Source organism: Paramisgurnus dabryanus, chromosome 9, assembly GCF_030506205.2.
Source record: "Paramisgurnus dabryanus chromosome 9, PD_genome_1.1, whole genome shotgun sequence".
Lineage (NCBI taxonomy): Eukaryota > Metazoa > Chordata > Actinopteri > Cypriniformes > Cobitidae > Paramisgurnus > Paramisgurnus dabryanus.
Genome location: NC_133345.1, coordinates 9,039,862 through 9,111,950, shown reverse-complemented (window position 1 = coordinate 9,111,950; position 72,089 = coordinate 9,039,862). Strand labels below are relative to the sequence as shown.

Sequence of the window (72,089 nt, the reverse complement as noted above, 5' to 3'; positions counted from 1 at the left end):
GTTCATATTAGTACCTTATACGTACATATTGGTACCCCAAAGGTAAATATTGGTACTACATGTATGCATTATGTGTACCTAATGGTGCATATTAGGACCTTTTTAAAGGGGTCTGTTCTCTTGAATATTTGTTGGTGGTGCTCTCGAGCCATTTCTACACAACAAAGTGTGCAACCTATACCACATGTACATTTTCGCCACTTCTAACGCGTGTGCATACTTTCATGAGTTTTTGAGCATGTTTAGGCCCTCAAAAATGCGATTCATTTTGGAAAATAATACTAAACTGAGCAAAAACAATAGGGCTTTGCACCCACAGTGCAGGCCATTGCCTAAATATATAGTATGAAGAATTTTTTTACACAATTTAAACAACAATAAAAAGAAAATCCAGCCTGAACTCACAAGAATTTATACATATTTTATGCGTTAGGTAATTCATAATGAGTTTGTACAAAATATATGATTATGATAAAAAAAACAATAACGAAACCCCACCCCTAACCCCAGTGTCACGGGGCAAAAGCAAATCGTATACAAAAATGTACGAACGTGGGCGTCCAGAAACTTTCCATGAGAACTTAATCTGGGGAATTTTAGAAATATTCCAAATTGAAACCTTAATGGGGATTTATGGGACTAATTTGGAAAATTAAAGGAAATTTATATGAACTATATAATATACAAACATAAATAAACATTATGTTTGGTCATAAGCAGACATGCATGCAAGGTAATACACATTTAAAAAAATTCTAATACTTGTGCTCATCAAGCCTGGATTTATTTGATCAAAAATTCTAATATAAATGATTTCTGAAGGATTTTTGATCAAATAAATGCAGGCTTGATGAGCATAAGAAAGTTCTTTCAAAAACATTAAAAATATTGATGTGTCCATACTTTTGTGTGGTACAGTAATCCTGTATGAAAATAAAAAACTAGAAAACTGGCTAGCAGAATGTAGAAAAAAAGAGCATCACACAGCTTGACCTAGCTACATGATATCTAGCCTCATAAATTTTCAATGAAGTAGTGCTAGCTTACATTTAGATATCTAATTTAGCTGCCTAGCTGGTTACTGGATAAACACATTTTGGTATTTGCTAGTTTAACTATAATACTATAATAAAAGTTGTATCATTAAAACCTACTTGACTTGATGTAGTCATTGGGCTGAAAGTGTGGCTTCTTCCTAGTCAAGGCCTGGAAAATGGAGGGAACCCCCCCAGGTGATATGTGGAGGATTTTTTTATTTCAGGGGGAGTGAGTGTGTGTGGGAGAGGGTCATTTTTAGAAACTACTTTTTTAATTATCTCACCTAAATGTTTTTTCAGTCAGTGTATTTGTCTTTGCAATTGTATAATGTTGTTGCACACTAGCTTACACAAAGCACAAGGAAGAAATGTATGTAATTCATGTGAATTAATTCTTGTTTTTAACTACACTTTAAAATGACTGGGTTATTTTTAAGTAAATATTGGCCATAAAACACACTTGGGTTAAAATTGACCTAGTGCTGGGTTGTTTTAACCCAACTGCTGGGTTCTGGTTGCATAACAACACACAACATTAGGTCATTTTAACCCAGCTGTGTGTTCTGTCCAATATGTACCCATTATGGATCAAAAATAACCCAGCCATTTATAGAATGTACTTTTAAAGTTCCCTGTTATAAGCAACTCTACATTTTTTTTAATTCCCATTTTATTCCTATTAATTCCTGTTAATTGCATATATTCCTATTAATCCCTATGGAAAGTTTTCAGCCTTAAAAATTCCCAGAATTTTGTAACCCTAAGTCATGTATATGTATTAGCCACCTCATAAAATAAATATGAATTGCCATGAGGTAGCATAGAGAAATACACAATAATGATATAGTGGGGGCAAGGGATAAAGTGACACATCATGAAATATCTCACATTAGGGAAGTAAAGGGTTTGCATCATTTTAACAGCAATGTATTAATAGGATATACAGTATACTAGACACAAACATTATGTAAAGAATGCATTTGCTAAGTCAGGTCATGTCAAGTGTATTTACTGTACATCTCATTTACTAATGCATACAAGAAGAGTCAGAAAATTAGATCTATAGAATGACTTGGATGAAGAAGTCTTTCCTCTCTTAACAAGACTGAAATCCATCCTGAAAAAATGACTGAAGGGAGGCAGGCAGTGTGGTCTTTGAAGTGCTTGCCTGGTATGAGCTGAAGCTGAGCTGTAGACATGATTCAACAGCAAATACTGTATACAGTATACTATATGGGGTGGGAGCAGGACACTGAACTAAAACCTTGGGTTGGAATGGGTTTTCCCAGGGAGGAAGCAGCAAAAACAAATGAGATCATGATTTATTTGTATAATAGTGCAGAAATAAAATCCTGAAAACACGTTGGAGAGGCAGGAAGAGAGAGGGAAGAGAGAGAGAGAGAGAGAGAGAGAGAGAGAGAGAGAGAGAGAGAGAGAGAGAGAGAGAGAGAGAGAGAGAGAGAGAGAGAGAGAGAGAGAGAGAGAGAGAGATATTCTCAAACATTTCCAGGCTCAACACTGCAAATACTCTACTGGAAGAAACACTAAACATTACTCTTTCAAGGCCATGTTATAACAATAAATAAAGGATAATCAAAACAAAAATAACATGTCGTGCAACAGTATGTTTTTACATCAACTATTATATGTATTTTCCTATTGATGCTGGGAACTGAAAACTTAAAAAGATTAAAGTTTTTGTTGCAAAGACCATTTATTCACAAAAGGGACATTACATTTGTAGGAACATAAAATTGCTGACAGCTCTCTTGTTGGGGACTTGCTCATGCGTCTCTAATTTCATTACATCTCAAGCAATGCTTAGTGTTTAACTGTTTATTTACACAATTTAAACGTCTCGATACCGGGGTGCCTCAAGGCTCTGTGCTTGGACTGCTGCACTTTTCGATATACATGACATCCCTGGGCTCTGTCATTGGAAAACATGGCTTTTCCTGCCACTGCTATGTGGACGACACTCAACTCCACTTGTCATTACACCCTAATGATCCCACGGTTTCTGCCCGCATCTCAGCATGCCTGAGGAACATCTCACTATGGATGAAGGATCACCATCTCCAGCCTAACCTTGCGAAGACAGAACTGCTTGTCATATCATCTGAACCAAAGATTCAGCACAACCTTTCCATTCAGCTAGGTTCCTTGACCATCATGCATTCCAGGATGGCCAAAAACCTGGGAGTGGTCATTGATGATCAGCTTAGCTTCACGGAGCATGTTGCCAGCACCGCTCGCTCTTGTAGATTCATCCTCTACAATATTAGGAAAATTAGACCTTCCTAAATAAGCACGCTACTCAGGTCCTAGTCTAAGCTCTTGTCCTGTCCAGGCTGGACTACTGCAATGCGCTACTTGCCTGCACAACCAAACCCCTACAGATGATTCAGAACGCAGCGGCAAGAGTGGTCTTCAATGAGCCAAAGAGGGCGCACGTCACTCCTCTCTTTGTCAAGTTACACTGGCATCAAATTTAAAGCTCTGCTCCTGGCCTTAAAAACCACCACTGGGTCAGCACCCCCTTACCTTCACTCGCTTACTTACAGCCTTATGTACCATCTCGATCCCTGCGCTCTGCCACCGAGCTACGGCTTGTGGTGCCATCTCAAAAAGGGAAAAAACCATTTGCGTGTACCTTCTCAGGAGCTGTTCCACAACTGTGGAATGATCTGCCGGTTGTGACACGATCTGCTGACTCTGTAGCTGTCTTTAAGAATCGGCTAAAAACCCATCTCTTCCGCCATTACCTCACTTCCTAATATAAGACTTACTATCTAGACTATTTTCAGTGCACTTATGTATTGCTGTTCTTGTGTTGCTATAATTGCTTCTATTGTTTACCTCATTTGGACAAAAGCATCTACTAAATGACTATACGTAAAAGACTAAATGGGTCCGTTGAATGCTTGAATCTGATTGGCTGATGAACGTTCTGAGGTGTGCAATTATTTGTTTTCGTCGATCGGATCACAAGTGGACGAGAGAGACACATCATGTTTACACTTGGTGTTTAAATCCATCTCTTTTTGGGCCTTTTTACACCTGGTCACTTCATGTGTTTTCTCTGATCGGATAGCTATCTGATTTATTAAAACTGTTCCATTTACATTTGGCCACATAAATGCGTCTTGGCAAAACGAATATGAATCTGATCTTTTACCCCCGCCCAAAATGCAAATACACTATTTATTACTCCGCCTTAAAAAACTTAAGATGACGTTTACGCAACAATATGCAGCACTTACTGTATGTTGTACTGAATGTTGGGCAGGGGACGCGCGTCTCCTTGCTCGGCATGAGCTGAAGCCCGCAGTACAGCGCAGCAGGAGAGTGACAGCGCGATGATTTAATGCAGGTCCATGACGGGAAAAGCATTCACAAAACTCTCTCTTAACGTTATATTTCTTTGTTTAATATCATTTGAATTTGTCATTACACTCTTTTATTGATTCTAGGAAGCTTTTTTACCCGCTGTCATCTCTCCATAAAGCAATAGGCGTGTCAGCTTTGTTTGTTTGGCGCTCTTCCAGCTTACTTGCGAGTGACGTGCTGACGTTTGGGAGGAGTAAAGCGCGACTTATGTGGTTTCATCAACCAGATGCATTTACACTTCTCTGAAATGCGTCCCAGACCACCTCCTGAAGTGGTTTGAGCGATCGGATTTAAATCCGTCTCGAAATCGTTTCAGAGGGCATTTACACCTGGTCTTTTTACGATCAGATAGCTATCCGATCAGAGAAAACGCATGAAGTGACCAGGTGTAAAAAGCCCCTTTGTCAATTTTCGACCGCTTCTCTCCAGATTACTGATGGGATGGTCGTGGACGAGTCCCTCTCCTGTCATTTAATCATGAGCGGGAGTAATGACGGGTTTAAATGGACACGAACTAATATTATGTCAGAGTCCAATGCTTATGTTTTAAGTAAACATGTTACATGTCCGTGTATATTTTAAGAGATTTCTCTGATATTGGTGAAATAAGATCGCTCAACTTTCACACGCTTGTAAAATTAAACGAAAGACGCGCAGATCAGTTTTATCAATGAAAGGCTAAAAATAGGGCTGTCACCGTGTGTTTGTGCTAGAGGTCAGAAAAGATGAAAAACATTTATCTCAGTACCTCAGATTACATAAATGGGCGGAGAGACGGCGTGTGGCTGTTCGAACACATTAAACCACATGCGTGTTTACACTAACAAGTGTTATGCATAATCATGCTATAGTTAGCCAAGGAACTAAAAAACTTCAAGTTTACAACATAGACTGTATAGATGTAAACGAATATGCTGAATTACCTGTGGAGAAGATAGAAAGTAGGAAACTTTGGTGTCCCTTGAGCCCCATCTTGGAAAACTAACATTACTCCAATATTGACTTTGGTCTTGTTGTTTTTCCTGTCGCGTTGTCGTTTTAAATCCCCTTTTCACTTCCTTGGCGACGTGTTTTAATGTCCTCGAAAATAGGTCTTCAACAAGCTTTCAAATCTGCCTCAAATCAAAGCATTATAGATCGCGGGATCATCACGGTCTGCAGCTGTTGTTGGATTCAGTTCACACAGGTCGCATATGCGGGCTGCATACGTCATCAAGCCTGGTTTATTTAAATTAACTGAGCATTACATTCACAAGTCATAAGTGTATTACATCAAATTACAATTAACTAAGAATAATTGTCAGTTTTTTAATTGTTAATATTCTGAAATAAGACTGTCTTGATGACGTATACCGCCTACACATGCAACCTCCAGAGGCTTCAGCTAGCGGCCAGTGTGAGTGTAGTCTGAAAGCACGAAAGGCGGCTTGAATTTCAGGAATGTCCCTCGTCGGCGAATGTATTTCAAAGTTGGAGGCACAACATGGATTCAGCCAGTCGAGCGCTTCGACGGTATGTATTTTAAATAGCAGATTCTACACTTACGAGAATACTTTGATTAGTGGGTGGGAAGTAATTACACATGAATGAGCACATACTTTTGAAAGAAAACATGTTTTTTTTGCTAAGAATTACCTCAAAAAAGTACACAGTGTAGCTTTAATAACTTTAAGTAACTACATCATGACAAAACAAGCTCCTCAGAGCTGTACAATATGAAAGTAGAGAGAAGAAACTAATTGAATAAAAACACACAACAAACATGTGAACATTTTTTCTTTATCAAGACCACAACCAAATTTCTTGGCCTCAGCACAACTCCTGTATGTGGTAGAAATCCATTGTTCATTGTTCTGAGACCTCCCACTGTCATGAATGATGGGGGCATTGTGACGTGAGGATGCTTTTCTATAAGGAGGAACTGGAAACTGGGTTAAGATGGATAATGGATGCAGCCAAATGCGGCCAGTACTTAAAGAAATCAATTTCAGTCTGCAAAAATAAAGAGTCACCTTCCAGCAGGACTACAACCTTAAAAATGTTGCCAAACTGAGTCAATAATTTACTGTCAATACCAAAACATTAATCCATTTCAGAATTTTTAACTATAGACTTGTTATATTTATTTTGATTTGTTTTCTTCTCAGTAATAAAGTGTGCATTGAGGCATAAGCTTGTGTATGTGCTTTTCTTTTTACTCGTCCTCAATAGAAAAATGTGCATTGCTCATATTAAGGCCTAAGCTTTAAAATCTATTATTTTGTGTTTTTTGCGAGTGTAGACTTTTCCAGTGTTAAACTGGTTTTTAATATTTATTGTAACTGACGGTTTAGGACAGTTTTACTTCAGAACTGCTTTGTTTGCTGTTCAACACAGTAGTCTCCAAAAGACAAAGCACATAACTGTGTCCAGTTAATCATATAAAACTCTTATTAAGTTAGATTGTATTCCTCATTTCATAACTGCTTTAAAACACAATTACTTATTAACAGATTATATAAACATACATATGAGTTATTGTTGTCATTTATGATCCATGGCTTGATTATGCATTACTGCTAAATGTATGGTTAAGTGTATTTCCAGTCCATAGATTTTTCAATAGTTCAGAGAAGTTTACTCAGCCCTTGAGCTGAGTTTTACAAAGCACACAGTATTGTGTCTTATTAGCTCCAAGTGCTGTTCAGCTCCCACAGAGTATAACAAACTCTTCCTTTAAATGTGTGTTTAACTGGCTAATTCGTTCCTGTTAGATACTGGTACGACAATAGACGTTTCCTATGTTTGTTATCTTGATAAAACTGAATAATCATGTAATACAGCACCGCATATGTTTGATGTGTTTGAAAATTTAAGTTTGCTCACCAGTGACACCCTTTGGAAACTCACAGAATAACAACGGTTCCACTTGCAAGTGCAGTAAATATCCCAAATTGCTTTGTCCTAACAAGCAAGGTTTCTGTATGCAGGACACGGGTGCTTTACTTCACAACCTAAACGACGAATTGTTGGCTAGTACACGGCAACTGTTTGCCAATGGTTGCTGGCATTGTCTGTATTACAGCTCTTCTGGCTAGACACCAGCTCTTGCTGCCACAGTTTATTAAGCCACGTAAAGATCTCTGTAGGTTCTAGCACTTCATTAACTGCTATATATTTATTTAAGAAACTTTTGTAGCCTTAAACTCGAATGACTGAATGATAACGAGACTAAAATGGGGAATTATGTCAAATTAAAATGAAGGGAAAACATAACATTAACTGACTGACAGAACTGAGGTAGCCTAATGCTTTCCCATGCTGTAAGGACGCTGAGTCACAATTACCTGAAGTCTTACAGCCCACGATTTTGGGTGAGATGTCGGCGTTAGAGTAAGTCTGACAAAAAACACAATTGCATACAAAGTAGCTGCATTGTGAGACTGCACATTAGTTTGTGCATTGTAATTAGTGTATTGGCTGGACTGCAAGCATCCTGGTGAAGCCAACTGTTAAACCAACATTTCTACCCAAATATAGACTTTTCAGAGATGAATAATAATAATAATGTGTGGGATAATAACATTCACTGATCTAAGATGCTAAACTTATTTGCTCTGCAAGTTGCATCTAAAGCAAAATAATTTGCATGTGATCATGGGCGTAGATTTAGGGTGGGACGCTAGGGACATGTCCCTAGCAATATTCAGGGAAGACTGAATTGTCCCTAGCAATAATTTCGACCAAACAATTAATCTGTATTTATATATAACCACTAATGTCCGTCTTATTCTAGTGTTTTCTATTTTTTACTTTACTTTTTTAATTATATATTTTTTCAGGAATCATTTAAATGAGATTAAAAATCTTTTGCAATCCCGTTCTGTAAAAATGACGCTCTATGTGGTACACAAACGGTTAACAGCTTTCGTTCTCTGCAACGCTCGCCTCCGTAACTCACATCGCTAATATGATTGGCTTTGCATTTCTTTAGTCCCGCCTCTCTACTCACATTGCTAATATGATTGGATTAGCATTTCTTGAGTCCGCCGCTTTAAATCACATCACTTTATGGGCTTGTCTTTACTCGCTACGTGTGATAGGATGGTTTCACTTTGTACAACGCGCCAAAGTTCACTCAACAAGACGCGCGTGATTATTCAGGCTACAGGTAAGTGAGGAAGAAAGTATTATTATACCCACTGTAACTGTTTCATGCACAAAAAAGTTGTGCCACATAATGATTCAAGGACAGTGTTTTCAACAATACACGACAATCCCATGTTAACCCTGAGGAGTTGCAAACTTTTGTCAACCTTTTATAAATGGGGTAGCAAGGTTATTTAGGGGGTCCCTAATCCATGAAAGAAAATAACCCCAACATGGTAAAAACAGGAAACAGCATGATATACATACCAACTTCAACACTGGGATTTTTTTGGCAAAATTAAATTAAGAATTAAATATTAATTGCATATTCTTCATTGTTATAAAGTAAATATGGATTCATATATGTTACAATGTGATTTTCTTTTTTTTTTTTGACAAAGACTTAAACAGTTACTGTTTATTAGGTTCTAGGACATAACGAATTGTTATTGTTTATTATAGTACATTAAATTTGGGATGGCACCGGGGGTGGCGAGTCAGATGTCACTGAGTAAAGTGCATACTGAGTTGTCTGTTGTTTATGTCAAGTAAACGGTGATAAACAGTTTGTGCAATGCGACCATTTTATTTATGTCCCCACCAATGCCAGAATCAAACCTACGCCCTTGCATGTGATAAATAAATGCAATTAATTAAAGCGGAGGTTTTCAACTGTAGGTCGGGTCCCACTTGTGGTACCACTCATTTATTAAAAATAATAAAAGTGTGTTTTGCCCTTTAAAAAATGTGTTAGTGGGTCCTGGGATAGATTTAACCTATTTGAGCATGTTATGAAATGCAAATTTTGGGAATCCCTGAATTAAAGCACCTGGGTTACTATTTGAAATAAAATGAAATAAGACAGTATAGACCATTTCAAAAGATGTAAACAACACTGGTCCAGAAGCACTTCCTGTTTCAGTTTGTGACTGTTTTTTTATTTCACACATATATCATTATCTTTAAGATGTTTGTTTAACTTTTTGACTCAGTTCTATGTGTTCTGTTGGTTGTATTTTATCCCAACGTTTATCTAGTGTTAAAAAACAGAAACAGGAAGTGCTTCTGGACCAGTGTTGTTTACATCTTTTGAAATGGTCTATATGTATCATTCATTTAAAGAAGTGACATTCCCTCAGATGTCCTGATGTAAAGTCAAGGTTGAATTGAAACCTTAGTTAGTGGTGACTTATGCCATAAATTATAATGAATTCGAGGACTTGAAGTAAAGTTACAAAAAACAAAGGCCTATTTTTAAAGGTTTAAAAAAATGTATTACTGCTTGATGAATAAAAATTAAACCAATAAATAAGCTTTGACTCATTTTCCAGCCCTGAGATATACAGAATGACCTCAATGAGAAATGACAGGGTCCGTAAGCCACATGTCAAAAGTCAAAATGGCAACTAATGAATTTTTGGAAGTCAAAAGGCAGGAAAAGGAGAGCAAAAATATCTGCAGTGACGCATGGATTGTGTGACTCATTTGAGTTATTCAGTGGAACTAAGTTGGTCATTAACGTTTACACTTCAGTAGTGAAATACCTCCTCAGACACCTGGCACAGGTGATTATATCATTAACATTACAAAAAAAAAACACAACAAGTTTATTTTGCCACTTTAACTAATGGGGCATCACTTCTTTGAATTGTTCAGTTGTGACAAACCTTCGAAAAGTCAAGCATTTTGCATGTTTAATCTTTGTCCTTTTAATGCTGATTGGTAAAACTGTACATTTTATATGCAGTCAGTGCATGGTGGGCAGTGAGGTATTCAGGGTTTATTATAAAAGCATGTCTGGTTTTGTCCCGGTTGCTGATTTTCTTGTGGTAAAGAAACGTTTCAACATAAGGTCATGGATTCAGTATTTCTGCCGAGAATGAGAAGCGTTTTGTTATGTGAAATGAATTTGGCATTTATACCACTTACGCAAATATAAAACGTTCACTGCAGAGAAGTCAGTGTGGAAAAACTTCTGTTTGGGATCAGTGGTCTTTAATGGGAGCCTCAGGCAACATTTGTGGTTTGTTATTATTGAAACGCTTATTATGGATTTTCCATTGAAAGCTTCACTAAGGAAAATTTGCTAATCGGCATGTCAAAGCACATAAAGGTATTGAACTGAATCATGATTATAACCAAATGAATGATGGGTAGCACATAAGTGTGGTGAGTTTATACAGCACGCATTCAAAATTACAGTCAAAATTAGTGGCTTCAGATCATTTCGGATTTTAGAATATAGTTATTTGAAAATGGTTTAGTTATGGGCACTTCTGGTTAAGACATTTTTTTGGATGTTTGACTAAAACATTTTGTATTTTGTCACAGTAGAAAAAAAATAGAGGCCCTCGAAAAAATCTCCCTTATTCTTACAGAAACGATGCTTGTAACTAGAATAGTGAAGCAAATAGTGGAAATACATATGAAATAATCCACTTTTTTTTGAAAATATGCTAAACTTTCAGCCCCCCTAGAGTTAAACATTTGATTCTTACAGTTTTGGAATCCATTCAGCTGATCTCTGGGTCTGGCGCTAGCACTTTTAGCATAGCTTAGCACAATCCATTGAATCTGATTAGAGTTTTAGCATCGGACAAAAAAATTACCAAAGAGTTTAGATATTTTTCCTATTTAAAACTTGACTCTTCTGTAGATACATCGTGTACTAAAACCGATAGAAACGGCTCGAAAATAGTCCCCTGCCATTGAAAGTAACCAAGGGACCTATTTTCGGGCAGTGTGTAATATCACTACGCCTCCTGCAGCCATGTTACATCAGCAAAGTCTTTGATTATTACACCAGAATGAGAGTGTAGTTCCTAGCCATATCTGACTAGAAAATCGCAGCTTTTAATTTTCTGTTTGTCTTAGTACACGATGTGACTACAGAAGAGTCAAGTTTTAAATAGAAAAAATATCAAAACTCTTTAGTTATTTTTTTGTCCGATGCTAATACTCTAATCAGATTCAATAGCTTGTGCTAAGCTATGCTAAAAGTGTTGGCGCCAGACCCGAAGATCAGCTGATTGGATTTCAAAACGGTAAGAAACAAATGTTTCCAACTCCAGGGGAGCTTGAAAATGAGTATATTTTCAAAAAAAAGTGGAATGTCCCTTTAAACTTTAGACACTTTGGCCCTTATACGCTCTTACACCTAGCGTAATGCAAGTGTTTTGGCTAGTTTCAACCCAACACAGTTATCACTTTCACGCCCTGCACCACAATGTTTAAATAGCAAATGCATTTGCGCAGATTTGTGTGCCCATGGGTGCAGTGACGGTTCTACATGAAGTTACACCTTCGGCAAGACCGCCGTCAAGCACCCCCATTAGTCATATCAAACACTGAAAACCATTTGTGTTCCAGTTTAATCAAGCTGAAAATTGTTGATGAGTCAGCCACAGGGGTCTTATCTTATCAATGTTTTGGTTTGCTACTCTATAAACAACTGTGAGTCTCATGATTCATAACTGCCATGTTACATTTCAACCTCTGAATTGCAAATCTGAATTCAAATTAATCAAAACATCCAAAACCCAGTAATTGGTGAGTAATGTCACCTACTACACTGCAACAGTGACTACATGTGGGACAAACTGAAAAATGAGAGGAACAAAACATCTCAACAAACTTACAAGTTTTTCCCACCAATTAACATTAGCCCTTCATTAATGATGTAGATCAGAGGTCCCCAACCACCGGGTTGCGACCCAGTACCGGGTCGTGGACAAGTTGCCACCGGGTCGCAAGAACGTCCTGAAAAAATTGTATAATAGGTACGTAATAGCTTAATCGGGTATTTTGTACTTTAAGAGCCGACTTGAAATAACATAAATCATTTCCACTTCTGTACAGAGTCGCACTTTCTCTTTTTCGTGGTCTCTCTTTATCTCTACCAGCGCAGCGGCAATCACATTGCATACAGTACTTCTAAAACACAATCGATCAAAGTATTGCAGAGGTATTAATGAATCATTTGCAAATGTACGTCACAAATCATGTAAATACGCGGAGACGTTCAACTGTGTGACATAGCAAATGACTGAAAAGTAATTATTTTATTCTTCTGTAAAACAACTTCAGAATTATCCAGCGATCGTGGCACTATGATCAAAATAAACTCTTTTACTGCAGTAATAATATTTTAACGGCTACACTTTTAACGTAGGTTTAAAAGGAAACTGTGTCAGTCATCATTATGGTAAACGGGAGTCTCCGTGCCACTGCGCCCAGCCGCAATTCTTCTGGCATTTCTCCTCCTTCACAGCATTTTTCTTCCGTTCTGTTACTTGAACTTGGGGCTCGAGCCCGACCAAGATTCGAGCTGCCTTCGAGAACAGCAAGCCAAGTTTGTTTACTGTTAATTATTAAGACTAAATGGGCAGGCAAACTGAAACAATGAAGGTAAAAAAACTATCCGCCAAAATATGGGTTTACATGTCTATATAAAATATACTATAAATAAAGCAATTATTAATTTTCCCAATGCATGGTTGGTTGATCTTTTTTACGTTTAAAACGTTATACATTTTGCAAAGGAGGATTTTCAGCACTTTGTTTGAACAGCAACTCAGCAGCCCCCCCCAAACCTCAACTCCCAGTCCGCAAATTTTTTTTTTAAAGCTGAAACCGGTCCGTGGTGTAAAAAGGTTGGGGACCCCTGATGTAGATAATGTAATAATAATAATAATAATACAGAGAACATAGTTGCATACCTTTATGTTTTGCACATTTCCTGTCCATCTCTGTGTTCATTTGGCCCTCGGTAATCAACAGATTTCCCATCCCCCAATACTGTCACTCATGACCAGAAGTCAAGAGTAAACCAATTCATTTTTAGTAGCCATTTCACATAATTCAGAAAAACTAAAATGTGCAGAAACTATAGGCCTGTATTTATAATAAAATAAAACGTGCATTATTTGGAAGATAGTCGACTTTTCCACTATACAGTGGACCCCCCATCTGTTCAATTTGGGAGAGACCCAGAGGTGAACTGTCCCCCACGCACAATGCGAAGCTCGTCACTACATGTATGTATCAAGTTCAGACTGATCTCACGTAAAGTCGTGTTATTGTCACGAAAATCAAATTTTTCGTGTCCTTTGCACGACTTTCTTTTTCATGTCATTTTATGTATTGTTTTCTCATTGTTTTTTTTCTTACTTTGTTACAATTGTTGAGATGGTCCTCACTGCAAAACATGAGATCCAGGGGGCGGGGTTGGATCTAGATCCAACTCCTCCCACTTTATATACTTTGTTCCGCCAAATGAACCAGTATATTTGCGTTGTTGCATCCTGTGGTCGCCAACGTTTGCTCTTATCAGTTTAAGTGTACGTTTGATTAATAATATAGTTGAGAATGAATCATAATTTAGTAAGTAATGATCACAGTTAGTGTAAGGGGAGGTAAGGGATACGTTCCAGACAGTGAAATCACTGAAGGGATATATTTGCGACCCGCTTGGCTGTACATTATCACACTTATTACACATAAAAACACACATTTATTTGATGTCTTTTATTAGCACATTAAAAAAACGTAAACCATGTTTAGGAAACCTGTTTTCTAATGGCTGTAAGCAAAGACGTGTTAAAACAAATTCAAAGTCCCTACAAGATAAACATTCAATTTATTAATTAATTTCTAAATAACTTGCCATATATATGTTAATAATTATGCATATTTATACTGTATACATTCATAGGTATTATACTGCATGTGGTAAGATTACTCGTAGTGCCCGAAATGTTTTACTTCAAAACATAGCAAAAACACTTACATTTCATCTTAAAGTCACTTATTTTTTTGTAGTCATAAGTAAATTTTGTTTTTCTGTCAAAAGAATAACTTAATTTAGTTACGACTCAATGCGGAAATGGTAGCGCAACAACACGTGTATGACGTGTGTTGTGGTAAAACTGCCGACCAATCAAAATGCAGTGGGAAGAGATCCAGCTCCGCCCCTGGATCTGAATCCAACCCAAAAATCACCCAAACCCCAAATCTAACCACAACCCCAAGCAACAATAATATAAAAATAGGAAAAAACAATGAGGAAACAATACATAACAGGAAACAAAAAGTCGTGCCACGGACAGGAAGAACTACATTTACATTTATTTATTTAGCTGACGCTTTTATCCAAAGCGACTTACAATTGCTATATATGTCACTAGGGGTTAAGTGTTTTGCTCAGGGACACAATGGTGTGTCACAGTGGATTCAAACCTGGACCCTCACACCAAAGGTGAGTGTCTTATCCACTGTGCCATCACCACCCCCACATAGAAATTTATAGACATTTTCGAGTTACACGAAACAAAATTATTCATGCTCAAGGCACGAAAAAAAGCTGAATTTCATGCCATGGACACAAATTAATCACATTTTTTTGTGACTATAACACAACTTTCCATGAGATCATGTTGATCCCTTCATGTGTGTGTCTTGTCATGTCAAAATATGTGTTGCCGCGCACCATGTAAACTTAAGTACATCACTTGTGATGTCAAAATACGAGCCTGCTGCAGACGCGTAAAGGGTTTATGATAAAAGATATGCTCGCGTTTGCCAGATACTCACTTAATCTCATGTGTAATCAGAATTTAGTGTTAAGTTAGTGTCTTGTGAGTATTTTGTGAATTTGAGCAAGGGTGTAACTTTGGTTTGAGAAGTGGGTGGACCCAAAATGGGGTAAATTTTTTTCAACTAAAATCCTTTTACCTGTATTTACATACATTTAGGGCAGCATTTCTCAAGTGTGGGGTAGGCCCCACTGGTGGGGAATAGGAGCATTACAAGTGGGGCGTGACAAACAGAAGTAAATTTGGTCATTTTTGTGATCAATATTAATTAATTTATTTATTGACCATACACTTAAAATTACACATTTAAATATAAGCCTCACTTCAAACATCAGACTGTGAATATAATGGCATGCAGAAATATTGTAAGCATAGCCTACAAAAATGTATTAACGTTGGAATGTTAATTAAAGTGGAAAAAAACTTTAATGTGGAGAGGTGGTATAGATGGTAGCTTGATTATTGCTTGAAATCAAACTGTGATGCTCTTTATCTCACAATAAAATTTGAGACTTTAGTTTTCACAGGCAGAGTCTCAGTGACATACTGTATACTTGAGCCACACCAATAAAATTATAAAATTTAAAAAGGGCAAACAATAACAATACATCTTTCTTTTCTAGAAATGTATCTTCCGCCTTAAATAAACCACTGATTTCTTAAAGCTGTTGCAAGGTGACAAGCTTTAATATACAGTACATTACTTGACTAGTTAGCTTTTGTTACATTTCTGTCTCATAACAATGAACTTGATTCTCAGATGCATAAAAGTACTTCCTTGGCATATTGTGTTACAAAACACTGGGGTAACTGGCACCATTTCTAGTTTATGTCAATTAGCTTATACGGGCTATGTTCATTAAAACAGCTTATAAGGGCTGACCTCGCGTCAGAATCATAACACAAAACAAGGAATGTAAATCTGTATTGTATTTCTCCAGTGTCACATTGTGTAAACTGCATTTATAGTAAGGACATACACATATGCAGATGTCATAGGACATAGCAGTAAATACACACACTTTGTTCAGTACAGTAGTTTAGAAAAATACAGTAGTTTAGACTTTAAAGAGACCCAAAGCTTTTATTACCAAAAATAGGCCTTACCTAAATATATAACAACGCATTTTTTTTAACACTAATCTTAAACAGGTGGTCTTTTTCCACCTCTTACAAATTCCGCCATATAAAAGGAAATCCGCCATGGTATGGGAGCAACTCTTTCGCCACCAGCATTTTTAAAAAAAGTTGCCAGCCAGCACCAGCATTTGATTTTCACAAACGTTTAATGCCTTCCAGAAAATGTTCTTCTTTAAAAACCGTAATTCCTCAAATAAAGGCTGGGGCCTTTAATTACCTAAACTGCCGAAGGTAACAGGCTTTTATTTGAAGCAGGCTTTTATTAGAGACAGGCCTTTATTTCAAATTCCATCTGTTTGATAAATAATTGTTTTAAATTAGCCTTTAAATTAAAAGCGATAGCGTTCTAGTGGATAGAGATCGTTCATTTTTTAACCGTATATTTTTTTTCAAGGTTGTTGAAAAGTCCGGCATTAAATGAGACCCATCCAATGTAGCTAATGCCATCTATTGGCAGCTGTGCATTATGATGAACTTGAATGCATTTAGGAGACAACACTGCGCTCACATTATCCAAACCATGCCCCAGCGCGATCGTCCCCCCTCCCTACTCCATACACGCTAGGGCTGCAGCTATCGATTCTTTTTGTAATCGATTAATCTAGCACTGAATCGATCGATTAATCGAGTAATCGGATAATTTTTTTGTGTGTTTTTAAACAACCAAAACAAATAATGCATAACGAAAATGACTTGGCTGTAAAATGTTCAAGCATTTGGCTTTTATTTCTAAAAAAACAGAGGTATTTGGCTCCAAGAAATAAGCCTATTTATTTCAATTTTTTACCCATTTAGTGTTTATAAGTGCCAGTGCCAACAATTAAACACTTTAATTTATTAATATGCACAACTGGTTTCATGCTGTAATCTAGCCCTGACATCAAAGTAAATATCTGGTTTATGTACATTTCTACACCTGCAGCATTTACCATTAGGCTTTTAATATATCATTTCTGGGATGAGCCTATTTGCTATGGTAACAACCTGTGTGTATGCGCGCACTTGTGTTTGTGTGTGTGCACGCGTTCTGTGCGTGAGGAAGAGTGACACCCCAGTCAGACGTTCAGTTGCTTCATTGCATTTTGGTACTGCAGAAATACATACATTACTTTTCAATAGAACGCTGCATTTGGTTTGCATCACTTGCATTGCGGTGCATTTTAGGTTAAGAATCCGTTCGAAAAATCACAACATCACGCCCCGCTGTATACAGTGAATGCATGCTGAAATTATTGTTGCGTGGCTACATAAAAGTTTAAGCATATGTGATGCATTGCGCGATCGGTCTGACTCGCGTGAGAGAGAATAACTTCCTTATGCTAAACTCCAATAAGACAGAGATTATTATTATTGAACAGAATATGTCAGATTACAAGTTGCCCATATATGATTGCACTGTGGTGCCGTTTTTTGGTACACACACCTGTAGTGCATGCGTGTGTGTGAAGGGGTTCTTTTTTGATCTATACTGTCCTGCAATTGAACGTGAATACGTTTACTACTTAAAAACATCAAAGCTAAACATCATATCTAGTCAAACCGCATAACGACATCGCTACAAATACAGTATGGGATTAAAATCAACGGAAGCTACGTTACCTTGTTTCATCGACGCTTGGTGAAACAGCAGTGGATGTTTTCGGTTCAGATGCTGAATGTAATGATAATGTAATGATCCCAAACTTTAGACAGTCTCTCTCTGCCGTTTATGGACATATTCGCTCCGCCATCGCGCCAACTAAATTCAAAATGTACCACGCGCTATGATGTGCTTCCTGAACATTGAACAACGGTCCGTGTGAATCAGATCTCGGCGCGTGTAGTGCGCGTCATAGGAATTTAACGAGGCTTCGAGGCAGAATTTTTGCCTCGAGGAATTTTTTGAATCGAGTAAATCGAGTAACTCGATGAATCGTTTCAGCCCTAATACACGCACACACACTGTACTATCAATCTGAGCCCGGGCGAGCTTTTGTCATTAGAATGCATTTGTTTTGAGCAAAGCAGGAGGTAAAGCACTCTCTTAACATTGGAGTTTTTTCAGAGTCATATGAAGCCCTCTCACATGCCTATGATATCGCTTAGTTGATCGGTCGCGTGTGCACCGTAGATATTCACTTAGCCCTGTTGCGTGCATTAAAAGGTTTTAACGCAGGCAGATGAGTGCTCGCGCAGTTGACGTCTCTCCTTTTGAAACGCGCTCTGGCGCAATTGCACTCACACTGCGCCTAAAAAGCTTTGAAGTATAAACTGAAGCTTTGTTTATAGTCGCGCTTTGGTCCGCAACGCAAGCCTCCGCGGATCGCGCGCACGTATCACCAAAAGGACGAGGCGTTTAAGGTGCATTCACACGGGGCGTAAGTAAGCTAAACAATCTCTCACTCATTTCCCCCGGCACTAATCTTTCCCCGGCCTCAATTTGAGACTGGCCTTTATTTGTCCGCGATGATCACGCCCCCGGCCACTATCAGAGACCCAGCGTTTATTTGAATACCGGCTTTTATTTGAGGAATTACGATATATAAACATACAATTTATCAAATGAAAGAACAGACCCTCTGCTTTCAAACAGAAAAATCTTGTTTCATCCTACCTTCATTAGTTCTTTTGAAATCACCTCTCAAATATGGGTGGGTTTCTTCAAAAACACATTTTTTTTAGCAAAAAGCTGAGATAATTCCATATTTGTGAAGGATTTTTGATAGAGATCCCATTCAGCGAAATGACATTCACTCAAAACATTCACTGAGGAGTTCTTACCGGTTTCATGTGTTGCGGAAGAGCGCCACCCGCAGAAAACTGTTTTCTCATAATTGACGAGTTAATTGACCAGTTGCACCCGTAGACTTTTTCGAGTTAACTCATCAATTAGGGCTGTGACGATTAATCGTGCAAATGCGCGTTTTTTCAATGAATGAATTTGAATGAATTACGCTTTTGACCATGTGCTCAGATTGTTAAAATAAGGCCCTTTTAATTCGCAAATTTTGTAATTGATTCAATCCAGTAATATATGATGTTAAACACATGAACTGCATTCTTTTTCTGCATTCTTATTCTTCATTTTTAGATGCCCAATACCAATTAAGTAGTCTTTAAATAGACAGACTTTTCAGTAACTTATTCAAATCAGTAGACTACAGGGGAGTCAGTCTTCATAGAAAAAGAAAAGCTCATCTCAAGATAAGACTGCTGTCATTTTCGTTTCTCACTGTCTTACAGAACAGAAGATGAGAGAGAGAAAGATCTGAGATTTCTTTCAAAAAGCCAATCTGAAAATCCAGCCAGTCTGTGAGCTCACAAAAACCTGTGCCTTCTCATTTTTATCACTGAAAGCAATGTGCGTTCTTCGGGAAATCCTTTTTACTATGGCGTACGTTATCTTTTACAATCCTGTAGTGAATATTACTTCTTACTCCACTTAAATTGCATGTATTCCCTTCTTACAAGATCTGTAATACATCCTGTATTGGACAATGATTCTTAATACCTAAAAATCAACATTCACAAGTTCTTTACACGTCCCAAATCACATGTTTAGAGTTTATATTAATTGTAGGCTCACAATCTGATGAGGCTTATGTGTAATGCACAGCAGAGATTCTTCTATATATCCCCATTTTAGTCGCAACGCTCCTGTGACCTTGATTTGCAGGTTTCCAGTGACCTAAAACTCTCCCACAACATAGAAGATAGAACAAAATCACATCACTGCCACTATTGATGACTGTTTAGTGTATATAATTTTTTGTGCTGGTACCCTTAACAGTTAATTTATTATAGCCCGTGTGGGGATGTTTAAGCAAGCAAAGATATTATTTGTTGATGTGTACTTCCGATTAAGTGTATGCATGCATCTGCATACGTATGTTTGTCAAAATTTGTGTCATCAGGTAATGGCACACTGTATGCCCCACGTGTGTATAGCATTTTTGTGTATACATCAACACAGGATGACAGTGCAAATAGCAAGGGAGCATGTATAAAAGGGCAAAGTTGGGCATAAGGTGCTTCAGACACCTGAAAGGAGAACAAGAAGATTAACAGAGTGTGAAAGTGAAGCACTTAAGGAGGGACGCTGCTTATTAATGAATAACAAGCACATTTCCAATTTCCTGCTTTAGCAAAGATTTAAAAGAAGGGACGAGAGTTTTGAAACACAAGTTTCGAAGAGAGAGAGGGAGAGCGATCGATAAAGGAAGACAGCTGGTGATTGTTTGTGATTCGCACCTTCACCCGCGGCAAGACTGTTGGATATCAGCTGAAGATCTTCTGTTGCAGGTAAGCTGACAACAAAATCCTTCAACTCTATGATAAGTATTAAGCCTTCTTCAATATTTTGGGCTGTGTCTAGTCTATGAGTGAGACTGATTCATTTCTAAATCCTCCTTGTGGACTTCCTGTTGCACAGTCTGGTTCACTCATCAGCACCAATATTCCTCAAGGTATTTTGGGAACATTAAATTCATAAATCTGTGCAGCAGATGATTGGTGGCGGATGGGAACTACGGGTTCCTCTGGCAGGGTTGAACAGTTGCTATTCTGCAGCGTAATTGAGCTTTGCAATGGAGTTGATGTGTATTCTAATAGAGTGCGCATTAAACATTAAGCACTCTCCAGAGATAGAGCTCATGAATCGAGAGTGATCTCAACAGCTCTCTGCCTCTCATAAACGACTGATAAGCAGAGATTACCCGCAGCTAACCGCCCTGAACGCAGTGCCATGCGATGCCTGCATTTACCAGAGCTTTTATTTACTGTTGTAATTAAGTACATAGAAACATCCAGAATGTGTCAAGTACACTTCTTCAGGAATAAATCAAAGCCTGCAGCGAGAATACTCGGGTATAAAATCCTGGTTCAATTCCCTGGCGATTTAAGACTTATTGGTTAAACTAATTTGAGACGATTTTTTCCACACTCACAGCTCATTAAATAAAAAGAAAGCAGCTAACTCAATTCTACTGGAAACAATCATAACCATGTAATATGTGAAGGCAAAATGTTCATTTATATCAAAATCCAGGCTTAAGTCACACTCATAACTATGAGATTAGGATCTTCAAAGTTTGATTCACTCATTGATATCAGTCTTTGACTAAATTAAAGTTATGTTTTTTTTTTTTGTACATTATGTAGGGTGATTTTATGTAGAAAATCACAAAACCTGACTTTATTTGGATTTTTACAGACGTGGAAGATTAACACATTTATTAAATACAATAAGGGTACAATTGATACAAAGGACTAGAAATTTCAATCATTAGCCACAGATGCTATCTCAATCATTGCATGTAAACTATGTGGACAGATTTGGCAAAGGGCTTTCAATTTCATGCAAACAACACTGTGTTTGTGGTTAAATACTCTTATATTTTGGGCAACACGTTCTCTGTTAGGTTTTGATATACGGTTACAGTCCCTCCCAATGACTTGTGGCTCTGTTATAGTTTACACTGAAACCACAATTACATTGTTTGTTATTTTGTATTAGTTTTGTTCTTAGTTTGGCTCACACATTTCCCAAAAAACAAAGTTTCAAATAAATACAGATGTTCTTTCACAATGCACACACTTAAAATCAATCCTCTTTCTTCTTTTTCCAGATTGACTGACCCTCAAAATGACACATTCTTTGAGAGAAGTGTTTAAAGAGTACATGTCAGAGCGGCGGATTCGAAAGAGTCGCCTTGTGAACAAAGATGGCCGCTGCAACATTGAGTACGGCAACGTGATGCACAAAAACCGCTTCGCCTACCTCCTAGACATATGGACCACCTTTGTGGAGACCCGATGGCGATATGTGATCTTGCACTTCGTGGCTTCTTTCACACTCAGCTGGTTCATCTTTGGCCTGGTTTGGTACTGGATCGCCCGAAACAATGGTGACCTCACATGGCAGAATCCACCAGAAGACCACGTATCATGTGTGGCGAATGTCATGTGCCTGACCACGGCATTTCTCTATTCGTTGGAGACCCAGACCACCATTGGCTACGGTAACAGATACGTCACATATCTCTGTCCCGGAGCCGTAACGCTGATCATAATTCAGTCACTTATGGGCGCCATTATCAACTGCTTCTGGTGTGGTGTGATCATGACAAAGATCGCCCTACCCAAAAAGAGAGCCAAGACTATACAGTTCAGCGAGTCCGCAGTGATCTGCCCCAAAAAGGGCACCCTCTGTCTTCAGATCCGCGTGGCCAACCTTCGCAAGACCCTGATGATCGGCAGTCAGATTTACGGCAAGCTGCTGAGGACGACGGTCACGCAGGAGGGTGAAACTATCATCCTGGACCAGGTCAACATTGACTTCACGGTGGACGCTGGCATGGACAATCTGTTTTTTGTGTGTCCGCTAACCCTGTACCACGTGATCGATAAAGCAAGTCCATTCTATGAAATGGCGGTGGACACTTTACATCAGCAGGAGTTTGAGCTTGTGGTCTTCCTGGATGGCACGGCCGAGTCTACCAGCTCCTCCTGCCAGGTCCGGACTTCTTACATCCCCCAGGAAATCATGTGGGGTTACGACTTCCTCCCTATCATCTCCCGCAGCAAAGAGGGAAAATACCGGGTGGACTTTTCCAACTTCTGCAAAGTGGTGGCCGTGCCAACTGCCCATTGCTCTCGTTGCTACCACAATGAGGCAGGGCATCATCACCACTCGATAACTGGCATTGAAAACCAGGGCTTTGAGGTGATTGACATTGATGTACCCACCAATACCAAAATGTAAAGCTTGGTAGATATTGGATTGACTGTACTTGCTTGGAGAAACCTTGTTATGGTCACTATCTTGCACTATATCAGAGGTACATGACATTAAATAGGGTGCTAAAACAGAATGCATCTGTATATTTGTTTATGGTGAGTGTTTTACTGTAGCAGCAGTGTAATTTACACATTATTTCAGAAAATCAAAACCTTATGTTAAGGCAACAAGGGGAAAGTGAAATGGTTTTATTGCTGCAATGTGGCCAATTTATTTGACAAAACATATTTATTTGTATTTATTTTGGAGCTGACCTTCACTTAAACCTTGATCAAAAACAATATTATTGTAAAAAGGTGAATATAATTGTGAAAGGTATGAAAGTAGAACTCTGTTTTGTTCAGGTTCATTGCATTGGGAATAACTGAATGGGATATTAGCGAAATGAGATCTGAATGGTTAACATAAACTGATTTTAAACATGAACAAGTAAATGGTCTGTATTTCTGCAAATGTTTAAGCTGTTAATAACTCAGATATGATGTACAGAAAATAAATGTTGTAAAATAATATATATTGTTATATTAAGATATAATTTGTATATCATTTTTACTTTGTGAATTTTATTTTTTTAAATAAATAAAATAAATTAAATAGCTTGATCTGATGAGTGAATTTTTGAATTTTATTTTTGTTTTTCACAATGCTATTATAAAAAAAGCAATTTCCACCAGTATAAAATCAAAGATGACCACTTGAGGGCACACGAGACAAAGCTATAGCTCTCCAAACTTGTGTGCTTTTATTTCATGCTTTTTTAGTAGTTACCCTATAATATAGCTATAACCTAACATAGAAGATACAGCATCAGCCTACAGCAAATAAAAATATATATTTAATTGTTTTATATTATAAAATATATAATAATAATAATAATAATAATAATAATTCCTTACATTTATATAGTGCTTTTCTCAGTACTCAAAGCGCTTTACATATGAATGAATGGGGGAATCTCCTCAACCACCACCAATGTGCAGCATCCACCTGGATGATGAGACGGCAGCCATATTGCGCCAGAACGCCCACCACACACCAGCTTATTAGTGGAGAGGAGACCAAGTGATATAGCCAATTAGTATGAGGGGATGATTAGTAGGCCAATGGGCATGTTTGGCCAGGATGCCGGGGCACACCCCTACTCTTTTTCGAAGGACATCCTGGGATTTTTAATGACCACAGAGAGTCAGGACCTCGGTTTAACGTCTCATCCGAAAGACGGTGCTTGTTGACAGTATAGTGTCCCCATCACTATACTGGGGTGTTAGGACCCACACAGACCACAGGGTGAGCACCCCCTGCTGGTCTCACTAACACCTCTACCCGCAGCAACCTGGTTTTCCCAGGTGGTCTCCCATTCCAAGTACTGACCAGGCTCAGCCCTGCTTAGCTTCAGTGGGCAAGCTGTCTTGGGCTACAGGGTGATATGGCTGCTGAATATAAGAGATAAAGATAATAATGCAGAGAGATATACTACCATATATGTGGCATTTATGTGACATTCTTTCAGACTATCAATGTGTTTACAAGCCCAAATATAAATATTAAAGTAGGGCTGTCACGATTATGAAATTTGTGTGACGGTTAATTGCTTGCTAAATTGTGACGATTATGACGATTAATTGCCTGTTTTATTGCTTTGACATTTAATTCTCATAAATTTTTTGCTTGTTCATGAAATAATTTCCCACATTGTTGTAATTATTTGAATTAAATATTTTGCAAGATATACCTGGCAGTTAATATTAAAGGGGACATTCCACAAGACGTTTTTAAGATATTAAATAAATCTTTGATGTCCCCAGAGTACATATGTGAAGTTTTAGCTCAAAATACCATATAGGTAATTTATTGTGACATGTTAAAATAGGCACTTTATGGGTCTGAGCAAAAATGCACCGTTTTTGTGTGTATCCCTTTAAATCCAAACGAGCTGCTCGGGTGGGCGGAGTCTCAAGCGCTCGCGCTGTAGACATGACAGAGCATTGAGGAAGATTCTCTCACGACAGAAGTTAGTGAGCGATGTTCAGCATTATATATTTGAACAAGTTTAAAAAGTCAATCATCTGTTTTATGCATACTAAATACATGTTTATCAGCAGATGGGGAACATTGTGGAATAAAAATAAAGACTTTTAGCTCTCATGCTGCTACCAGTGTTTTAAACAGGCACAATGATTTTCAGCATTACAAATAAAATACACGTCCACAAACACTCAGAAGTTTACTTTTTGACCAAACCACACGAGCACATTTAAATGATATGTAATAAAACAACACTTTTTATGCTTAAACTTTAGAGAAACAGATCAAATGACATGTTTAAGTTTATTGTGTACACATATTGAACACATTCGCGTTTCTGTCAGTCTCTCATCTATCTTGTAACTCCTCGTATTCATTTGAAACTTGAGAGAAACATTAAACAACATATTTATTGTGTATGATAGTGAATATGCGTTGTTCACTCACTCTGTCTCGTGCAGTGCATTAATCCTCGTGTTCATTCATATAAACTTCAGAGAAACATATTAACCAATATACTTGAAAGCGAACTGTCGCGTTGCTCTCTCTCTCTCTCTCTCTCTCTCTCTCTCTCTCTCTCTCTCTCTCTCTCTCTCTCTCTCTCTCTCTCTCTCTCTCTCTCTCTCTCACTCACTCGCTCTCTCTGTTGCACTAAGGTAAGGTTAATCCTTTAGAACGTTAATTCAATCTTTAGAAAGATTATTAAAACTACAAGTTATAAGATTGAAGGCTCCTGTTTGTGTTTGAGGGAATACAAACGCGTCATGCTGTCAGTCATACTTTCTCTGGGTCACTCGCACTCGAGGTAGCGTCATGGTTGGATAGCGCAGTTGAAGGGGCGGTATCATTATAATCAGATCCCTTACCTACGTCATGTGGGGACCGAAATCCGCATGACCTATTTATTCACATGCTTGCAGAGAGAGCCTTACCAAAACAAAGTTACAGGGTTGCTATTTTTCATGTTTTCTGGGTTGGTAGAAGCACTGGGGACCCGATTATAGCACTTAAACATGGAAAAAGTCAGATTTTCATGGAATGTCCCCTTTAATACACATAACAAATATTTAAAAGTATTTATTTAATGATTATATCTATAAAAAAACTGAAAATTCTTAATTAATAATATGGCTTTGCAATGTATCGCGTTACATTGTCAGTTCAGAAGCGGCATCGGATACTGTCTCATTTATAGAGGCGCTGCAGCTCCACCTTGTGTTTTTTAAAGAGATGTGCAATCATTGTGATGATCTGAAATCATCGCGATAAGGTCAAACCATCACAATGAGATGATTATTTTATCAATCTGCAGTCCTATATTGAAGTATAATATATATGTTATTTACTATAGTAAACTGTAGTACAATTCCTAGTTTCCTATAGTATAGATTTCTATAAACTTTAGAATACTATAATAATTATTGGTAAACTAAAAATAACTATGGTATACTATAGTGTATTGTTGGGCGATATGCCCCATTTTTAAATTGTCCTAACGTCAGCCTGAGAGATCGCCGATACACGATAGTATCGGAGGGCGGGCAGTAGATTACAAATGTATTTATTTGTTAATTTTTTACTCATTTATGACAAGTCACTTGATTGATGGACCAAAAGAAGCAGGGGCAACACTGTCATGACCGCAACCTTCTTTGCCAGGGAGAGGTAACAACACACTAGCTGATTTTAACCCTTTGCATGCTAACAACCTCTCTAGTACCCTGAAGCCATGCGTATTACAAGTTAATGTGTGAGGATCAGGAATTACAGAAGGAGTCAATGCTCTCTTGCACAAAGTAAAACCCACAAACCCTCTCATGCGAGGAAAAGCAGGCAATGCCTATGTTAATGTGAAACTATGGTGATAATAATAATAACCATTGCCAACTATAGTCATGAAAGCCTGCTATTGGCGATATGTCTGACAATCTTCAACCACGATACTATCGTTTATCGGCACAACCCTACTATGGGAATACTAAAGAACTAATATACCTAAAAGCATTATTTTTCTTGTAGGTAACATTGTTGAATTACAGAATGAACTTTATAATAAATGTTTAATAATTTACGATAAATGTTTACTATATAGCCAGCAGCCATATCACTCTGTAGCCCAAGACAGCTTGCCCACTGTAGGGCTGAGCCTGGTCAGTACTTGGATGGGAGACCACCTGGGAAAACCAGGTTGCTGCTGGTAGAGGTGTTAGAGAGACCAGCAGGGGGTGCTCACCCTGTGGTCTGTGTGGGTCCTAACACCCCAGTATAGTGACGGGGACACTATACTGTCAACAAGCACCGTCTTTCGGATGAGACGTTAAACCGAGGTCCTGACTCTCTGTGGTCATTAAAAATCCCAGGATGTCCTTCGAAAAAGAGTAGGGGTGTGCCCCGACATCCTGGCCAAACTTGCCCATTGGCCTACTAATCATCCCTCATACTAATTGGCTATATTACTCTGTCTCCTTTCCACTAATAAGCTGGTGTGTGGTGGGCGTTCTGGCGCAATATGGCTGCCATCGCATCATCCAGGTGGATGCTGCACATTGGTGGTGGTTGAGGAGATTTCCCCCGTTCACATGTAAAGCCCTTTGAGTACTGAGAAAAGCGCTATATAAATGTAAGGAATTAATTAATTAATATAATAGCATGAACAACAGGCAGACAAGCATAGAAATACACACTAAATAAGATTAAAAATGGACAAAAGCTGAGTGGAACAGGAGCATACAAGTGGATTGGAGATAACGAGGATGATAGCTTGCAGGTGAGGATGATTACAAACACAAGTTAAGGGGAGCATGAAGGATGATGGGAAATGGAGTCCGGAGGAAGATAAATGGTGAAAACAGAAAAACAGGCAGGAGAACAGACTGGATGCGTGACAGAACCTACTCCAACCTTCTGGACGGAGCGTCCTCGGGAACAGACGCTTGCGAACAGTACTTCTGGTAGGGGGTGATTATCCTGGAGGCTAACAGAAGATGAATGAATAGGACAGGACAGTACAGGAAGCCTTTCAGGATGGTGTGCTCTGCACCTGGAGTCTTGGAGATGTAGCACGTGCGAGAGAGAGGTGCAGCAGTGCAGCTGCTTATAACACATTGGATTTATAACACAAAACTAAATGACAGAAACGAAATGCAGAACATTAATCAAATGACCTGGAACATTTTTAATTGAAAAATGATTACTTGCACAGCCCTAGCACATGCTAACATGGCTGAAATGACAACCTCTGGACAGAGCACTGTGAAATGTGGTCTAGGACACCACCGGCCTGGGCTTGGCTACAACAGCGGGCACTGGGCAGAGTGAGTGTGCAACTCATGGAGGTAAGGTGAGCAAGCGTACCACTCTCGGATTTCAGGAAGAACAGTGATTCTGAGCCTAAGTTCTGGAGAATAAGCATTTCAGGGCTGAACCCTGGATCGGACTCTGTGACAGGCTCTTGCACAGGCTCAAAATCCTGATATATGCTCGCTCCCCTCTTTCTCTCAACTATCTGAAGAGGATGTTTCCATGATCTTTGCTTCAAACCACCCAGACTACCCGACAACCTGCCTGTCAGATCCCATACCCACCTATCTCCTTTTGGCCATTTCTCCTTCGGTCATCCCTGCTCTCACACACATTATAAATTCATACCTTTCCACTGGTACATTCCCCACAGCTTTTAAAGAGGCCAAGGTAACCTTGCTGCTGAAGAAATCCACACTTAATGCTGCGATGTTGAAGAACTACAGACCTCTATCTCTCCTTTCCTTCATTGCCAAGAATCTCGAGCGTGTGGTTTTTGACCAGCTCTCATCCATCTTCACACAAAATAACCTCCTGGACAGCAACCAGTCTAGTTTCACAAGTGGTCACTCTACCGAAAGTGCACTGCTTTCGGTCACTGAAGCCATAAGACAGGCAAAGGCAGCCTCCGAATCATAAGTTCTGATCCTGCTGGATATATCTGCTGCTCTTGATCAAGGCTATGGGTGTCTCTGGAACGGCGCTACTGTGGTTTAGGTCTTACCTCTTAGGTAGGTCATTCAGAGTATCCTGGAGAGGTGATGTCTCCGAATCCCAATGTCTCAGTACTGAGGTACCTCAAGGCTCAGTGCTGAGACCACTGCTCTTTTCAATATATATATATATATATATATGACATCCCTGGGTTCTGTCATTCGATACATGGCTTTTCTTACCACTGCTATGCAGATGACACACAACTCCACCTGCCATTCCAGCTTGACGATCCCACGTTTTCTGAGTGCATCTTAACATGCCTGAGTGACACCTTACTCTGGATGAGGATCATCATCTCTAGCTGAACCTTGCTAAGACAGAACTGCTTGTCATACTGTCTGACCCTAAGATTCCACACAATCTTTCAGTTCAACTACGTTCTTCGACCTTTACGCCTTCCTGACCAGCCAAAAACCTGGGAGGGGTCATTGATGATCAGCTCAGTTTCACAGAGCTTTTTGCCAGCAACGCCCGCTCTTACAGATTTATCCTCCACAACATTAGACCTATCTGAGCATGCTATACAAGTCCTATAAATTTGTCCTGTCTAGACTGGACTTTTGCAATGCGTTATTGGCCAGACTCCCAGCCTGCAGAACCAAACCCCTACAGATGATCCAAAATGCTGTGAAAAGAGGGGTCTTTTATGAGCCAAAGTTCGTCAGGTTACACTGGCTTCCTATTATAGCAGCTCGCATAAAATTCAGAGCTCTTCTCCTGGCCTTTAAAACCACCACTGGGTCAGTGCCCCCTTACCTTCAATTGCTTTTACTTTTAAATCACTGCGCTCTGCCACAGAGCAACGGCTTGTGGTGCTGTCCCAAAAAAGGGAAAAATCATTATCATGCACCTTCTCTGGTTCTGTTCCTCATCTTTGGAATGAACTACTGGTTTCGACAAGATCTGCTGACTCTGTAGCTGTCTTTAAAGGTGGAATATGTAGGATTCGCCACTAGAGGGCACCAAAACAATCAAAATAATAACAATGATGTAAATCAATGACGCTCTGAAGCAGCATGAAATGATTTGTAGTCTTTAACTCAACTGCTGACGGCCATCAATTAGACGCGAATGAGAAATCATGTTGACGGTTACTGTAAGTTATAAAGTTTCTGTTTTTGTTTTAAAGATCAGATGGGGGGCCCATAGACTCACCCTGGGCCCACAAATGTGCTAAAATCCTCAACTATAGGTAATCCACTTAACCAGCAATAATTAGCCTGTCTGGAAGCCGAGCTGACTTAAACCACATCACTGTGTGACACTTGCATTACATGTGAACGGCCCTTACGCTTAAAGGATTTTGTTTCTCTATCCCTGTCTCGTCCTCAATTAGGGATGCAACGATTATAGATTTTGATGGTACGGTTATAGTCTGATAAATAATCACGGTTGTACGGTTATTACGGTTATTATGGACTAATTTATTTTACAACATTAATGTAAAAATTACATGAATAAATTTTTGAACAATTGCTTTCAGTTTGTGTATTTTTTCTGTAATTCTTGGACAAATAATAATAATAATAATAACCTAGCAGGCTTTGACTTAAACAGCATAGGTGCCTTTTGAAACCTGTAGGCTATTCATTTTAATGATCTTTTGAATAAATGTCATTTTATATTTGGACTGAATAAATGTATATTATTTTGATTTGTTTGAAGTATTAGTAAAAATGATAAGAGCCTCTCAAAACGAATAATAACACAGGGTCATCCTGGACTGGGTTCTGCGAGTCATTTTGGACTTGCAGCATTAACGTGTTAACTCATGCTATTAATTCATAAATCATTAACGCGTTAAAATAATTCAACGTTATTAAATGCAGTCAGACCACCAGGAGACCCGCCCGGATTTGATCCGCGAGGAGGAGGTTTTTAATGCTGCACAGACCAATTGGAGTGTGGCTCTTTCACGCACCAGTGCAGGCACGCACACACACACACACACACACACACACACACACACACCAGATGCACGAACAACCAAGAGACGTGTCACGCGCACATATTCTTTTGAAAGCGGAGCTTTGTCATACAGTGCGCTAACGAGCATGTCGCATGCCGCACGCGCCTCTTGGTGGTTCGTGGATCTTGTTTGTGTGTGCGTGCGTGAAACAAAAACATGCGGTGTAGCGGAGGCTTTACGGTTAATTAACCGTGACATTTTAAAGCGCGGTTAATAGTGAAACCGGTTAATCGCTGCATCCCTATCCTCAATCCCGAGGACAATGAGACAAACAGACCCAGTTCCGGTAAATGTGAAGGTCGGACCATCCCTGATTTACTAGCCGTCCTTCAACGTGATGCCCAGCTGATGCCTGACCAATGACCACCGGCAGAACCCATTTGATCTCTCCTTACATGTTTACATTTGGGCAGTATGTGTATGTATATGTATGTGTGTGTGTCTATGTATGTATTTATATGTACATATGTGTGTGTGTGTGTGTGTGTGTGTGTGTGTGTGTGTGTACATATACACATGTACATGTGTAGGAGGAAAAAAGTCCTAGAAGGAAATAACCCTTGGGAGATATATGTTTATGTATCTCCCATGAGTTTTTTCCTCCTAGGACTTTTTTTCCTCGGCTAAAAGTCTGGGTTTTTTTTCTCCTAGGGCTTTTTTTAACCCGGGGAGTCAGCCGTCTTTGGCTTTACTTTGCACCCTCTTCTATACGTTACATTACTAATACGCTCGCTTATAATGTTGATTCATAGATACAGCAAATTCTGCTGCTTATGCTACCTGTATTATGTAATGCTATCTGTCGAATTTTCTGTGTTCTTCCCTGTTTCTATTAATGTAAAGCTGCTTTGAAACAATTACCAATTGTGAAAAGCGCTATATAAATACAATTTTAATAAAATTCAACCAGCCATATCACCCTGTAGCCCAAGACAGCTTGCCCACTGAAGCTAATCAGGGCTTAGCCTGGTCAGTACTTGGATGGGAGACCACCTGGGAAAGCCAGGTTGCTGCGGGTAGAGGTGTTAGTGAGACCAGCAGGGGTTGCTCACCCTGTGGTCTGTGTGGGTCCTAACACCCCAGTATAGTGATGGGGACACTATACTGTCAAAAAAGCATCGTCTTTCGGATGAGACGTTAAACCGAGGTCCTGACTCTCTGTGGTTGTTAAAAATCCCAGGATGTCATTTGAAAAAGAGTAGGGGTGTGCCCCAGCATCCTGGCCAAACTTGCCCATTGGCCTACTAATCATCCCCATATATGTTAATTGGCTATATCACTCGGTCTCCTCTCCACTAATAAGCTGGTGTGTGGTGGGCGTTCTGGCGCATTATGGCTGCCGTCGCATTATCCAGGTGGATGCTGCACATTGGTGGTGGTTGAGGAGATTCCCTCATTCATATGTAAAGCGCCTTGAGTGCTGCAGAAAAACGCTATATAAATGTAACGAATTATAATAAATTAATTATTGATTGAATTGAATAAATGTTGCATTTGATGACATCGTTTTATTTCATTGTGTATGGTTTCATGTAATGTTCAAAACTAAATTGTTATAGATGTTACAATATTGGTCCAATTTGATGGTGTGTTGACAGCACATAATTAAGTGTTCAAACTTACAATCTACAATGATTTCTCACATAATGTATTGACAGTACAAATCTTATTGCAAGGTTATGATGTAAAATTATGGTAGACTGTACAGTACCAGACTCTACTCTATAAGTAAGTGTCTGAAAATGACCATTTTGACATGACGCTCACACCATTGAATGTTATATGTGTGACCCGTCACGGAAACCAGTGACACAAGTTGGCAGCACAACTTTTAAGATAATGAGAATTAAAGTTTTTTTTCAAAATTTGTGATTTTCGTTTTTTTGCAGAATCTGTTAGTTGAGATCACGAAGAAGCCTCTCCATGTTTGAGATAGCAGTTTTTGTATATTTAAAAGCGTAAATTTTGTGGTTGAAATCTTGTTTTTCCAGAGATTTTAGGGTGCAGCGGGGGGTGTCATTGTCTGTGTATATTTACATACTGGATAATTGGCTTTTGATTGTTTTGTTTTTGCCCCCGCCTCTCAAGGGAACAGCGTGGCTTCTTAAGAGGGATAGTTCACCCAAAAATGAAAATAATGTCATTAATGACTCACCCTTATGTTCTAAACTTGTAAGACCTCCGTTCATCTTTGGAACACAGTTTAAGATGTTTTAACGTTAGATTTAGTCTTTAGAGTAGTCCATGGCTGTTTCTCAATTCCAAGAATGCAAAGAACGCACTTGCGTTCTCGTGAAGACTGGTCTTGCCAGGCGACCTTGGAAAAACAAACTCAAAAGGTCTGAGAACACAGAACGCCCTTGTGAGAATTGAGATGTGTGCGATCTTCCTGTCGGTCTCCTGACCTCCCTAGATTTCATCGAGCAAGTCTGCACTTGATATCATCCTCGATATCAATAACTCATCCGGGTATTTTCATGCGTCCTCTGTACTTGTGTTCTTGAGAATTGGAATTGACTTCGACAGTTAATGATGACGTAGAGCAAGAACACAAGGACGCAAGATCACTGAAGAATGCATATTGAGAAACAGCCTATGTGACATCAGTGCATTATATCGTCTGCGGGAAGACGCACTGAATAGTCTACACTAAGGGTGTCACGATTTCGTAAAATCGAAATCGATCGAAATTAAGGCACAACCTCGAACTTCGAATTAAAAAATGGGATCGTCGATGCTGCCACGCCCCCATGTCACGTCCGGTCGGCTTGCCAAGCGGAGGAAAAAAACTCTCAGAGATTTATATTTTGAACACAAGAGATGTATTGCTACAACTTTTTAAAATGCATATCATAAACAGGATTACTACCTAGTGATCTGACTTCAGACTGAGCGCAGCTCTCTGTACGTGCGCGAGACTGAGAGAGGCGCCAAGATGCAGCGGGTTATATTTTAAACAAAAAAAGGGATAGTTTGCCTCAGCTCGAATGAAACGCATAAAACTGAGCAAATACGTAAGGATTACTACTTTAGTTTATGTTTAGACTTCGGACAGATGCGAGTGCACGTGAGAGAGAGAGAAGCGCAGATGCTCATGACGCGGCGGATTTATTTCAGATGCTTCAGAGTCCAAGACGCACACATTAAGTCCAGGTGCGTGCAAGAAGAAATCCTTTCTCTCCAAGCTCTATTGCGTAAAGTGAAGCCCACAAACCATGTGAGGCAATGAGCATGTTAATGTGAAACTATAATAGTAATAAATAATAATGGCATAGCATTTTTTGTCTTTCTAAAAAAAAAAGTAAAAATTGAGGATCGAATTGAATCGTGACATCAGAATCGAAAATGTAATCGAATCGAGGATTTGGAGAATCGTGACCCCCCTAGTCTACACACTAATCTTGTGATTGATATAATAGCATACGATTTTTGAAGGGTTACGAAACAAAACAACTCACCAGTCCATTAAAACAAAAGCAAGATCAGCATCTCTGTCTGGTTAAATGTTGCCTCGAAGCTCTCTCCATCCAGATAATGCAACACCGATATTGATCCTCATTCTTTCTCTCGTATTGTCCCAAACTCTTTTTGGGTCGTTTGGTTGGCCCGTACGCTTACGGGAGCTGTCTTTGCTGAAACAACCAGCAGCAGACGTAAAGAGTAATCGTAGTCCATAAACAAGCGCGTAGCCCGACAGGCACTAACGCATACGTCCGCATTTGTCCACGACACTTGTTATAACATTGGCCTAGTGTTTTTTGGATATTTTACTGCAAATATCTTACAAATAACATTTTAAAAAGAATCGGCTAAAAACCCATCTCTTCCACCAACACCTCACTTGCTAATATTTTCTTTCTTTTCACTTTCCTTATCTTTACACTGTCAGAAATAAATAAATAACCCTTGGCTATGTATACTGTGTTGGACTTGATGAGACTAGCTTTAGTGCACTTATGTATTGCTGTTCTGGCATTTCCGGTTTGTGACGTCACGCTGAACAGATCGTGCATCGTAGCTCCGTCGAGTTCATCATCTAAAAGCTTTTTTTTACCATCTTATTCCTATTTATATAATATAACTTATTAGTTTTACATAGGAATACTTTACCGTGACGATTATTGAGCAGTACTACCACGTGAAACTATTTATCACTAATAAACACCCAGTGTTGTTAGCATATAGCCCGCTAGCATCCACACGGTGGAGGCTGAAGCTAGCATTTTCCGATCTAATGGCGGATTCATCTGATATATGCTTTTCTGACCTATCCTCACCTGAGCGGGAAGCTGTGGAGGAGTTGTTTCCCGGTTTTAGCAGATCCAAGGCGAGGTACAGCGCCCACTTCACCCTGCCTTCCGACGTCCACAAGCGAGCAACAAACATGCATTCCACGCGATGCAGCTTCACGGACCGTGAACGACATGAAAGCGATCGGGAAGCTGTGGAGGAACCGCTGCCCGGCCTTCGCAGATTCGGCAAGCCAAACATCACCCTGGCCCCAGACGTTCGCAGGCGACCGAGGGGTGTCACAACCGAACACCCCACGCGATGCAGCTCCGGGGACCGCGTTCGGGTAAACGAAGACGCCATTGCCCAGCATGAAAGCGGTAAGACTCCGCTTGTTATTGTAACATGTACTACTTGCCACATGTATAGTTTAGCTTCTGCTGTTAGCATAGAGGGGTTTACATGCACTAAGTGTATTGAAGTATTAAGGTTAACTGAGAAGGTTGCTGAACTAGAATCGCGCATCCGAACGCTAGTTGAGGATAGCAAAACCGCTAATGTTACTGTCGCAAATAATCTATCGAGCGAAAAGACTAATGGCTCGGTTCCGACATCAGATGCTAATATAAATATTACAAATACTGTATCGAGCGCGCATAGTGTTTATCAAACTACACATGGCTCGGTTCCGTCATCAGAGTCAAGTCGGCGTTCAAACTGGGTGACTGTTAGGCGGCATAGTCATATAAGGCGTCCTTCTAAGACCCATAACGTAACGACAATCTCTAACAGATTCGATCCCCTAAGGAGTATACCAGCTGAAACACCTTTTAAAAGTGCCCTGGTCATTGGAGATTCTATACTCAGGAACACTAACATTGAGGCACCAAACACCATAGTCGACTGTATACCGGGAGCCAGAACGTCTGACATTAGATCCAAACTTAAAGTGCTGGCTAATGCTAAGCGGAAGTTTTCTAAGATTGTTATTCACGCCGGCACGAATGACACTAGGCTCCGCCAGTCGGAAATCACCAAAGATAATATTAAGGAGATGTGTGAAATTGCAAAAACAATGTCAGACAATGTAATATGCTCTGGTCCCCTCCCCGCCTACCGGGGAGATGAAACACATAGTAGATTAGTGTCTCTCAATGGATGGATGTTAAAGTGGTGCCCTCAGCATAATGTAGGGTTTATAGACAATTGGAAGCATTTCTGGGGAAGACCATTTCTCCTAACCCGAGATGGCCTTCATCCGTCATCGGAAGGAAGTGCTATACTCACTAAAAATCTGATCAATAGTCTTAATTCTGATATAGTATGACTATCCAGGGCCCAGGTCACGAAACAGACGGATCGGCTTAACCGTCCATCTGTTAGCTGCCGTGATATGTCAAGACTAGGGGTGTAACGGTACGTGTATTCGAACCGGACCGTTTCGGTTCAGGGCTTTCGGCACGGTGCACACGTGCACCGAATGGCCGAATGCATTTTGTGTGCGCCTGTGCGGAACATAATACGTGGGTTTCCGCACGAACATATTAAGTGGCGGAAGTCTCCGCGTTCAGCGCAAGTCTTCTGTCAAACATATAACATAATTCGGCCCGCAGAAAGATTTTTATTTACTTAGTTGTATATCCGTTTGATTATTGATGTAAATGTTTACGTGTCGTATCTAAAAGCGCATGTTAAACGCGTGTCAACGCGCTGCTTTGTTCTTTCAAAATGCGTGAGAGGATGCGCGTCTTTCGTTGCTACGCATTCATGAGACGCGCTTTCTGTGACAGCGAGAATAAGGCATGCGTGATCAGATTTTTCATCTGCACCTCACGTCAATCATATCATTGTCACAATGCGATCAGCTGGTCGGGACAGAGAAGAGCTGTAACCCGGGCTTACTCAGCTGTTACTCAGCTGCGGAGGGGTTCGTAAGTAAAGTCACAGCTTACATTGACGACACAAGCAAAGATTAGGAGAAACGTGCAAAAGATCAAAGATGGCTATGTATGCAGCTCACTAATCTCAAAATGAGTGTATAATAAGTATATCATCATGTTGCTTGCTATGCAGTTACACATAGAGCAGTAATATTATTTTTATACAGAGATGGTTCAATACTGTGAGGTTAAACAATCCAAAATAAATCAAAACAGAAAATTTTTGGTGGCAAAAATGTAGGCTAATAGTTCATAAATGTATTCAGGAATTGAATTTGTTAGTTCAAGGTTTTAGTAGAAAAAGTTTAAGAGAAGGTTAAGAAAAGAGTTACCTACTGTTATAAAATAATGTAAAAAAGAACTTTGCAGTAGTCTTTTATTTATTATTTTTTCATTTTATATATATTTTATATGTTATATTTTAATGAAAAGTGTTTAAAAAAGTGTAAAAAAAATTGTAAAAAAAAGTTTATAGTAATAAACAACCTGCAGTTTAATGTTTGCATTTCTCCCTTACTGTACCGAAAATGAACCGAACCGTGGCTTCAAAACCGGGGTTCGCACCGAACCGTGATTTTTGCGTACCGTTACACCCCTAGTCAAGACCACTTATATCCCAGCACTTCGAGTCAATCTTACCGAAATATCAGCACATTTCAACTGTATCTGTTCCCCGAACAAATAAATACAGGGTACCGCTTGTTACATCTGGTACAAATCTGATTCAAATAAAATTAGAAAACAATACATTAACAGATGAATCTCGAATCTTAAAATTCGGCCTTCTTAACATTAGATCGCTTACCAATAAAGAACCTATTGTCAATGAAATAATTACAGACCAAAACTTAGATGTACTCTGTTTAACAGAAACCTGGCTTAAAGCAGACGACTACATTAGTTTAAATGAATCCACCCCACAAGACTATTATTATAAACACGAACCTCGATTAAAGGGGAGAGGGGGTGGTGTAGCTACAATATACAACACAATTTTTAAAGTAAACCAAAAATCTGAGCTAAAATTTAAATCATTTGAAGTAACGTTGTAAAATATGGAAATAACTGATCGTAACCACAAACAGCTTTCTTTTGCTTTAGCGACAATCTATAGACCACCGGGCCACCATGCAGATTTCCTTAATGAAATAGCAGATTTCCTATCTGAGCTTGTAGTCACTGTAGATAAAGCTCTTATTGTTGGTGATTTTAATGTCCATGTGGACAACCCAAAAGACGCATTAGGACGTGCGTTTATAGATGTTCTAAATTCTCTCAATATTAGACAAAACGTGACAGGGCCAACGCATACTCGTAATCACACATTAGACTTAATTCTGTCACTCGGACTCAATATTAATGACGTCGAAATATCACCTCAGAGTGATGCAGTTTCTGACCATTACCTTGTGTCATACACTGTACTTCTAGATAGGATCACTCAATCTACAACATGCTACCGACTAGCCAGAACAATAATTTCCACCACTAAAGCTTTATTAGCACTCTTCCAGACCTGTCCCAAATGAAACATGTAGCAGATAACTGTGATGATCTAGATATTGAAATAGAAAACCTAAACAATGTCTGTTCTAACACATTGGATGCCGTTGCTCCCATTCGAAAAAAGAGATTCAAAGAAAAACCACCAGCTCCATGGTATGACCATCACACAGCAGCCCTTAAAAAGGCAGCTAGAAAAATGGAAAGAAATTATAGAAGCACAAAGTTAGAAGTATGGCGCGCAGCATGGAAACAGAGTGTTAAACACTACAGACAGGCTATTAAAACCGCCAGATCTACATATCTTAGCAAGCTTATAAATGAGAATCATAATAACCCTCGTTTCCTCTTTAGCACAGTTGCGAAACTGACTAGAAACAAAGAACAAACAGAAACCAATAGTAAACTTCAACACAATAGTAACGACTTCATGAACTTCTTTTCTAACAAAATTTCGGCTATTAGGGAAAACATCGTAGCTACCCAGGCAGCCACCACTCTACCCATTAGTTCACTTAACACTAGACTACCATACGAACATCTTGATTCATTTAAACCTACTACAATAGATGAGCTCTCTAAACTAGTCACATCATCCAAATCATCGTCCTGTATATTAGACCCCGTTCCCACAAAACTACTTAAAGAAGTATTCCCTGTAGTGTCAACCCCGGTTCTAAATATCTTTAACTCATCGCTAGAAATAGGATACGTTCCAACAGCTTTCAAACTAGCAGTTATTAAACCGCTGATTAAAAAACCACAGCTTGACCAAGGAGAACTTAATAACTTTAGACCAATCTCAAATCTCCCTTTTCTTTCGAAAATATTAGAAAAGGTAGTGGCAAGCCAGTTACGCACATTCTTGACAAATAATAGTACATATGAAAAGTTCCAATCAGGATTCAGGCCCCACCATAGCACAGAGACAGCGTTGCTTAGAGTTACAAATGACCTCCTATTAACATCCGATCGTGGTGAAATCTCAATTCTTATATTACTAGACCTTAGTGCAGCATTTGACACAATAGACCACAGAATCCTACTCAATAGACTAGAAAACTATGTTGGTATCAGTGGTCAGGCGCTAAGAGTCATATCACTCCCTGGTTAAATACGGTGTACCGCAGGGATCAGTTTTAGGTCCTATCCTGTTCTCGTTATACATGTTACCCCTAGGAGACATTATCAGGAAACACAACATAAGTTTTCACTGCTATGCGGATGATACCCAGCTTTACATCTCCTCGCATCCCAGCGAAACACACACGTTTTCTAAGCTAAAAGACTGCATTAGCGATGTTAGTGACTGGATGGCACATAACTTTCTTAAGCTCAACTCCAATAAGACAGAGGTACTTATTATTGAACCAAATCGCTACAAACATAATATGTCAGATTACAAATTGCACATAGATGGCTGTACTGTGGTGCCATCTTCCACGGTTAGGAACTTAGGTGTGATGTTCGACAGCAACTTATCCTTTGATAGTCATATCGCCAACGTCTGCCGCACAGCATTCTTCCATCTTAGAAATATCTCAAAAATACGCCATATACTGTCTACATCTGACGCAGAGAAGCTTATTCATGCTTTTATGACCTCTAGAATAGACTATTGTAACTCGCTACTCGGGGGATGCCATTCAAATCAGGTCAACAAGCTTCAGCTAGTTCAAAACGCTTCTGCAAGGGTACTTACTCGATCTAAGAAGTATGACCACATAAGCCCAATTCTGGCATCTTTACACTGGGTACCAGTTAAATATCGCATCCAATTTAAAATATCATTAATCACCTACAAAGCTTTAAATGGCTTAGCACCCTCATATCTTAGAGAATTACTATCAGAATACAATCCATCACGCACACTACGGTCGCAAAATTCTGGCCTATTGATTATCCCTAGACTATCAAAAGTGTCTAAAAGTGGAAGATCCTTTTCCTACTTAGCCCCTAAGCTCTGGAATGATTTACCAACCGATGTCCGAGAATCAGACACAGTCGATCATTTTAAATCTAGACTTAAAACTTTTCTCTTCAACAAAGCATTCGCATAATTTGTCTAGTAAAGGTTCTTAACTCGCAATAGTTATTTTCACGGAACAAAGCACTCACGGTCATAACACAGACCAACCAAATAAATAAATAAAAACCTTTTCTACATGAACACTTAAAATGAATTGCATTAAATAGTTTGCCACCGTTTGCCACTGAACCTGCATTAACGACCACAGTGGGGCTTTCGGCCTTAGTCAAACGGTTTGGCACGTATGGTCGGGTTGCGATTTTGGTGCTTTCGTGTGTCTTGTGAATAGTATGCCATACAGACCCGTTTGCCACTGAACCTGCATTAACGACGACAGTGGGGCCTCCAGCCTTAGTCAAACGGGTTGGTATGTATGGTCGGGTTGCGTTTTTCGCGCTTTCGTGTGTCTTGTGAATAGTATGCCATACATACCCGTTTGCCACTGAACCTGCATTAACGACGACAGTGGGGCTTTCGGCCTTAGTCAAACGGTTTGGCACGTATGGTCGGGTTGCGATTTTGGTGCTTTCGTGTGTCTTGTGAATAGTATGCCATACAGACCCGTTTGCCACTGAACCTGCATTAACGACGACAGTGGGGCCTCCAGCCTTAGTCAAACGGGTTGGTATGTATGGTCGGGTTGCGTTTTTCGCGCTTTCGTGTGTCTTGTGAATAGTATGCCATACATACCCGTTTGCCACTGAACCTGCATTAACGACGACAGTGGGGCCTCCAGCCTTAGTCAAACGGGTTGGCACGTATGGTCGGGTTGCAATTTTGGCGCTATCGTAAGTCTTATGAATAGTATGCCATACAGATCCGTTTGCCACTGAACCTGCATTAACGACGACAGTGGGGCTTTCGGCCTTAGTCAAACGGTTTGGCACGTATGGTCGGGTTGCGATTTTGGTGCTTTCGTGTGTCTTGTGAATAGTATGCCATACAGACCCGTTTGCCACTGAACCTGCATTAACGACGACAGTGGGGCCTCCAGCCTTAGTCAAACGGGTTAACACGTATGGTCGGGTTGCGATGTTTTTGGCGTCTTCTCCTGGTCCTGTAAATGGTATACAATATAGACCCGTTTGCCACTGAACCTGCATTAACGACGACAGTGGGGCTTTAGGCCTTAGTCAAACGGGTCGTCAGGTTTCATTTTCTCTTAAAGATCGGAAGGTGACCCTTATTTACCATATATACCCTCGCATTGGGCCCCCAATTTGCTAAATCCTCAACTGTGGATAACATAATTATGCCGCAATATTTAGTCTATCTGGAACTAAGCTGAGTTAAACCACATCACTGTGTGACACTTCAATACATATGAACGGCTGCTACGCTAATACGATTTTGTTTTTCTCTCCCTGTCTCGTCCTCGACCCGAGGACGAGACAAACAGACCCAGTCCCGGTAGATGTGAAAGTCGGCACACCTCTGATCTACTGGCCGTCCTTCAACGTTATGCCCAGCTGATACCTGACCAACGATCACCGGCAGAACCGCTTAATCTCCGCTAAATCTCCATTTCCGTTCTCCCAAGGGTTTTTCCCTCCTAGGACTTATTTTTCCTCGGATAAAAGCCCGGGGTTTTTTTTTCTCCTAGGGGGTTTTTCACCCCGGGGAGGCAGCCTTTTTGGGCTTTACCTAGCTTCCTCTTCTATACGTTGCTTTAGTAATACGTGCAATTATAATATTGAGTCATAGCCGCAGCAAATTTAACTGCTCATGCTATCATGTATTCTGTTGTGCTATCTGTCGTTTTCTGTGCTTTTCACTGCTTCTATTTATGTAAAGCTGCTTTGAAACAATTGACTTTTGTGAAAAGCGCTATATAAATAAAATTGAATTGAATTGAATTGAATTGTTCTTGTGTTGCTCTAATTGCTTCTATTGTTACCTCTTTAGTAAGTCGCTTTGGACAAAAGCGTCTGCTAAATGACTAAATGTACATCTAAATGTAACCCTGGAGCAGACTTTGTGATGAATTCTGGATACTAAATCTGAGGGTACTGAGGAGACCGCAGAGAGGATTTGAGCTTGCGTATGAAGGAGTTATGCAGTTTGTATGGCATTAGCATTGGATTACGGCTGTTGGTGCTGGGGGACTGGAGTTGACTGGGCGTAGTGATATGTTTTGGACACTGTTAAGGGTGAGCCACAACACAGTGTCCAGATATTGAACCTGTGGTATTTCCTCAAAAATTATTACATATTCGATTCTTTAGTAATCAATGATATGTATCTAACAGGATTGGATCTCTAAACTCCCCAAATAGTAAAAGTAATCATAATATTTGATTATTAGTTCCAGAATTATAAATGAAAGCCATTCTTGTTATATACAATAAACAGGGCTGATTCCATACTAATTTAGTCACCATTATGGTCAAAGCACTGCGTACAGACAGTCCCTGATTCTCATTGTAGTACCACCTCGGTTGAGGTTCCAAGCGAGCTGAGCTGATACTAAAACGTGATGTAAGGGCACTGTATATCACTGCTAAATGCAAGATTAGCCTTATCCTTGTGCATCTCGAGCAAACCAGTGATATTGTAATTTGTGCTTTTTTTAATAAGTTCTCTTATTGCAGTGAAAAAAATCCACAGGCCGAGAATCAGGAACTCCATTCCATTGTTTTCACAGAGTTGCAGTTTGTAGCGGCACATCCACATGAATGCATGGCATTTTTTTAAACTAAAATGAGGCTGTGTTGCTCCCACTTTTTGTATGATGTCACAGCAGTAGGCACCACAAATATAACAACACGCCTTTAATCCCACCCACTCTGAAGCGGTACTCAACTCAATGGAACAGCCAACCGAGCCCAAGTAAGGCAAAACGAGTCAAGCTGCATGGTACTGAACCAGTGGTTTTACACATGCGCAAACACAGACACACACACACACACATACCTAAGGGCAATAAGTGACTTCAATTGACCTCATCTGCATATTTTCAGACTGTGGGGGAAACTGACTTACCAGAATTACCCCCACAATAACACAGGGGCAACATGCAAACAACATATTGAAAGGCTCCATGGCTTAGCCGGGTACAACCCACTAACAGTGCCAACCACTAAAACACTGTATTGCCCAACCATAACAAAAAGCATTATTTTGTTTGATTAACATGACTTTATTATTTTTAACTTACACTATTACATACGTCTATGACCCTATACTATGACTTTTACACCCTTAATTTAATTAGAAAACAGATATTATTTTAAATGTGTGTGTTTTTTTCTTGTTAAATTGTTAATAATACCTAGATTGAGAAATACTAAGAAGCTGGAGGTTCAACAATAAAAAAACAAACAAGGGGGAGGGTAGTGAAATATGCCCCAGGTCAGTAAAGACCCGAGGTATGCATTTAAGTTAAACCAGGGGTCTCAAACTGCCGGTGTTGTGCCACTTGATGACAATGGCTTGACTGATTTAGTTTTCATTGAAAGTGTTGCGAACTGATCAAAGGCTTAGATAATGTAAGGAATGCCTGTTTTGATCATGCCTTTGATAAAATGCATTTGGTTAAACATCGTAAATGTTTTAAATTTACATCTTGAACTCTCAGGCTCCTTTAGCTTTTGTGACGTGTTTTTCTAGCTTGGCAGCCTGCTGTTATGTATATGCATTTGTACATTTGTTCATGAAAATGTATTCTGATTTAGTATATTAATGATGCATTCACCCAGTAAATCATGATGCATTAGTCTCCTTTATGTAGATTCTTTTGCATGCTTTTTAAAGTAAAAATAGTATCGGTATCATTGATACTGCCCATGTATTTACATGGTATCAGAGCGATACCAAAGTTTGCAGTATCACCCACTTCTGGTGCAGCATCAGATGTTCTTTAGACCCCTGAATGAAAACATAGAAAAGGCCATGCATAGAGTCTATAGGATTGGCTCCGCCTTTCCTAAGTCCCACCTCTCTAATTCACGATGCTTAATGATTGGCTTTGTCTTTTCTCACTATTGTGTGAACAGCATTTGGATGAAACACCAAAGTTCTCTCAACAGGACACAATGTGCATGATTATACAGGCTACCGGTAAGTGAAGAAGAAAGCTTTCTTATTCCAACAATTTACATTGTAACATTAGTGTGTGTCTGTACTTGTTTACTATGGGAGTCACATAGTGGAATATAATTTGACAATTGACTGTTGCTTATGCCTTTGTTAATTAAAAATGCTTGTAAATCATGATCCAAATCATGTTTCTGTTTAAATCAAATGATTTGCACATGTTTCTGTGTTATATGTGTTATATTCTAGGCAATATAAAAGGTGAATCATAACTAGGGTAACCATATTTTAGTAGACAGACACCCACAATGTGTGTAACAGCACCTTCTGTTTTACCTGGTCTCAGAAAATAGTCAGTTAATTTACCAGGGACAAATCTTTAAATTTTAAGGGACTCAAATAAATAGTTTGAATACTATGATTACATTTTAGAGTCAACTTACTGCAACATTCCACTCTATTAAAATTAGGGGTTTAACATTTTTGGACATTTACTTTTTTTGTACTTACTGGTCCAAATATTATAAAATAAAATAAAAAGAAATTAAAATATATTCAGTGCATGTCTGCATTTTCATCTAATGCCACAGCTACAGAATCTGAATTAAGCATTGGTTACTCTAGACCAGTGGTCAACAACCCTGTTCCTGGAGATCAACCCTCCTGCATACTTTAGATCCAACCCTGCTTCAGCACACCTGCATCTAATTTTTAGGTAGCAATGAAAAGCTTGATTAGCAGGTTCAGGTGTGTTTGATTGGGGTTGGAGGTGAACTCTGCAGAAAAGTAGGGCTGCGTCCGAAAACTGTAAATTCCAAGGCATCAAGGTATGTCCGAATCCAATGTTAGGTTTAGTTCCTGAGATACGTTCATCATCAATTCTATGCGTGTGTGCGCATGGGGAATGTGATCTCTGTTTATATTTCAAACACGCTGCCTATTCAGTGTGTCCAAAAGCGTTTCTCCAAGTTGCCTTCATGCCTCCGAAGCCATTGCCTCATGAGGCAGCTAGGCAACAAGTCAGCTGCCTAAGGCTATGTCCACATGAAGCCGGTGCATTCCCTATCCGATCATTTTTTTTCCTTGCTCTAAAAAAATAATCCGTAAACACGAAACCACTGAAACCGACTGAAAGCGGTGTAGTATATATGCCGGACCAGTATGGGGCGCTGTAATTCTGCCACAGATATACACTATACACGGAGAAGAAGACTTTGAGCATGCGCATAACCAACGTATGGTGTTGTCCATTATCGCTTGTTGGTCACCACAATTGCATAGAAGCAATAGATTTTGCTGTAATAAAGCTAGTAGGCTTTAGTAGCTTCTGTAGCACGAAAACAATCACGTAGTCCGCCGTTATTGTTGTTGCCGTTACGTGTGACGCTTCCGACACGTGATGTGATGACGTTTTCGCTTCACAAAATATACGGATTGGCTGTACAGACGAAACCGCAAGGGTGTCGGTTTCAGATTTATCCACTTTAGGACCCGGTTTCAAAAAATAGCGGATTCAGTCTCCCAAAAAACGCCGGATCCGTGTGGATGAAATGCCAATAGTACGATAACAAATTTATACGTATACAGTGATACGCGTCTCCGTGTGGACAGCCTTTTCGGACGCAGCCCAGATCTCAAGGAACAGGGTTAGTGACCACTTCTCTAGACTTTTCTTTTCATTGACGTCTATTCATACGCATGCGAATGCGTCAGACCGGAAACGCAAGCTTGTGCAATGATATTTCGCAGGTCACTGCATAGCAAAGTTCAAGTCTGGTGACCAGTGCAAAACTGGTATGTCACTGCGTGACCTTTCTCTCTACTGAAAAGCACAAATGGACGAGGCCAAAGATGTTATTGATGAACCTCTCCCCGCCCACTCCCTGCAGCAACATCCGCCAAATATTTGCATGCTCAAATTTTGTGTGACCACGGCTTTACATCTAAAAAGGCACTAAAAGATAAGGTGCAGTCTAAAAGGGGGTTTGGGGGGTTGGTATATGTGCTTTACAGGGATATGAATACAGTCTATAATGACTTTAAACATGGTTTAGTGTCCACATAAACTGACAGGCTTAAAAAAACAACATATTAAATGGTACTTTTTCATAGATTAAAGACTGCCAACAGGTTTTTGTGACGGTTGGGTTTAGGGACTGGGGTAAGTTAGGGGAACAGAATATACAGGTTGTACAGTATAAAATGCATTGCGTCTATGCTGCCCTACAAAGCCAAAGCGCAGTAACTACGTATTTGGTCAAAATTGAGTTAAGGGTTTGATATGGGCTTTGTGAGATCTGTTGTGTCTTGTGACAAGTCTTCTGGTTGAATTTTGTCCCATTTTAGAGAAACTTGTGTGCAAAAATTGCAGTAACATGTTTGACTGGCTGGTGTAAAAAAAACTTTAAAGGGACCATTTAACATGTCCGCCCAAAAAAAAAATCAATTCATACTCCACACTCCAAACAGACGGGGGCAGTATACCTCCAGAAAAGTGAGTTGGTCTATTTTAATTTAGCAGCTGCAAATTTAGCAGCATATATCAAGTTTAATTTACATTAGCAACTAAGTTATCATTAGTCACAAAAAAAAAACATTCGGTCTCATTAAAATTGCAATGTTTTCCGCTACGTTTCGTGCGTCCATTTGGTGTTCATTATAATCGAAGACATTTCAAGCTTCTCAGCTAATGTTACATTTTAGCCTCAGTTTGGTAGATAACGGGTGAAAACCGGATCGGATCCGTGGGTAGAGCTAACTATTAAACGGTAACAGCTAAGGATGTGCAATAATTTACATGCGATAGTCATTGCGCTTCTCGTCAGTGAAGCCGGTTTCTTGATTAAAAGTGAAACCCCATCAGCTGCTTTCAGATGGAGCCACATTTACTGCACAAAGCCGTAGTTCATGTACAAGCTGAGCATAGGTTATCGCAATGCCTATTATAAGTGAACTTCTAGCGAAATACTAACAGCATCTTACTTACCAATCGAAAAGAAATGTTGTCATTTCGGAGTCGAACCTCATTTCTTTCATGTCCATTAGTTGTCTCCAGTGATGAAAAGCAGTACCAGTGTTTACTCTGGTTCGGTTACTTTATTTATCATATTTTATTTGTGATTCCGAGCGCGTTGTTCCCTGCAGCAAATGTTTGTGGTAGTGGTAAATGTCTCTTGCTTTAGCCATTCTTCCGCTCTCTTCCCTGAACTGAAATACGTCCGAAACCCCTATTGCAAGGCATCAAGGCATGTCCGAATCCATGGCTGTCCGAATTGCATTTCTCTGAGCTGCTTTCATGAATCTTAAGCCAACAAGTCAGCTGCCTTAGTTTTCGGACGCAGCGGTAGTAGCAGAGGGCTGTACTCCCACACATGCGACTTATTCGTGTATTGCAGTTTGGCTGACGGTTATGTGCGTGGCCCGCATACCGCCTCCCATGGTCGAAACTGGTATTACAACACCAGTCGGGCTGTAGCTAGTAATTTAGCATGCTAATTCAGATTGATATTTCTGCAGCACTATACCTTGTCATTTTTTTAATGACACCTTTGCCCTTATTTCTTCTCATTCTTTTGATGCGTGTAGCTAATTTTTTAAAATCTTTTACCTCAATTATTACAAATGGCACCTTTAAGGGAATTTTTCTTGGTTTCAGTGTTTGCGTAGTTACGGCACTTAGCCTTTGTAGGGCAGTATGGAATTGTCTCCGTAAACCACATCCTGTATGTCAACGTGTGGATATTATATGGTGGGGTATACAGCTATGGCCAAATCTAGCAAAATGTTGGGTTTAGGGGTAGAATTATAATGGGAAAACAGCTGCTCTGGCTAGATAGGATAAAACTACAGTCTAAATCCTGTGGATTCTGAAACCAGAATAAGCTATGCAACCAGCTTGACCAGGCTGGGAAAACCAACTTAACCGAGCTGTCACCTTAAACCAGCTACCAGCTCATGCTGGTCTTAGCTGGTTTTTCAAACGGAAGGGCAATGGCATTTCGTTTTCACGGGGGGCACCACACTTTCTTATGAAGTAAGACTGAACAACTAATGTTAAAACCCATTTGAAATATACCATGTTCCATATTACAACAAACATCAAAACACGATGCTGTCCTGTCTACAAATAAGTTACAACAAAACACATACCTTACACTTTAACAAGATGTAAAAAGATGAGTCTTCAAATCCACCAACAACGCAATCATACTAGCAAGCAATCCCAGATAGCAATGAACTTAACGTCTGTAGCATAATAAAGTGTACTTACCAGTAAAATAGCTGGGGTTGCGAAGTCAAGTCTTCTAAAAACTGAATCTTTACACTGATGTAACTTAGATATTTGCCCGCGAGTTTTTTTTCTCATACATGAGCAGTAAAAGCTGATTTTGTAATTATGTGCAGCTGCGCAGAAGGAATCACGGATTATATATAAACCTAAAATACTTCTTATATCAACCTAGTTTGTATTACTACAGCTAAATACCATTCTAACTTTAAACAACAAATCTACGTCTAAAACAAAATATAAACATATTAAACCGTATTATGCTGCTGTAGACTTGCAATTGGCTGTTGAATTTGAATAAATAATGAGTCATGGCTTTTTTACTTCATAAAGAAATTATTACAGGGGTTATTTGGGGGATGTTTTACTATAAAAATAATTGTTGCATAGTATCATGATTTATAATATTACGTTTAATGTAATAATTCGTTAAAATTTCTAATGTTTAATTTAAAGATGATTTTTTTGAGGTTACCGTTGTGGAGACTAGTAGTTCCTTGCCTATGATTTAAATACTGCTAAAGAGATCACTTTTTGCTTATTGGAAAGTGAGCAAGTGCAAGTCATATTTCATTTTTTTATTGAGTTAATTTATTAATTTTTAAAAAACACTCTTTAGGCACCTTTTCACTTTTCGAACATTTTCAGACGTATAAACCATATGCGCCACTTAAAATGTTAGGTATTATCCATCTAGACGGGTTAGAAATATATTTGCCAAGGATGTCATATTTAACAACACACTCCGAATGAATAAATTAACCAAATGTGTGTTGGGATCCTGTGACATCCCGCGCCCCTGCTTGTTAATGCCAGTGGTTGTTAAAGTCCTGTCTTATAAAAATTGACATGATGAGAGTACAAGCAGTCTTCCAAAAAGCCCTCAACTACAGTACTTGTAAGTTAGATGCATACTGTACCCATTAGTAGTGAGTGTGGTGTACTTATGGGGTGTTGCTCAGGCACAAGTGAGTATAAAGGTGAGAGGGAAAAATCACAGTATACTCACTACAAAAATCTAGACTACACCACAGGTGGCATGCGCACCTACCCACTCAACCAGGTGTTCACAGGTAATCAGTCTTAATAAATCTTATTAATATCGTTCAGAAAAATCAGAAATTAACATAAAATATAAAATGACACGTGTCGGTGTGATGTCGATGTAATTGATGATGTTTATAAACGTGAGGAAAAATGCTTTAAAAAAAACTTAGATGGTGTCTCGGTATTAGCAAATTTAAAGTGACAAAACATTAATAAGGTTTCATTGGTAAAGTGTTTTCATGTATATCATGAGGAAAATAGTGGTTAATTTATCACAGCACTTCGTGTTGGTGGAGCGGAACAGTGTTTGTGAGACCGAGGCGATGCCGCCTCAGGAGCCGGTGAGAAACACGGTGACACCCGAGCTCGCGTGGGAGTTTTACCCCGGATTTCCACCGACTGCGGAGCAGCTGCAGATCAGCTCCGCTGCGTTACGTCTCCGCACTCTGCCGTCCGCCAATACCCACCAGTTCCGTTTTTGTTGCAGAGCGGCTGCGTGCTGAAGTGACGAGGTCTCGCAAATTCACGTGATGATCGCGCGATACCTAGTTCTGTCTCTGCCCATTATGCCGTTGAATTATGACGTTTTTACAAACCAGCCCAGATCACAACACGAGATCTCGCATAGACAGAGCAGTACATCAAATCCATCCAAAATTCAAAAAATAAGAAGGCTGCTAAAACATTTATATATGCTTTATCTTTAATGTATTTATTTGAAACTCCCCTGGCTCTGTTCCTGTCTATTATTTGTTGTTTCTGTATTAATGACTTTATTTGTGTGTGTTTGTAATGTTTGTATTGCAAAGATTTAATAAAAAAACACGAGTTCTCGTGAATTCAGGTATGATCACGCGATAAAGTCATGGCTCCGCCCTGCGGAGCTGTCCGGCATCCGTCAAAAATAGAAGCTCTGCGTATTTGTGCCGGAGGGCTGCGGATGGCCGGAGCTGTGACGGATTCGGAGCGCAGTCAGTGGAAATACACACATTGACTTGAATGGAAACCGATTGACTCCGCCGCCGTTCCGCAACGGATCCGCAGCCGTTCCGCAGTCGGTGGAAATCCGGGGTTATAACCGGTGAAAGAGGCGGAGGATCGCGCGTGATCAATCCACTGACAAGACCGTCGTACCAAGGACTTAATCCATTAATGAATATAAAGTTAAGTTAAGATCATTTTAACATGCTGTTGTTATAAAGAAAAGTAACCATGGTTTTATTACAATACAATGTGGTATTTGTAGTAAATCTACAGTTAACGTTACCACAATTGTGTTTTACCAAAAACAACGAATTTAAACGATGATAATTATAAGTGATCAACTTTCTGCCCATAAACCACTGGCTTATACTTTTACCTCACGACAATTAACCATGTTTTATTGTGGTAAAAGTGAAGTAACCATGTTTTTGGTGATTGATGATTTTCGTACAGTTAAACTGTATGAACAGTATTTACACTACTTACACCATGGTTGTATATTTCATAAGGGTCTTAAACCTAGAATATCAAAATTGTGTACCACTTGAATTAGTAAGATTTATAATAAACAGTCAAATATTTTAGTTATGCTCAACTCTAAAAAAATATAGCTTCAAACATATTAACTTAATGTGAATGCAGTCTGATAAATGTTTATTTTACACTCATTCATCTTAATGTAAATATGTTTTATGAAGAATGTTGATTTTGATGTAAATTGTGCGTAAGGGTAAAACTATAAAATGTGAAACCACTGTACTTCACACGTACGCTAGGGCTTCTTGCCTCTGGATCAAAGTCACCTACCTGGTCATGAAAATAATCTTGAAGACATTGATGAACTTGTTCACCTTAAGGGGCAGAGCTGAGATCCTCTGGACTTTGCTTGATGAGAAGTATTTTCTAACTAATATTTTTAACACCTTTGTTATAGCCATCCAACATTGATGATGATGATGGGCGAACAGCCATAGAGAACTGCCCTATGTATCCTGTAACTACCGCAGACATTCACAAGGCACACCTAAGGTATGTGTACATACATCCACACTGTACATGCAAAACATATGGATCACATTCAAATAACAGTACACATTACATGCTTTCACACTACTTAAATTCAATTTATAGTTTTACGTCGAATCTATGGCGTCGTCTAGCTCTAGGTCATAAAATTGGCGTTGCATTTCCTCATTCGCATTTCAGCTTGCAACGGTACAAATAAAGATAAACCAAGTTGAGGGGAGATATTTACCAACTCGGGTTGCAACAAAACGTTGTCTTATTTACCTTAATCCCTGCTGATGTTTCTCCAACCACATACACGACAAGCTTTTGCATGAATATTTAATTCGGCAAGGCCTCAAAACACATGCAAATGACAAGCTTTTGTGATGGTGCCACACTGGCCCGATTGGGCAACTGAAAGTTCTGTCAACTGGCCTGAGCATCGTTCATGCTGGCCCCCGAGCCATTTGGCTCTGTTTATTGTCAAGCCCTGGAGCATCAAAGTTTGGGTTTACACGTACAGGGCCACAAATGCTCAAGTTCGTGTTATTTCTGTAGCACATTTAAAAATGGTAGAGACCAGCCAAAGTGCTGTACAAAGTCAGATTAATACACAATAAATAAAAACCTGACCTGAAAAATAAAAAAAATAAAAAAATTAAACAAACAATCATAAAAAGACTATCACCTAAAAGCCAAGGAAAAAAGATAAGTTTAAGACATTTAAGACAAGAACATTCAAACTCTTTAGTAACATGACCAATTTTTTAATAGCCATTCAGGAATTTCGCTGCCAAGAAATCTGAGTCTTAGATATACCATAATAGAGGGAGTTGCAGTAATCCAATCTCAATGTAATAAAGGCATGTATTAGACTCTAAGGAAGACTCTGAGAGTTTTAATTTTTGAAAAAGAGCATTAATAAAAGAAGCTGGAACCAACAACTGTATTTTTTTTAATAAAAAATTAGTCCATTGTTGTTTGGGACCCCCTAGATTTTTCACATTGTTAGAATGAATTGACTGGAGGTCAGGTTGATAAAGCCACCAGTAAATACATTTGCATATTCTCTGCATAAAGATGAAATGAAACACCATGTTTCCTGAAAATGTAACCCAAGGGAAGTAAAAATAATGAAAAAACTATATTATATACAGTATAAATTATTCTCCTGTTTGTATTAGTACCGCCAATGGGAACTCTGATGCGACTTATCATTCATACTTATGGCCAATTGGAGATCTGTGCAAATGGCCATATCATTCATATAGTGATGAGCAATACAAAAAGCATGAAAGAGCACCAATTATCTGATTCACGATTTTACATTTCCTTTGGTGTGTAAGTGTGTGTTAGTACATGTTAATGATAGAAACAATCAAGCCTTATATATACACATTGCCAAATAACTGAAAATTGTAGCCAGATTGATAATGTTTTGATAACAGTGAGTATAAATAGCAACAATGAGTCATTTACTAGAGATGGGGAAAGTACACACATTCTTTACACAAGTACAAGTACAGATACTCATGTTTAAAAATACATGTTGTAAAACTTAAAGTACTGACTGTACTTTTTTACTTAAGATAAAAAGTATGGGCTCTCATATGTACTTAAGTAAAAGTACCCATTAATAATACCTAGTTTCACGTTGGTCAAATTCAATAGAAAAACCAAGGCCTTTATCTTTAATAAACATGCCTAAGAAAAATACATTACTGGTGTTTATCTTAAGACAAATAATTGGCACTAGCTTATTTTGAGATCTGTCAGTGCAAGTATTTTTTATTTGAGTCTGCTCAAACATGTGTCTTAGCTCACACTATCCAAACCGCGCCCGGGCGCATTTGACTTTCAGAGCCTGGTTCGTTTGTAATCACCATGTACCATGCCTAGGCGCGATTTAAAAGGAGAGACGTCAATTGCGCGACCACTCACCTTCATCTGCCTTAATAAAAACCCTTTGATGCATTCAGCAGGGTTATGTGAATGTCTGAGCTGCATACGCGACAGAAAACGCTTTACTTCCTGTTTTTTTTTTATTATTACAATCGCATCCTAATGAATGTACTTTTTATCAAGTTTTGAAATTTTGGTTTATTTTGTTCATGTTCCATGTGTTATTTTAGTCTAATGAATAAAAACTTCCATATACACAGTTAAAGAGATAGTTTGTCCAAAAATCAAAATTACCACATGATTTACTCACCCTCAAGCCATCCGAGATACATATGTCCATCATCTTTAAGACAAACACATTTTCAGTTATTTTAGAAAATGCCCTAGTGCTAGTTCTTCCAGTACTAACGGTTAAAAACGGGTTTTACTTCCTTCAAGCCCAAAGAATGTGGATTAGTCATTCGCAAAAGTAATTCAAATGGCTCCAGGGGGATAAATACAGGCCTTCTGAGCATAGCCGTACCCACCATTAATGGTTCCCAAGGTCCGTACCCCTGTAATTTTTTGACGCTCGTCTTATTTGATGCTCAGCGCTCATTTGGCTTCTTGCGGCACCATGTAGACCAATCGGCATTGGCCGTCATAGCACCGCGAGATTGATTCAACAGTAAATGACTCAGTATGCGGTAGAGGTCTTCACGGGTCCACTTAGATCCGAAAACCCGAGGTCCGACCCGAGACCCGATCGGGTTCCGGTCTAAAAGTTTCACATGTGCCTCTGACACGGGTCGGGTACAATAATAGCGGCATCGGGTCTCGGGTAATTTAAAAATGAATGTGTTTTTTCTGAACGGACCCGAGAAGACCCAAACTCTCTCGCCTGTGTCCTTTTCAAACCTCTCATCTGTTTGCCAAGAGCGCTTGCGACATTGTGTGGTTGTCGGAAGGTTCATTTTCGTTGAGACAAACATGTCAGTCAATTATAAATGTACATTTTAGCGGTTACGTTGGTGTCGTCATCAGATAACAAAGTAAAACGAATAGAGCAGCTCGCCAAATTGGTTGCAAGGCCACCGGAGTTTCTTTCTGTCTGACTGCTGCGCTTGGGTCTGCAGAATGCACACATGTCAGTGCCGTTTGCATTCGGTTCCAGTCGGGTAAAAAAACATTTTCACTAGTTCGGGTCGGACTTGGGTCTAATTTTCTCGGGTTTGTCTCGGGTCGGGTCTTTCTTTAAAAATTTTTTATTTATGCACGTCGGGTTCGGGTATGAAGTGATTCAGGTCATTTTGGGTCGGGTACATTTCTTTGGACCCGAGAACACCTCTAGTATGCGGTAGTGTGATGTCACAAGCCAACAGTTCTGCGCCCCATTAAGTACGATATAAAGTCAAAATGATTCTGAGATGACCAATCAAACCAGGCAGACAGAAGTGCAACTTCGAAATAAAACAGGTGCACAATACCTCAGTTAGTGCAAGTGCAAGTAATCAAAAGCTGTCTATTATACAGCAGTTTATTGATGAAAAATATGAAACCGCAGTGATTGTAAAGGTGACAAGAAACATTACTGTAGCTGAGCCAGATGTGTGTCCCAATTTAACGGGCTACTTTCACTCCCTCACTTCCCGCTATTCAGCGTATTTATTAACAAAATAGAACGCCACCCTTTTATTCTTGAAGGGACTTTTTACTGTATATTGATTAGATTCACTGTATTGGACTGGACTGCTTTGAACTTTAAAACGCGATGCATAATGTGCGCGGCTTAACGCTTCATCCACTGGTAGCGCGTGTGCAAGGAGTTTAAATGAGCCAATGTTCGTCTTTTGGCTTAAACAGACAAATTCACATAACATATGTGAATTTAGCTGTCTTAGTGAGTATCATAGTAAACTATGCAAATATTACTGTATCCACCAGTAATGTTGCCATTAATAAATGGACTTGTACAGTACATTAGCCTGTATGGCCATCCTATAGGCTTATTGCGTTAGCAAAATTTAAGATAACTTATTACATGAGATTCTTAGGAGTCAATCATGTTAGCAAGACACAAGTTTAAAAATTGTCTTGTAGCTAATTGGGTATAAAGTTGAGTCCTTGTTCATCATCACACACATAAACAACAAGCCAAGAAAAATACAACTGAAATAAGAGCTGGGAAGGGCTACTGCCTACTAGAGGATGACACGGGAGTGGATTTTCACTCCTGTCCCGTCCCACTCCCATAGAAATAAATCTTGTCCCGTCCCACTCCCAGACCAAAGTTTAAAAAATAATCCCATCCCATCCCGCTCCTGGTAAATTGACTCCCACTCCCATCCCGCTCCTGTTTAAACTGACTCCCGCTCCTGTATCGCTCCCATATATTTTTTTCTTCAACTAGTGTTTAGTTCATACAAAGAATTTGATTTAATCTGCTCTCCATCCTGTTTTGGAACAGCTGCTGAGGCTGAGCCGGTTTCTAGATTTTCTCCAGAAAATGGAATACAGCAAATAAAAGAAAAACAAAACATAGTTCACTCCATGTCTACAATAGTTTAATAAACTCAAAGTCTGGAGTCCAGAACACAAGAACCAGACGAATAATTGGATTATGGGTGTTTAATTCACAGTTGCAGTATGGGCATAAAACCTTCCATTAATATGCACTTTAGTATCTGTGTTTGTGTGGTTCTGCAACAACAAATAATAAACAAGAATAAAAGCCTTATGAAAGAACATTACAAGATATACATTTGTTTAAATAACCAGCATTAACAGCTGTAATTAAGTTCAAAATATGCAAAAATATACAAGATACCGCGAAATGGTGTCATATGTTCTAAAATGTGACTAGCACATGTATCAGATATACAGTAAATAACTATATTTGTTAGAATTGTTAAATAACTGTATAAGTATTAGAACTATACAATCTCCAATATAAGGAAATAATACTGAATAAATATGTACAAGATAAACTAACACAAATATAAACTGGGTACCATGACTATTAATGAGAAGATTCGCGCTATCTAACAGCTTCATTTACATGATGAATGATAACTGACAATATAACATAAAAGACGCGGTAATCTTGCTGCTAATTTAAAGACAACTAGAAAAAACTTACTATTCGGCACTGACGCACACAATAAAGCACAGAAACTATCCAAACAGCAGGAACACAACTCTTGTCACACACTTATCTCTCCGTTTGATCAGAGCCGCTATACTCTTTGCTGCTGTTCCCTTTTCTCATTAGCGCTCAGGCTGCGTTGGAGCGCTTATGCACCAGGGAGACGCATCCGTGAACATTCATGCAACCTTTCTTACACATGCAAACACACACACAGGCACGCACGCACACAATATATTAACTAAGTTTATTTATAGAAACTGCATATTTGTGTATAAAGTTGGGTGTCATAGTTTTATTACGATCCCGGTCCTGTCCACTCCCGCTGACATTTTTTCCTGTCCCGTCCCAATCCCGTGATTAATAGTGATTTTGTTCCCGATCCCACGGGAATCCCGCGGGACCCACAGGACCCGCGGGATTCCCGAAAAAATGTCAGCCTCTACTGCCTACCTTTGTGATGGGCCAATGTGTGCTGCTTATAACTGTACGGACTCGCAGACGTCCGGAGGGATAGATCGCATGGGAACACAACAAACCTAGTGACCTTTTTCTTTTTTATTCAAAAAATACAGATTTAAACTAAAGTAACGAGTATGGTTTAAGCAGAAAGTACAGCTATTTGTGTAAAAATGTAAGGAGTAAAAGTAAAAATTTATCAGAAAAATAAATAGCAAAGTAAAATACTGATACCAGAAAAATCTACTTACTGTAAGTATAGTAACAAAGTATTTGTACTTTGTTACTTCGAATCGCTAGTACTGTACTGGGTTACACATGAAAGGTGTAAGGAGAATATGATGCAAAATTACAACATAAATTTATAAAAGACCAAACTGATCAGCTGCTGGTGAAATATGAATTGTGCGCATGGGCAGATCAAATGTTGTCCCGGCTTTTATCACACCGTGTGCATACTTTAGAAAACAACTGTATCAAAGGATTCCTTTGTATGAAAACTCATGTAAACAATAGAGCAGGTTGCCCACACTGAGTCTGTGAGTTGCCCGCCAAAGCACATTCTATTAATAGCCTCAATTTTGATATTTATCTATTACATATTTTTATATTAGCTTGACTTATTTTATGTATGTTAACAATAAAAAGTTTTTAATAAGACATATCAAAAAGTAAAATTAAATAAAATCAACAAGTTAAAGAAAAAAGTTCTGTGTACTATATTAAAAATTACCCTCCATTTTTGTAGCCCTTGCTCACAAAGAGGTTGTAGAACCCTGCAATATTTCATTAATTAATTATGCACTAAAAGTGCAAAATGATGTTGTGGACTGTTTTTGAAGGACACAGCCTCTGATGTATTTACCGAGGTGTTTGGTTATCATGTGCTGTTCCTGCTCACCGTTCCTGTCACCTATTGACAGCAGCAGAATGCATTTGTGACTTTTTAAAATATTTAGTCAGCAAGAAATTTTGTTTTATTGTAGAGAATATGACACATGTATGTAGATTAAATCAGTGTTTCCCAACCACTGTGCCATGGCACACTAGTTTGGTGTGCCGTGGAAAAGTAAACTTGCAGCTAGCTACCAGGTTGCTGAGTTGTCACAGCTGCGTGTGTCACTGTAATCAAGTCCAGCCAGGTTATGATTTGTGTTCATAAAAACAAGATCAAGATTCACATTAAATGTGAACACTACGTTTAATATAGTATAATATTCCAGTTTAACAAGTCATTTATGCATTGCAATACAGGTTTGTGCAGATCTGTTATGTTTATTGTGAAAGTGGTGTATGATTTTTTACTTATCAAAACTGTGCTGTGGCAGAAAAAAGGTGGATTAAATGACCCAATAGTATATAAAGTTAACAAACCTTAGAAATATACAAGAGTAAAATGCAATATACACATGATTGCAGAAATAATATTAATAAATTAACATAAATTATAATAGTGAAACAGTAACAAGGACCTTTTTAACCAAAACAAAGATATCTAAAATAATCCAGCCATTACAGACATGCAGTGAATCTCAGGATAGCCAAGGCTGTCATATTTGAGGTTGCTTTTATCTTTGAATTGTGACGTCTTACCAGCCTTTAGTCATGTACTGTTATCAAAAGCAGCCTTCAAATAATAATGCAGTTATTGTATTATTGTTGCTAGAGCAATAACTTTATGGATGTAATCAGAGCTGTATATAGGTTTCATAAAAGACTCTTACCGCAGCTTGCGATGCTACATGTTCTCAAGGCTGAGAAAGGAATGTTTATTGTTTATGTATGGTTATGTCTGGTTACATGTTTATAGAGAAAGTTTAAATTGAGTTAAAAAGATAGTTCGGCCAAAAATGATATTAAACCCATGATTTACTCACCCCCAAGCTGTCCGAGTTGCATATGTCCATCGTTTTTAAGACACATTTTCGGATATTTTAGAAAATGTTTTAGATCTTTCAGTTGATTAATGTAATGTTACGGGGTCCACGACCTTCAAGTCCAAAAAAAGTGCGTCCATCCTTCACAAATTAAATCCAAACGGCTCCAGGATGATAAACAAAGGTCTTCTGAGGGTAATCCGTGCGGTGTTGTTATAGAAATATTTCATATTCCATATTTAAAACTTAATTAACGAAAATAAATACCTTCCGGTAGCGCCACCATCTTAGACTCCTCTGTATTCAGGAGAGAGTATTAGCTTAGTGTACGCACTTTTCTTAGTGACGTATGACAAATTCGGAGGGCGGGGGCACAGAGCAGCAGCAGAGTAGCCTCCGTAGGCTGCATAAGCTCTCATCCTGAATGCGGACGTGACTAAGATGGCGGCGCTACCGGAAGGTATTTATTTTCGTTAATAAAGTTTTAAATATGGATATTTCTACAACAACACCCCCGGATTACCCTCAGAAGACCTTTTTTTATCATCCTGGAGCCGTTTGTATTTAATTTGTGAAGGATGGACGCACTTTTTTTGGACTTGAAGGTCGTGGACTATGGGTGGACCCCGTAACATTACATTTAATCAACTGAAAGATCTAAAACATTTTCTAAAATATCCGAAAATGTGTTTGTCTGAAAAACGATGGACATATGCAACTCGGACAGCTTGGGGGTGAGTAAATCATGGGTTTAATATCATTTTTGGCCGAACTATCCCTTTAATAGTGGCACAGTGTTTCGTATGCCATGCGTTTGCCTGATAAACTCACACTAGTGTCACAGGTTGTTCTTGTTGTACTGGTTAAATCGTTCTTTGAAGCATGAGCTCATGTAATACCAGGAAAAGGTGGTCCTGATAATGATAATTACACTGGATTTACGCTGCAAATCTTGATTCCTAATTTGTTGCCTGTATCTGATTTTTTTATGACTCACTTACTTACACTTAAAGCGACTCATATCCGATAACAACACTTAACACATATCAACACAAAACACTTGGCAACTATTCAAGGTTCATACTGATCTAGAACAGCTTACACCACAAAGGAAGTAAAACATTGCGATGTGCAATGGGTGCCTTTGTTTTCTAAATGACTGACGACAAAGCATGGGATGGAAATATTTGATCTGTCCATTTACAGACGAATGCATGTATCCTATTCATTTTTGATTTATTTCCACATATATATGAGGCCTGAAACCGATCTGAGAATATCAGAATCTGGGTCCTTTTTTCCTGCTTACACGTTTGTGGGTTATATCAAATATGTGGTCCATGAGAGAAAAAAATCTGAATTGAGTCACTTGCTATTTTTAAATATTTTCCAGTGTGAATGAAATTTAATTTTAAATCCACATAGAACATTTAACAATAATTGTATGGTATATTTTTAATCGTTAAACATGGATGAAATATCATTCATGAATGAGACTAATACCGTTTTGGACAGTGATGATGGGCTGCAAACAACTGCTTTATTATTTAGGAGTATACATTTGTAAAATATATTAGGAGGTAATTTAAGATCTGTCATAAAAACCCATATTAAAGCATGTTAACATTGCAAACATCACAGGATTTATTGTTTTATTCAAATGACCGTCCTAAAAGAAAGAAATAATGTACCATGATCTCTGCATGTGGATACGCTTAATGCTGTTACCGGAAAGGACTGAGCCACATTGGAAATACATTTAGGTTCTTTGTACCAAAGCAGTTTTACATTAAATAGGCCGCTCAAATGTAATGTTAAAATCATAAAGACAAAATGGATGTGTGTGTGTTCAGTTCCGAACAAGCTAACTATTATGTTTAGGAAATTAATTTAAGTGAATGCTTCAATGAAGAGATGGGTCTTTAGACTTACACTGATTATATTTTAAATTGTATCCGATACTTAACTGGCAGCCAGCGTAGAGTTGCCCAAATTGGGCTCATGTGATTGTACTTCTTTGATTGAGTAAGCACTCTTTCAGCCTTGTTTGGAACAGCTGAAGCTTGTTTTGCTTGGTTCACGTGACACCCCTCCCAGTAATGAGTTACAATAGTCAATTCTCAAAGTCATAAATAACTGGATAAGCTTCTGAACATCTGACGCAGATAGATGTCAGATGCTGTGTTTTTTAATATTTCATAAGATGGAAGAATGCTGTGCGGCAAGTGTTGGAAATATGACTATTAAACAATAGGTTGCTATTCTACATCACACCTAGGTTTTTGACAGCAGAAGATGGTGCAACAGTACAAACATCTATGGACAAGATGTAATCTGACATATTTTCGTTGGCACTGTTTGGTTTAAAAATAAGTACCTCTGTTTTATTGGAGTTAAGCAAAAGGAAATTATTTGTCATCCACTTACCGTTGACACATTCTGCTAGCCTAGAAAACCGTTTGGTTTTGCCAGGTTAAGAGGGAATGTAAAACAGGGTAACAATAAAAACTGCCGTTTTGTTTCCTGATAATGTTATCTAGAGGTAGCGTGTATAACAAGAAGAGGATAGGGCCTAGAACTGATCTCTGTGGTGCGCCATATTTAACATGAGAGTAACATGATTTTTCCCTGTTCCCGCAAGCAAAGTGATAGCGGTTAGTTAAATAAGACCTAAATCAGGCTTATGCATAACTAATGCAGACATAATTTTCTGGTGTATCAAGTAGGGTCATATGATCTATTGTGTTGAAAGCTGTGCTAAGGTATAGTAATATACACGGTTTCAGCAGTAACAACATAAACACGCGGCTTTCGTGGTCATCGCGTAACTTCCAGTAAACTCAGCGAAGAATAAATAACAACAAAGTCCTTTTAAAGTAGTTTATTTATATAACAAGCAAAATAAACAACACGTAGATTACATAGGATCTCAAATTTTTTTTTGATTTTCGACGAGGTATTTGATTAAGAGTTCAGTTTCAGAACTAGTCAGACCATTAAACAAACAGAAACCGGATGTAAAGTTTGGACCAGACACCACTGCACGTGCGCCTGATGAAACAGTCTATAAGGAGCGAGACTGATGCTAATAAAGTATTTTCAAATAGTTCAACTGTCATCAATTATTTCTTACAATAGACAAATTTCTGGAAACATAAGCTACTTACTTTTGAGTATGTACATGGTAATTAAGAGGTATTATTATCATTATTTGTTTTGAGCGGTTGTTATCTGGGAATAACAAACCTGCAAAAGGCTGCGACTCTGGTTGTTTGGATGAAGTTAAAAGCTAGTTTTTTTTATAATTTTCTTTCTTTGAATGCAGACAAAACTGAGGTCGTTATTTTTAATCCCTTTGTGTCTTTGAGTAATAACTAAATCAATCTAGGATACTTACAACCCTTTGTGTCCTCTCATGTGAGAAATTTAGGAAATTTACAATTTCCTTTGCTTGCTAAAATTAACCCATACTAACCCAAGAAATCTCTAGATGTTGCTATCCATGCATTTATTAAAACTAGATTGTACTATTGTAATTCTCTACTCCCTATGCATGTCTATGGTACAAATCTTCCGATTACAAATGATTAAAAAATGCTCACATATTACACCCCTACATAAAGACTTACATTGGTTGCCAGTTCATTTAAGGATTGAGTTTTAAATTCTTTTATTTGTATATAAAGCTTTGGATAACCAAACACTGAGCTATTTGTTGAATCCACTCCACCCCTATTGTCCCCCGCTCAATCTAAGATGCGTCAATTTAAATGTTCTCCTGTTTCCAAGAACTCGGCTGAAACATTATGTTAAATAATAAACAATGCGCAATGTGACACTCCGAAACTACAGCTCCCATGAGCACTCCCTGCACCCAATGCATCTTAACGTATATCAGGGCCATTGCTTTGTCTCAAGATGAACACCAGTATTGTTTTTGCAAGGTTTGTTTGTAAAACTACTTAAATGTCGTATTATAACAAAGGCCTAGTCTTGGATTAATCAAAACCCTGTCCAGAAAACCGCCCCTATAAGTATAAGTACATGTCTGGTATTACCTAGTACTTCACCAGAGTTACGAAATAATATGTACCACTGGTAAATACAGTAATGATACCTTTTAATTACCATGTACATAGTCGAAAGTAAGTTCCTTATGTTACTACACATTTGTCTGAAAGTACAACATATTTACCATATATGTACACAAACTAAAATAAAGTGCTACCGCATATGCTCTATTTCTGAGACTAAAGACTAAAAATAGGCACTTGGTATGTGGTTTATTTAAAAAAAAACAGATGATGAAGATTTATGTCATCTATCCTAGTCCTTGAGTACCTCCTACCAGAAAGTTTTAGATGTCTCCTTATTTAAAATACCTGATCCAACTCAACAACGTCCTTTCAGAATGGTTAACATGTCTCCCTAACAAGCCAAAAATTAAAACAGGTGAGTAAATTAGGGAGACATCTAAAATATTCTGGGAGGGGGTACTGGAGGACCAGGATTGGGAAACACTGATTTACTGTATATGCAGCCAATAATCAAACTTGCATAATTTTTTTCTTTTAAAGAGCATGGCAGCTCGCTACATGTGAAGATGATGGCACTTTTTAGCAGACTCAGTGTTCACACTAAGAAAAGTATGATAATTTCTTTGCATATTTTTGTAATTATGGCTGGGTGAAAAGCATGTAACCCTGATTCCCTGAAATAATGGGAATGAACATTGCGTCAATTAGCTGACGCTATTGGGGAAACTCCTGTTTACTCCTCTATTGAAGCCGATTAGTTAACATCTGTAAAAATTACAGACAAATTGCGTTTTGAGACCGCAAAAGAGGTGGGGTTAAGCCCTGTAAGTCCGGGTCGAACGCTATACGTCTTATCTTATTCGACTGAAGCACGCAGTCAAAGGAACTCTTGCTGCGTGACGTTTAAACATGGCCACAATGCTCGTTCCCGTTATTTCAGGGAACCAGGGTTACATGAGTAACCTTATCGTTCCCTTTTAATATGGTTGACTTTGCATTGCGTCTAGATGCTATGGGGAACATATCTCATAACGCCGTGCCTAAAATGACTGTGAACAGCGAGGATCAGCCGGTCACGTCACAAACTGTATACAGGTGAGCCATCCGTGCGCATCGTGAATAAGATGAAAAAGTTTAAGCCGACAGGACCTGTGTTTGTAAGGCAGGAACGTGCAGGCTTTAAAATCTGACAAATGTGGACAGCGAGGACCAAACAAATGTCTGAGATATAAATCCCTGGAGGGCCAGAGCACTGCATAGTGTAGCTCCAACCCTGATCAAACACACCTGAGCAAGCTTATCAAGGTCTTCATGATCAATAAACAATTACAGGTAGTTTAGTTTGATTAGGGTTGGAGCTAAACTCTGTAGTGCTCGGCCCTCCAGTGTAAGATTTGAATAGACCGTCTGTAGACCATGCCCATGATGAAGCCATTCATCATGTAGAGTGGGCTTTTACTCGTTCAGGGAGACATATGCCAATGTGATAGCTTCGACAGTCCATTTAGATACCAGTGATACGGATACCCAATGACTGATCCCCAAAGCTCACAACAGCTGATCTGACTTTCAAAATATGGCAGAGTGGTTTGTGTAAATTCTTAGGGCTCTGATGGGGCAAAGCATTTTTAAAACGAGAGGGCTTGCATGTCCGCCTGTTCGAGGGGCTCGTAGGGTGGTCTGCGCATCGCTTTCAGGACCGTGGATAGGTCCCGAGACGGGGTCGTGCGCGGTCCCTGTGGGTTCATCCTACGGGCTCCTCTGAGACTTTTAATGATAAGGTTGTGTTTCCCAATAGAATGGCCAGCTATAGGAGTGTTATTCGCTGCTAAATCCTTCACGTAGACTTTTAGCATAGAGGGCGCACGACCGCTGTCTATCAGCTCCTGTAGAAAAGAGAGAATGTGTTCCACGCCACAGTTTTTGGGATCTAGTCTCTTTACCAGTCAGTGAAGAAAGACCATTTTTGAGCATAAAGGTACCTTGTGGAAGGGGCCCTAGCCTCCTTTAAAAGTACTTACCACTTGTCCTGAGAGGCATGAAGGCTGCCATCCAGAGACCACACATGCAGGTTCCATATTTCCACACTCAGATGAGTGTTCCCACACCAAAGGCTGGCTCGCCGTCGCAATGCGCACCCCACCCTGTCGTAGACACATCTGTGGTCACCACTTTCCTTTTGCACACTGAACCGAGCTCCGAGTCAGAGAGGAAAAGGTGAGGTGATGCCCATATCGATAGCGCTTTTGTGCAGCTGTGTGTAACTTTGAGCATTCAGCCAAAATTGAGCAGTCTCATGAACAGTATGCCCAGTGGCCATGCATAACTGGGGATCCTGCCACCATGAGACCCAGTATACTTTGAAATCGTTTGAGAGGGACGCATGAACCCGCTTTGAACACAGTCTGATCGTGAGCGTACGTTCTGGTGACAGCAACGCTCCAGCCCTGTTGGAGTCGAGCGTCCCACCTAAAAACAAAATCTGTTGGATTGAGGTAAACAAGCTCTTTAAGAGGCTGATTTTGAACCCTAAATTCTTCAAATGTTGGAGTAGAACGGACCTGTGTGCATGAATTTCGATATCTGATTAGGCTAGAACAAGCCAGTCATCGAGGTGATTCAATATGCAAATGCCGCTCTGTCTCAGGGGGCGAGCGCAGCATCTGCAAATTTGGTGAATGTGTGTGCCAAAGATAATCCGAAGGGCAGGAATGTGTATTGGTATGCTGTCCAATCGAATGCGAATCTCAGAAGCTGTCTGTGACAAGGGGCTATTGGGATGTGAAAGTAAGCATCTTTTAGATCCACTGATATAAACCAGTCACCTGGCCGAATCAACGTCATAATCTGCTTGGATGCACCGTTAAACAAAACACACACAACTCATTGTTTTCATAATGCTAGGTTCTTTGGGAAGCTGAATAAGCTTAAACTTCTCTCACAAATAACTTACTTGGTGACGTTGATTTCGTGTCAGCTCTTGGTTGGTGTATGCGTGCACTATTCCGGTTAAAGTGCCCATATAAGGATTTCCACGGTACTTCCTGCAATGAAATTGCCCTTAAAAGAAATAAAGCAAATTTAACATAATCTTTTATCTAAAAAAAGAAAAAAAACTTTCCAAAACGTGTACAAACCATGGCAAATTTCATTCGGCACAGAAATACTCTGATTTTTTAACACTTTACCTATGTTTAGCATGAGGATTCCAACTCTTAAATAGTGTTAATAATCAGAATGCATAAAATAGCTGTACCCCCCCCCCCCTTATGACACAATGGACATTTGCTTGCTTCAACACTTGTGTGTTCGTGCTGAATATGGTTCAGTTCAACATGATAAAACCTAGGTTCTGCGGTTTCTGCAATCTGGCTTTTTTAAGCTTGTTCTTAAATACTGTCAAAATCAAAAAGTAGCCATTTAAATAATAAAAAGTATGTGTTTAATGAGCTTAAATATTTTTATAAATCATAATTTTGACTTTTGTTATTATGTCCTTGTTGCACACTTGGACAACAAAATTTGTTATTTCGAAACAAATTTAAAAATATATATATTTTTAATAGTTCCATGTAGTAGTCCTATTTAACAACCTTTTAAAGACACATGAAAGCTTTAAAATTCACAAGTGGGGTAATTACTGGAGTCTTTTAATGTTGTAGAATAAAACATGAAAAATATACTGGGCTTGTGTTAACCCAAGATCTTATTAAATGGGTTTAACCAAAATCCCATTAAAAAAACCAAAAGAGTTTTACCTACAAAAAAAACATAAAATAATGAAAAACTAAATTTTTCCAAAACGTAAAAGCACATTGCTTATGAAAAAGTAAAGTTAAATTTGATAAACCTTTAGCTGCAACCAAGATAATAGGGATTTTACTGCTGTATTTGGGCAAATAATGTAAAATAATTTATTGAAATACCAATATGCCTTATTTATTTATTAATTCAGAGCAGTGGCGGCTCGTGACTGCTCATCCGAGGGGCGCTAATTTAAAATAAGTGTTTGGAGTGTCATGTGTGTTGCTTGCATTTTCAAAATATGTGTTTGTTGCGTCATGTGAACCATGTGCATCACCTGTTTTGTCAAAATAAGTGCCTGCTGCATATGCGTCAAAACCATTTATGATAAAAGAGACACTCACATTCACAAAATACACGCAAGACACTCCCTTAACAGTAAACTCTGATTACGCATGAGATTTTTAGAGTATCTGGCAAACGTGAGCGTCTCTTTTATCTTAAACTCTTTAGACGCGTCTGCAGCAGGCACTTATTTTGACAAAACACGTGATGCACACAGGATCTCTCGATTGCGCAGGACACATATTTTGAAAAAAGGAATCACACACCTGACGGGCTACATACATGTTGTGACGAACTTCGCATCGAGTGCCCTCAAAAAAAGAAGTCACCGGCCGCCACTGATTCATAGTTATTTATTCGAACTTATTTATTTACTTTATTATTCTTTTTTGCTTCCCAGGTCACATTAAGAGGATGCCCTGGAACAAACTGGAAATACATATCAAGGAATGGGTTTTATTAATAAAGCATTGAACATTTTCAGTTTGGAGATCTTTTTTGTTAAAAGTAGATTCTCTGTTTGCAAAATGATTTACAAAAATAATATTGCTTTGATACTCAAACAGTAAACAATACATTCCAACCGCTAAATAGAATTCTTCTCATCTCTTGAAACATAAATGGGGACAGGAAGTACTATGATAGGAGTGTGCCTAATTTTATATATAAAATTAAGGACACAAATGGACAAAAATATGAGATTGGGAAAGCATATTTAAACAAAGAAAAAAAACATGATTTCAAGCTGAAGTTTTCCAAAGATTTAGGATCTAAAAATATAACTTCTTCATATCTCAAGACCACTAGGTGGCGCTTTGATGAAATGCATCCTGAGGTCATGACTGTAATGGCACACTTTTCATGTCAATACTCAAACGTTTGGCTAAGATAAAGCCTCATATTTGGTATTGTTTGACTTGGCATTGCTCTGATATCATCCATAATTAATATTATGAATTTAGATCTAAATTGGCAGTAGTTTTAGGCCATTTTCATTTCTCGAGACCACTAGGTGATGTTGTGACAAAACTGTGCATGCAACCTCAGGTCGCATAATTTCTTTGCAGATATATACAAATAGAAGTTACATAACAAAAAATGTAGAAGGAGTTTGAAACGCCCAAAATGGCAGACCGAATGTGTCAATGAATCTAAAAAGATGACTCGCATTATTTTAGACTTATATTTGCAATAGATATAAGTAAATATAGCCATTTTTCATATCTCAAAACCACTAGGTGGTGCTGTGACAAAACTGAGGGTGGAGGCGATGACTACACATACTAAGTAAGTTCAGCGATGATTCAGTCTTGAAGCTGTTTTTGGGCACTCTATGTCAAATTTGTTGACGCTATATAATACAATGTATATTCACATCAACACAAATTCCATAACTTTTTACCTTTTTTAACGCAAATTGGACAAAAACTCTAGGAGGGGTTCGAAAAAGTAGGTTTTTCAAAAAATTCAAAATGCAACCAAATCGTTACAAGCCAAGTATTCAGAGGAAAAATCATTTAGTTTAGACGTAATCCGAAGGCAGCAGCCTCTGGAGGGTGCATTTGTAGGCTGCGTACGTCATTAAGACTGTCTAATGTTAGAATATTAACAATTATAAAGTTTACTATTCTTCTTAATCAATCGTAAATTGTTGTAATATGCATATGACTTGCAAATGTAATGCTCAGTTAACTGAAATAAACCAGGCTTGATGACGAATGTAGCCTGCATATGCGACCTCCGGAGGCTGCAGCTTTATTTCGGATTGAGAAACGGTCCATATCACGTCAACCTGAGCTGACTGCACGGCAGGCCAAAACGACCGCCAGGTCACCGCCGCTGTCAGATGCTGCCAGTGTGTGTACATTCATAGAAAATAATGTGTTTTATTTTTAGATATGCGACCGCATCAGAAGTTACATGTAGAAGCAAAAACGTAAGTGAAATTTGTACTGTTGGTAGTGCTAGAGGGTTTCATTCATTACAGTAAGCATAAGATTGATACAGAGCACTAGAAATTTTAAACATTTGCCACATATACTATCTTTCTCTTTCTTGCATGTAAACTATGTGGACAGATTTGGCAAAGGGCTTCTAATTTCATGCAGAACAACACTGTGTTTATGGTTAAATACAGCACGTTTTCTGTCATGTCTTGATATGTGGTTACAGTCCCTCCAAATGATTTGTGGCTTTGTAGAGGTTTACACTGAAACCACAATTACATTGTTTCTTATATTGTTTTATATTAGTTTTGGTCTTAGTTTGGCTCACACATTACCAATAAACAAAGTTTCAATTAATATATACAGCTTTTCTATCACAATGCACATATATTAAAATCAATCCTCTTTCTTCTTTTCCCAGATTGACCGACCCTCAAAATGACACGTTATTTGAGAGAGGTGCTGAAAGAGTATATGACAGAGCAGTGGGTTCGAAAAAGCCGCCTAGTGAACAAAGATGGCCACTGCAACATTGAGTACGGCAACGTGATGCACACAAATCGCTTCGCCTACCTCCTAGACATATGGACCACCTTTGTGGAGACCCGATGGCGATTTGTGATCTTGCACTTTGTGGCTTCTTTCACACTCAGTTGGTTCGTATTCGGCCTGGTTTGGTACTGGATCGCCCGAAACAACGGTGACCTTTCGTGGCAAGATCCACCCAAGGAACACATATCATGCGTGGCGAACGTCAGATCCATGACCATGGCTTTTCTCTTTTCATTGGAGACCCAGACCACCATTGGCTACGGCAACAGATACATCACATATCTTTGTCCCGGAGCCATCGCGCTGCTCATAATTCAGTGTCTTATTGGTGGAATTATCAACTGCTTCTGGTGTGGTGTGATCATGACAAAGATCTCCCTACCCAAAAAGAGAGCCAAGACAATAATGTTCAGCGAGTCCGCAGTGATCTGCCCCAAAAAGGGCACCCTCAGCCTTCAGATCCGCGTGGCCAACCTTCGCAAGACCCTGATGATCGGCAGTCAGATTTACGGCAAGCTGCTGAGGACGACGGTCACGCAGGAGGGTGAAACTATCATCCTGGACCAGGTCAACATTGACTTCACGGTGGACGCTGGCATGGACAATCTGTTTTTCGTGTGTCCGCTGACCCTGTACCACGTGATCGATAAAACAAGTCCATTCTATGAAATGGCGGTGGACACTTTACGTCAGCAGGAGTTTGAGCTTGTGGTCTTCCTGGATGGCACGGCCGAGTCCACCAGCTCCTCCTGCCAGGTCCGGACTTCTTACATCCCCCAGGAAATCATGTGGGGTTACGACTTCCTCCCTATCATCTCCCGCACCACAGAGGGAAAATACCGCGTGGACTTTTCCAACTTCTGCAAAGTGGTGGCCGTGCCAACTGCCCATTGCTCTCGTTGCTACCACAATGAGGCAGGGCATCATCACCACTCCATAAAGGGGATTGACAACCAGGGCTTTGAGGCGATTGACATTGATGTACCCACCAATACCAAAATGTAACGCTCGGTTGCTCATTGATCAACTGTACCTTCTTGTAATGTCACTATCTTGCACAATATCAGATGCATAGGACATTGAATCAGGTGCTAAAACAGAATGCATCTGTATATTTTTTATGGTGAGTGTTTTACTGTAGTAGCACTGTAATTGACCTATTATTTCAGAAATCAAAACCTTAAAGTCCGCGTGAACCTGAAGTCGCGATCGCCTTTACTTCCATATTGTGGCGTATTTCTGTGGCGCTCATTGACGCGGGGATGTCAACTATGGTCGCCAACTTTCTTACTCTGAAATACGGTACAAAAGATGGACTGCCGCAGCAGTGCGGATATGGTTTTGTGTATGCAGTGTATTTAAGACATTTGTCAAAATGGTAGCTAATCTGTTAATAAAATATTAATTTATAACTCTTATGCATTGGCAACATACGGTAGGTTTATTAATAAGACAAAACACTTGTAACTCCCGAACTAAGGGTAAAAAATGTTATTCTCTTTATGTTAATCTTTTTACGTGTGACAAACTAAAACCAACATAGATTCTGTGAGTTTTTTAGAGACATCAGTCACTGGTTAGATCAGCATAGCAGTCAAAAAACAGGACGCGTCCCTGCTTATATGGGAAAGTTGGCAACCCTAAGGTCAGCTGATGACTTAATTTTCAGCTGCTGCAAAAATTCTTCCTGTAGTAGTTTTTATATTTTTTATATAAAAATCAACTTGTTTTTGACTTATACATTTTTTTTTAGATATTTCTTTAAAAGTTTTATTGGTGCTGAATTATTTGTACTGTGAGCTGTTTATATTTCACACAGAAACAAATTTGTATTATTATTAGACTTAGATTTATATCACAACATTTACTAAGTAGCCTTTTCCAATAAGGAACAGTTCACCTTTGTTGATTCTCCTTATAAACATCTTCATGTAAATGCATTGGTATTTTAGTTTTAATTTA

The 72,089-nt window shown here is 39.1% G+C and overlaps 2 protein-coding genes across 3 annotated transcripts; both read left to right on the top strand.

Moving 5' to 3' along the window:
• The first annotated feature begins 20,327 nt into the window (after window positions 1-20,327).
• On the top strand, window positions 20,328-23,643 carry LOC135773121 (ATP-sensitive inward rectifier potassium channel 1-like). The gene is made up of 2 exons (XM_065282615.2): window positions 20,328-20,569; window positions 21,895-23,643. Exon 2 carries the CDS (start codon window positions 21,912-21,914, stop codon window positions 23,028-23,030), a length of 1,119 nt encoding a protein of 372 aa, XP_065138687.1. The 5' UTR covers window positions 20,328-20,569; window positions 21,895-21,911; the 3' UTR covers window positions 23,031-23,643.
• A 26,462-nt stretch (window positions 23,644-50,105) lies between these two features.
• On the top strand, window positions 50,106-71,840 carry LOC135773372 (ATP-sensitive inward rectifier potassium channel 1-like). 2 transcript variants are annotated; one of them, XR_010543510.1, is made up of 3 exons: window positions 50,106-50,175; window positions 52,068-52,162; window positions 68,030-68,507. XR_010543510.1 is itself a non-coding variant. In XM_065282913.2 (3 exons), the coding sequence occupies exon 3, from the start codon at window positions 70,014-70,016 to the stop codon at window positions 71,130-71,132; it is 1,119 nt and encodes a 372-aa protein (XP_065138985.1). In that variant the 5' UTR covers window positions 50,106-50,175; window positions 52,068-52,162; window positions 69,997-70,013; the 3' UTR covers window positions 71,133-71,840. The 2 variants fall into 2 exon arrangements, 1 of the variants encoding a protein (XP_065138985.1); XM_065282913.2 differs by lacking the exon at window positions 68,030-68,507 and adding an exon at window positions 69,997-71,840.
• The last annotated feature ends 249 nt before the right edge of the window (window positions 71,841-72,089 follow it).

Bases quoted from the DNA above. Each gene is read 5' to 3' on its own strand.
- LOC135773121 (XM_065282615.2), top strand. From the start codon at position 21,912: ATGACACATTCTTTGAGAGAAGTGTTTAAAGAGTACATGTCAGAGCGG.
- LOC135773372 (XM_065282913.2), top strand. From the start codon at position 70,014: ATGACACGTTATTTGAGAGAGGTGCTGAAAGAGTATATGACAGAGCAG.